The 70,930-nt window shown below is 29.8% G+C and overlaps 9 protein-coding genes across 15 annotated transcripts in view; 4 read left to right on the top strand and 5 right to left on the bottom strand.

Annotated features, from left to right (window-relative positions):
* LOC108480831 (pentatricopeptide repeat-containing protein At3g24000, mitochondrial) overlaps window positions 1-56 on the top strand; it is a 2,476-nt gene extending 2,420 nt beyond the window's left edge. The window contains exon 1 of the mRNA XM_017783953.2: window positions 1-56. This exon is cut by the window's left edge and continues 2,420 nt beyond it. The gene's annotated coding sequence lies outside the window, so the exon portion shown is untranslated.
* Window positions 57-961: 905 nt separating this feature from the next.
* LOC108480349 (kinesin-like protein KIN-14Q) lies at window positions 962-7,258 on the top strand. Of its 2 annotated transcripts, XM_017783312.2 has the most exons (18): window positions 962-1,227; window positions 1,321-1,398; window positions 1,513-1,581; window positions 1,974-2,572; window positions 2,661-2,829; window positions 3,468-3,535; window positions 3,624-3,834; window positions 3,928-4,004; window positions 4,077-4,176; window positions 4,269-4,367; window positions 4,454-4,630; window positions 4,726-5,011; window positions 5,097-5,258; window positions 5,361-5,576; window positions 5,675-5,712; window positions 5,803-5,966; window positions 6,056-6,181; window positions 6,270-7,258. In XM_017783312.2, exons 1-18 carry the CDS (start codon window positions 1,143-1,145, stop codon window positions 7,065-7,067), a joined length of 3,522 nt encoding a protein of 1,173 aa, XP_017638801.1. In that variant the 5' UTR covers window positions 962-1,142; the 3' UTR covers window positions 7,068-7,258. The 2 variants fall into 2 exon arrangements, with proteins under 2 accessions (XP_017638801.1, XP_017638802.1); XM_017783313.2 differs by lacking the exon at window positions 1,513-1,581 and having other exon boundaries at window positions 968-1,227.
* A 3,656-nt stretch (window positions 7,259-10,914) lies between these two features.
* LOC108482532 (serine/threonine-protein kinase WAG1-like) lies at window positions 10,915-12,408 on the bottom strand. Its single transcript, XM_017785665.2, has one exon. It carries the CDS (start codon window positions 12,309-12,311, stop codon window positions 11,004-11,006), a length of 1,308 nt encoding a protein of 435 aa, XP_017641154.1. The 5' UTR covers window positions 12,312-12,408; the 3' UTR covers window positions 10,915-11,003.
* A 7,102-nt stretch (window positions 12,409-19,510) lies between these two features.
* On the bottom strand, window positions 19,511-25,184 carry LOC108483763 (uncharacterized). 2 transcript variants are annotated; one of them, XM_017787335.2, is made up of 9 exons: window positions 24,067-25,184; window positions 23,132-23,261; window positions 22,117-22,601; window positions 21,934-22,014; window positions 21,679-21,783; window positions 21,246-21,362; window positions 20,799-20,882; window positions 20,646-20,717; window positions 19,511-20,310 (listed from the first exon to the last, which is right to left on the bottom strand). In XM_017787335.2, exons 1-9 carry the CDS (start codon window positions 24,385-24,387, stop codon window positions 20,041-20,043), a joined length of 1,665 nt encoding a protein of 554 aa, XP_017642824.1. In that variant the 5' UTR covers window positions 24,388-25,184; the 3' UTR covers window positions 19,511-20,040. The 2 variants fall into 2 exon arrangements, with proteins under 2 accessions (XP_017642824.1, XP_017642825.1); XM_017787336.2 differs by having other exon boundaries at window positions 21,246-21,359.
* Window positions 25,185-29,778: 4,594 nt separating this feature from the next.
* On the bottom strand, window positions 29,779-33,833 carry LOC108480460 (cold-responsive protein kinase 1). Its single transcript, XM_017783474.2, has 7 exons — window positions 33,439-33,833; window positions 32,068-32,212; window positions 31,849-31,961; window positions 31,534-31,744; window positions 31,118-31,355; window positions 30,581-30,731; window positions 29,779-30,355 (listed from the first exon to the last, which is right to left on the bottom strand). The coding sequence occupies exons 2-7, from the start codon at window positions 32,138-32,140 to the stop codon at window positions 29,966-29,968; spliced, it is 1,176 nt and encodes a 391-aa protein (XP_017638963.1). The 5' UTR covers window positions 32,141-32,212; window positions 33,439-33,833; the 3' UTR covers window positions 29,779-29,965.
* Window positions 33,834-38,886: 5,053 nt separating this feature from the next.
* Window positions 38,887-42,972, top strand: LOC108483790 (photosystem II 10 kDa polypeptide, chloroplastic-like). 2 transcript variants are annotated; one of them, XM_017787369.2, is made up of 5 exons: window positions 38,887-39,113; window positions 39,768-39,826; window positions 41,556-41,611; window positions 42,662-42,714; window positions 42,796-42,972. In XM_017787369.2, the coding sequence occupies exons 1-5, from the start codon at window positions 38,945-38,947 to the stop codon at window positions 42,888-42,890; spliced, it is 432 nt and encodes a 143-aa protein (XP_017642858.1). In that variant the 5' UTR covers window positions 38,887-38,944; the 3' UTR covers window positions 42,891-42,972. The 2 variants fall into 2 exon arrangements, with proteins under 2 accessions (XP_017642858.1, XP_017642859.1); XM_017787370.2 differs by having other exon boundaries at window positions 42,657-42,714.
* Window positions 42,019-49,686, bottom strand: LOC108483788 (DNA repair protein recA homolog 1, chloroplastic). Of its 4 annotated transcripts, none has more exons than XR_008286824.1 (14): window positions 49,247-49,686; window positions 48,477-48,568; window positions 48,171-48,246; window positions 46,713-46,775; window positions 46,472-46,601; window positions 46,239-46,324; window positions 45,648-45,773; window positions 45,326-45,430; window positions 45,166-45,222; window positions 44,693-44,755; window positions 44,535-44,611; window positions 44,100-44,172; window positions 43,110-43,339; window positions 42,019-42,337 (listed from the first exon to the last, which is right to left on the bottom strand). XR_008286824.1 is itself a non-coding variant. In XM_017787368.2 (13 exons), exons 1-13 carry the CDS (start codon window positions 49,454-49,456, stop codon window positions 43,235-43,237), a joined length of 1,263 nt encoding a protein of 420 aa, XP_017642857.1. In that variant the 5' UTR covers window positions 49,457-49,686; the 3' UTR covers window positions 43,023-43,234. The 4 variants fall into 4 exon arrangements, 1 of the variants encoding a protein (XP_017642857.1); XR_008286825.1 differs by lacking the exon at window positions 42,019-42,337 and adding an exon at window positions 42,432-42,743; XR_008286826.1 differs by lacking the exon at window positions 42,019-42,337 and adding an exon at window positions 42,432-42,738.
* A 1,485-nt stretch (window positions 49,687-51,171) lies between these two features.
* On the bottom strand, window positions 51,172-56,524 carry LOC108482087 (NAC domain-containing protein 21/22-like). The gene is made up of 3 exons (XM_017785192.2): window positions 56,187-56,524; window positions 52,910-53,184; window positions 51,172-51,926 (listed from the first exon to the last, which is right to left on the bottom strand). The coding sequence occupies exons 1-3, from the start codon at window positions 56,353-56,355 to the stop codon at window positions 51,432-51,434; spliced, it is 939 nt and encodes a 312-aa protein (XP_017640681.1). The 5' UTR covers window positions 56,356-56,524; the 3' UTR covers window positions 51,172-51,431.
* An 11,534-nt stretch (window positions 56,525-68,058) lies between these two features.
* LOC108480250 (transcription activator MSS11) lies at window positions 68,059-70,053 on the top strand. Its single transcript, XM_017783165.2, has one exon. The coding sequence runs from the start codon at window positions 68,377-68,379 to the stop codon at window positions 69,625-69,627; it is 1,251 nt and encodes a 416-aa protein (XP_017638654.1). The 5' UTR covers window positions 68,059-68,376; the 3' UTR covers window positions 69,628-70,053.
* The last annotated feature ends 877 nt before the right edge of the window (window positions 70,054-70,930 follow it).

Below are 70,930 nucleotides of genomic sequence, written 5' to 3'. Positions count from 1 at the left end.
GATGTAAAGTCTTTTGTCATTAATGTGGAACCCAATGTTATTTAGACTCTTAGAAATTGCAGATATGAATATATTTAACTAAATTAGGGTTTTAAAGATTAAAAGATTGCATGAAAAGGGTTAATTAAGTTTAAACTCAAAATTTGATGTCAATAAAAATTTAAGCAATTAGTGATTGGCAATTAGTGATTAGTTGATAGGTTAGGCTTCACTGAGATTCACTTATGGGTTAAATAGATTGAATTTGGATAAAGATTTTTATGTATCTGGTCAAGTACGACTCGAATTCAATTTACATAATAAAATATTTTTGAAGTACGTGATTGATCCACAAATTAATTTAAAAACATATTTGGATAGTTAATTACTTTTTGAAGAAAAGACTTAAATACCACTAAATTTTCTTTTAAAAATTGATGATAAAGTACATCGAAAAAGACAACAAATACATAATAATTAGATGCTTTTTTTAAAGCGATAAATCTCAAAATTATGCGTATATTTAGATTTTGTACAATTTTATATATAAAATTTTAATTTGATTCAATTTTCATAAATCATTAACACAATTATTGATATAATATAATTTTATATTTATATATTGCATACACATATAATTATATTTATCTAATATAAAAATAAATCGATGTATTTATTTCTTTAGATGTGCATGATTGATTTAAAATTAAAGTTTCATATATACATTTGAACTACAATAAAAGTTTCATATATATAATTGCATCAAATTAAAACTTGTGTATCAAATTATACATTAGATTAAAGTTCATGTATCATTTTGAGATTTATCTGTTTTTAAAATAAATAAATTAAAAAAAAAGAGCGTGGAGAAAAATAATCATGAAAAATTTAAACAGTGAACTACGGCACGTGTGCAACACGTGACACGCTGTCCGCTATAGTGATTCAAATTTGAAAAACAAAAAAAAAAAAAAAAAAAATTTCCCCAACGGTAACGCAAAATTCTTTCCCCCTTTAGCTTTAAACGAGAAACCTAAAAGAAAAATCTCTTTCATTTTTCTCTAAGAATTAACATCATTGTTTCAACTTTCAATTCAAAAGCACAGATTTCCCTTTCTCATTTCAAATCATTGATCCCCTTCTTTTTATTTTTATGTTTACTAATGGAAGATTCCAACAATTTTCATCATCTTCGGACTGACCCTCTTCTTCTTACTGACGTTTCTTGGCAACAAAACACCTCTTTTTGTAAGAATTTCGATCATCAAATCAAATCCCATAAATTTCCCACTTCATTTTAGTTGTTTATTTATTTTTATTTTTTTACTTCTTCTTTGGCAGATACTGATGCAGCTATGGCATCTCGCTCAGAGAACCCTTCATTATCTGATTTAGTTTCTTCTCCTCAACAAGATTCTGGTGATTTACTCTTCTTTTTTGATTAATTTTTGGAAATGAAAAATTGGGTTTGAATTCGATTTTTTATTTATTTATTTTGTATTGATCTAAATTATCTTGGGTTGTTTTTTTTAGCTGATGTAGTTAATCCTCGGCAATCCCAGAGCCCAAATGTAATTAGTACGCCTATTAGAGAATTTGATGGTAAAAACCCTTTGTTTAGAAATGAATTCAAGTGTCATATGAGTCCGTAGAATACTACCACTTTTCTGGGTCGCACTGCGCCGGCACCATGTCCATAAACCGGTACCCTTTTTGAATGCTCTCTAGCTCCTCAATAGATTCAAATCCAGGTCCTTTTCGCAATCATGATACCGTTTGATCTAAGCTAGACCAGATATCATGGTTGTGAAAAGGACAGTAATGTATTCAAAGCCGGAGAGCTGCACATTAAAGTGACAAAGCTTAAGGGGTCAGTGGATGCCTACAATACCGGCTTGTGCTCACGAAAGTGGTAGTACCTTACCTGTTGCTGTTGGTGAGTCATGACAGCTAGTGTTTTAAGGATGTAATTTTTAATAAGAATTTGGTTTCAGGCCGATCTATGCTGGGATTTTCTCTAACATCACCAGACCTTGTTATATGCGCTGGATCACCTGATATTCCGTCAAAAGCCTATGGAGATTCCCCTGAATTCTTGGAGAAACATAGGTGTTCAATTGAGGTTTCTTTAGAGAATGGCATTGAGGGATCTGATAATAGTAAAGCTAAGCAGAAATCCCCCACTGTAAAGTTCTCCACAGTGTGCGAAACATTCCACAAAGAACTGTCCCCCGAATCTTCCTTTGAGCTACTGCCATTAACAGAAACTGCAGACTATTCACAACATAAGCATGAAGACTATCCTGCTATAAGCATTAATGCAGGGTGTTTAAATGGAGCAGTGGAGTTGGATGGTGTAATTTATTCAAACGACGATTGCTTTGTGGGTGGTGATGTTATAATTGCTGATAGAATTGTTGGAGATGGAGGGGGAAATTCATTATACAACACAGCTCGACTCGGTGACTTCTCGTACAACTTTTTGACATTAGAGTGTGGTTTTTATGCTATTGATCTGCATTTTGCAGAAATAGTTTTCACTACTGGTCCTCCTGGAATTAGAGTATTTGATGTGTTTGTACAAGAAGAGAAGGTAAGAAAATCGGATTCAATGGTTTCTATATTACATTATACTAAATGAGTGAGTGTTAATTTGATAAAGTTGATTGAACATGTTGTAGGTTGTGAACAGTCTAGACATATATGGCCAGGTAGGCGCAAATAAGCCTCTGGTTATTTCTAACATTAGAACTTTCGTTGATAGCGGTGGGGGCTTGCTCATTAGATTTGAAGGATTAATGGGGAATCCAATTGTATGTGGCATCACTGTAAGGAAAGATTCCCTTGAAAGTAAGTTTATAGTTTGGCAACGTATCTCTGTTCTCTCTGCTTATTTATTTTGCCTTAGTACTTGAAATGTAGATATATTCTATCATGTATTATGACTTCATTTTCCCCAAAGTACCCGTGTCTGACACATACTGGGACATAGGTATCAGCACATGATCCTCCAAGTATATGGAAAATTTAGAGAAAAAAGTATTCATACCCATGTTGGGCATCTGGTCTTCAACAGAATTTTCACTTAGTTTGTCTACTCCTTTTGGCGACCCACTACTGTTCTAGGCAAACTAGTTGTCCTTTTGTTTGTATCTGGGGTAAGCCCGCCAGCAGCTCTTTTAAGCTCTGTCCCTATGGTTTGCTCATCTCTTGGTACAGCGAGATAGTCTATGAAGGAGAAAAACTTTCTAGTAAAGAAGAAAATGAATTAAGGAATAAGATAAGAGATGAATGGATGAAAAGAGGAAGAGGAGCATATACCTGAATCTATGTAACATTGGGCATGGCTATTTAAGGTTCTCAGGGGGCAAATCTCATATTACAAGCTAGAAGGGTTTGAAACATTTTTTATATGATATAATTTCCTGAAAAGCATTTATTTATTGTTAAGAATAAGATATAACTTGCTGCATGAATTTGTGCAACAGGTTTTAAAGAAGCTGGATCAGAGGAAATCATGGGAATGGACAAGATGGAAGGTCATGAGTCACCAAGAGTAAGGAAACTTCCTATAGTTTTTTCAGTGTTTGAATAGAACAGCTCAAAATTGGGAGTTGAGATCATTACAATATGATCACTTGCAGGATATTAGTGACTGTGAGATAGAAGTGAAGTATCAAATTCTTCAAATGGACTATGAGCTCCAAAAGAAGGAATTAGCGGAGATGAGGAGTGCCTTGGAGGGGCTTAAGAGGGAGAACAAGCTCAAGACTAAAGAGTGTCAAGAAGCTTGCAAATCTTTACAGGAACTCCAAAATGAGCTTATGCGCAAATCAATGCATGTTGGTTCATTGGGTAAAGAATTTCTTTCTCTTTTTTTCCTTTTGATAAGCTGTAAATACCTTATAGTTGTAATACGGAATGAAATGATGTTGCTTTTATATATAGCCTTTGCGATTGAGGGACAAGTGAAGGAGAAGAGCAGATGGTTCTCATCATTGAGGGACATGACAAGAAAATTAAAGGTAAAAATTGGAACTCAATGATGCATAAATAAAATGAAACACACCAAAATTTCATGATGTTCCAATTTGCAGATAATGAAAATGGAACACATCAAACTATCAGAGGAGGTATCACATTATAAGAATTGTATCATGGATATCAATGATTTTGGGACTAAAATTCAGTCAAGAAGTAAGTTAGCAACACAACTTACAAGCAAATGTACTCAAACTTTCAGTTATATTTTCTTCCCTCTTATACAATCTTGTTTATCTTTCCAAAAGTAAACCAGCAAGCAGATTTGCATGAAGATCTCAAGACTAAATATCTCAAAGGGGCCAAAGAAAGGAAAGAACTGTACAACAAGGTTCTAGAACTGAAAGGTTAATCAAGTTGGTTATTCAATATTTAAAGTATTTGAAATAGGTTGGAAACTTGGAGCATAAACTGAATTTTCGGTTTCTTGCAGGGAACATAAGAGTCTTTTGTCGGTGTAGGCCTCTAAATTCTGAAGAAATAGCAGCGGGAGCTTCACTGGCTATTGACTTTGAATCTGCGAAAGATGGTGAACTCACTGTGATATCAAATGGTGCTCCCAAGAAAACCTTTAGGTTTGATGCTGTTTTTGGCCCTCAAGCTGAGCAAGGTAATGCCATGACTCATAGCTGTTTTGGACATAAAGCAAAATCAATATCAACGAAATTCTTATTTATATATGTTTACTCTTTTTGCTTTATTCAGCTGATGTTTTTCAAGACACAGCTCCATTTGCTACCTCAGTTCTAGATGGCTACAATGTCTGCATTTTCGCTTATGGCCAGACAGGGACTGGAAAAACTTTTACAATGGAAGGTACAAAAGAAGCCCGTGGAGTTAATTTTAGGACTCTAGAGGAATTGTTTCACGTAATCAATGAGCGACAGAAGTTATATCGATATGAGATATCTGTCAGTGCATTAGAAGTCTACAATGAACAGATTAGAGACTTACTCGCGTCAGGCTCGCAGCAAAGCACAATGGCAAAAAGGTATGCAATTTGTTTAAGCCATTCATGTTGTTTACAATGTAAGAATGTGGCTAATATCCTTTTACATTGATGTTGTTCATTGTAGACTTGAAATAAGGCAGGTGGGTGAAGGAATGCATCATGTACCAGGGCTAGTCGAAGCTCATGTAAACAACATGAATGAGGTGTGGGAAGTTCTACAGACTGGCAGTAACGCAAGGGCTGTTGGCTCAACCAACGCTAATGAGCATAGCAGCAGATCCCACTGGTCCGTCGATCAAATTCTATTTTAAATTAATTCAGTTCTCATTGCACAAAAATGTCTTTAAATGAAGCTGAAATTAGAGCATAATGATCTCTCTTGATGCAGTATACATTGTGTGATGGTTAAGGGAGAGAATTTGTTGAATGGGGAATGCACTAAAAGCAAGTTATGGTTGGTAGACCTAGCGGGAAGCGAACGAGTAGCAAAAACCGACGTGCTCGGAGAAAGACTCAAGGAAACTCAAAATATCAATAGATCTTTGTCTGCACTTGGTGATGTCATATCTGCTCTTGCTACCAAAAGCTCCCATATTCCTTTCAGGTTATAGAAACGCAGAGATGAGTACTGTTTAACTATTAAGTTCGTAGAAATCAGCACTATTTCCTAGGTTTAAACTCGACTTTACTTTAATCATGCAGGAATTCAAAGCTTACGCATTTGCTTCAAGACTCTTTAGGTACATTTTCTATCTTTATTCCCTGTGGTGAACTTACTCTGATATAAATGATTAAAAAAAAAACAATGACAAGGTTTGCGTTCATTGTAGGAGGAGATTCAAAAACTCTCATGTTTGTACAAATCAGTCCAAATGAGAATGACCTTGGTGAGACCCTATGCTCTCTGAACTTTGCAAGCAGAGTTAGAGGGATAGAGTTGGGTCAGGCAAAGAAGCAAATGGACACCTCGGAACTTTTGAGATGGAAACAGATGGTACAACTAACGACTTATTGGCAATATATTTGAGCTTATTTTGTCATTTTGATGTTACCAATGACATTTTTTTTCCTGTACTTGGAAAGGTTGAGAAATCAAAGCAAGACATGAAGATCAAAGATCTGCAAATCAGGAAGATGGAGGAAACAATTCATGGATTAGACTTGAAGATGAAGGATAAAGACCTAAAAAACAAGAACCTGCAAGAAAAGGTATTTGATTATCTAACAATATCGAAAAATATTCAATTTGTACCTAATAGATCTCTTTTCATGGTCCTCATTAATGTCATTTTTCCAGGTGAAAGAACTGGAGTCACAGCTACTCATTGAGAGGAAACTGGCACGTCAGCATGTCGATACAAGGATTGCTGAACAGCAGCAGAAACAGCAGAACGAGGATGTTAGACCACCTCTGGCAACACGACTTTTGGGTGCTAACAAGAGTTCAAATGAAGTTAAAAATGGTACATTGATGAAAGAGCAAGTAAACCTTACTCGTCCACTTACGGAGAATAGCTTCAGGCCTTCTATGCCTCTTTCTGTAACAGATGGCTCCCTCAAGCACATTGATCCAGTAGAAAAAGAAAACAATCCCGAGGTTGCTGAACAACTGCGACTTCCCACGAGAACAGGAAGAGCCTCAATGTGCCCGACGATACGTAGAATGCCAGCATCCTCAGCTCCAAGGCGCAACTCATTAATACCATTGCCAAGTACGCCTAGCTCAGCGCAGCTTGCACCACCATTTCACCCATTACCATCACAACCAGATATAATAGAAGAGATAGACGAGTTCATACCGGAACAAACAGTATGCAACAGTCCTAAAGGAACGAAAAGTGGGGGTAAGAAGCTGAGCAGCATATTGAGACGAAGCCTACAAAAGAAAGTTCAACTAAAGTCACCAATGCAGCAACATTTGAGAAGAGGTCTAAATGTGGGGATGGAGAGGGTTAGAGTTTCAATCGGAAGTCGAGGGCGGATGGCCAGTAGAGTACTGGTAGGCAATGGTAGAAAAGGAGGCAAGGAAATTCAGCAGAAACAAAACCAAAAGGAAAAGGAGAGAGCGTGGAATATTGGGAGGACTGCAATCTAACAGCTTTTTAAGATTCATTCCTATTTATTGTTATCCAATGTACAGTTGAATATGTATTCCTTTGTTGCCTTATGCAACAGCTTAAAAAAAAAAAACACAAAACAAAAGTGTGTAGAGATCTCTTCCTAGATGATGCTAATCATCTGTGTTTGGATTCTTGTGATTGCTAATAGTAAATGGATTGTTTAAAATTATGTGATCCTGAGGTCTTGATAATCTTCACAAAGGAATACCTGAAAGTTGAAATCTTTTTTTTTTTTAATCAAAAACATGAGAAATGTACCATTTGGTACTTGCGTTCAGCTAATTTGATACTCAGACCAAATGACATTATGTGGTTTAGTGGAAGTTTAACATGCGTGTTTTAGTAAAAAAAAGCATAGGTACTTAATTAAAACATAAAAATTCACAAGTACCAATTTGAACATTAAAGTCAAACTTAAGTACTTAACTAGGATAAAAGGACTATCAAATTGAAAAAAAATAAATTCATTATCAAAATGAATATTGAAGTCAAACTCAAATATCAAATAGAGATACAAAACAAAACCTCAAGTATCAAATAATATATTAACCCAATTATTTATTATTCATGAATAAGCAAACTGGGAGTATTTAGCTATGAAATAAGGACTTTAAACTTTAAAAGGAAAAAATCATTTCGTACAATACAATTTTAAATTTTTTATTATTATAATAAATCAAAACACTCATTTGTGATCAATATGCTTATAATATAGTTTTATAACTTAAATTACTTGTATAAAAACTAATTTCTTAATGTTAAATCATGTATGATGTTTGGAAAGTCATAGAATAATTGGATTCTGTGTAATTATCGATGTAATTATTCCAACTCTCATCCACCGTAAGAATTAAAAAATGTAATTGTAGTGCTCCAATTACACCCAATTCAATGAAAGCCATTTTAATTTAGTCGGTATAAAAAATAGAAAAAAAAATTAAATCGGTATAAAATCGGTTGAACCGATAAAAATACCAATTGGATCAAGTAAAAACCTAATTAAAACCATTTAAACCGGTTAAAATTTTTAAAATATTTAATTTAATTTTTATAATTTATAAATGGATTTTATATTTCTATTATCGTGTTTTGTGTTTATTAAATTTAGAATGTGATGGATAACTATTAAATTTTTTAGTATAGTTAAGAAAAAAAAACAAAAATTAGATATAAAAATAAATGAAAAAAAACGAAAATTAGATATAAAAATAAATGGAACATTGCTATACCAAACCATCTCGGCTAGAGGAACTCAACATCGTCAAGGTCAATTATTATCATTTTTATTAATAATAGGTTTGGATGAGCTGTATGTTGACGGTGGTAAGAATAACTACTATAGTGTGAGAAAAAAGTAAGCTAAATGCGCCGAATCGCACTACACTGTCCATCCAAACCCACACTGAAAAGGATTCAGTAGATTCTAATGTATTTTCACGCGAGCAATAATCAAAGCACATTAAAATCTATCTAGTCACATCCGATAAAGTCTCTCAATATGCTATTGTTGACTCTACAAAAGTAAGACCAAATCTCATCTAATCATTTCGTAGTAGAATACTCCAACGCTCTACCAATAGCTTTCCATGTCTTACGTGATAAGTCATTTGTCTAAAAAAGATTCACGCCTAGTGCCTCTATATAAACTAGACCGTTCCACGGGCCGGAGTGGGCCCTAATAAAATTCTAGGCTCATTTGATATGCTCAGGCTTAACTCGACTTGAAAATTGGGTCTAAATTTTTGCCTAAGTTTGGCACATATAATTTTTTATTTTAATTTTTATATAAAAAATTAAAAATATAATACATCAAAAACAATAAAAATATTAAAATAAATATTTCTCAATAAATTAAAAATAAATTAAAAAAGTTTTATTAAACATTAATATGAGTACAACTTAACAAGCAAATGTCTCTAAAGTAGTAGAAAAATTAACAATAAAACAACAGTTATATAATATCCAAACAATAACAACATAATAGTGAAATGATAGCAAAACAATGAGAAAACAACAGCTAAACAGTGAGAAAATAATAATTTCCTTTTACAAATTCGAGCCAAGCCCAGGCCAAAAAAACTTTACCTGAGACCCGACTCATTTTCTAAACAGACTTTATTTTTTATCAAAGTCTATTTTTTGAACTTATATTTTTATTCAAACCCTCTCACCATTCGGAAGATTCCGGTCCAACTAGAGATTTAATAACTCCTCATCTCTTGTATTTCTTTTTAATGCTTTCAAACCTCAATCATAGGCACCCTAAAAACAAACTTCATCATTGGCTTTCGTCATAGAATTAAAAGAAAAATCATTATATAATTTTATATATTATGGTATAGCAATATATATATATATATATTTTCCAGCATTAAGAAAAGGAGTTGAATATTAGATGAATCTATCGTTGAAATTTATACATAATTTCACTTTTAATCCTTTTCAAATACAAACAGTTCAATTTATTTATTTATTTTTAATTTAAGTCAAATGGGAAAATTACATTTTTACTCCTTAAAAACTTTAATTATTCAATTTAAATCATTTTAACTTCAAATCTTTTAGCTTTCGCCCTCTATTATCTCCGCCCAAACAAAATTTTGGTCTAATTGAATTAATTTTAAATTTACTTTGAAAGTGTAAGACATGCATGTTGGGATACTGTGATGCTAAAGTGAAAGAGAGAAATAACATAGTGATTAAGGCATGTCAGCCAATTGAAGAATAATAAGTGTGCCCATCACCATCCCCAACATGTAAGAAATCACGATCTTTTAGTACGGATCGTACATGGACGATAATTAGAGTCAGTGGTTCTCTTAAATTTCCCCATTTGAGATCCTTGGAGAAGAGGATCAAGTTGACCATTGCTAACAACTTGATACACTATCTTCATTCAACTCTTTGAGCGGAATGTGACAAAAAAAAAAAAGAAAATTCATAGACCAATCCCATCGTCTCCACCCCGTAGGAGCTATGAGATCACTCTAAAGACGCGTTCGATATCCAAGGGTCGTGGACCGACCATAGATTTTGTAGCTATTTTATAGCTAGAAAATACTTTTCTAGGGTCACACTCTAGTTTTAAAATTTTTTAGAGCATAGTCTCGTCCAAATCCATCTAAATAGTTTATTTTCATATTAGAAATTACTTTTATTTAAATTTTATTATAAAATATATAAATATTTATATTTTAATTTTATTCGAATTCTGTAAGCTCATTAAAAGGTAGATATTAAAATTTTTTATTATTTTTAAATAGTAAAATAAGTCGAGACAAATCAATTCAAAATTTTAAAAAATTTAAACTCAAATTACTCCAAATCGAACCGAGCTTGCCGGACCAAATTGACTACTTGGCCATGAAAGCCTCTCCAACATTAGAATACCAAAAATTACATTTAACTTAAACTCCAAATTAAAATACCAAAAATTACATGACATTTTTGTGATGTATTTTCATTTTTTCACGACATGTAAAATATATATTTTTATTTTAAATATCTTTTCGTGATGATAAAATACGTCCACTATGTAATTATTTTCCATTCCTTTTGTATTAACATAATTAAAACTCCAAAAGCTCAAATTTATAATATTAATATAATTATGTCAAATTACGAAAATATTCATAAATAATAAATGTTTATATTAAAAATTATTAATAGAAAAATAAATAATATAATAATTAGTTTTATAATTATCACAAATGATTAAACATGATTTATTATATAATACTAATAAAATTAAAATTAAATCATATTTTAATAAAATTAATATTCAATCTATATAAATTAGGATTTTAATATCTATATAATATCTTCTTGAATTAAAACCGTATTATTTCCTCTATAGTTATACAATTATTATGAATAAAATTGTACTCTATCAGTATTACTATGCTTTAATTTCAATTTCTCATCATCATACAATTAAGTCCTTTCCGAAACCAACGCCGCCGCTTCACACGGCCAACGTGCCCCCTTTCCCTCGCCGCCCCACCCACTACCTCTGGCGGCTTGTACTGTCTAATCAAGGGCCAATTTATCCCATCAAAAAATGGGTGCCGTTTAATGTCCTGCGCACCATTGGTGCACCCTAGCCTCCTGCTTGGATCTTTTACCAATAATTTCTCAATCATATCCCTTGCCTCCGAAATTCCCGCTTCTTCCACGCCCGCCGCGTGGGCGAATCTCATTTGCCTGCTACTCGAAGCTATGTTCCGAAGCGTAATTTCGTTACTAGCCCCTTTAAACGGCGTCGTTCCGTATAACAACTCGTAAACAAACACCCCAAATGCCCACCAGTCAACGCCGTTACCATGCCCGTCACCGGAGACGACCTCTGGCGCTAAATACTCGTGAGTCCCCACGCATGACCGTGAAAAAGCCGTTACCGGCTCAGCCACGGGAACAACTTCTCCTTTCTCGTTCAAACCGGCGGCGGGACCAAAACAACCACCGGAGAAACGATTCCGATTCGACTTACCACTTTTCCGGCGAACGAATTTAAAAGCGGGAACCACGTCAGCCACGAAGCACAAATCGAAATCCGTCAACATGATATGCCCATCTTCACGTAACAATACGTTTTCAGGTTTAAGATCCCTGTAAACGATCCCCAAAGCATGCAAATACTCAAAAGCAACCAACACCTCTGCGGCGAAAAACCGGACTGCTGGCAAAGAAAACCGGTTTCCGGGCTGTTTACGTAGAAGGGAAAAGAGGTCACCGTTGGGACAAAAATCAATGAGGAAGCAAGTATAGTGAGAAGCTTGAATATGGGCATAAAGCGTCGGAAGAAACGGGTGGTTCACCATGGATAAGATTTGACCCTCCGTTTGAACGTGAGAGAGTTTCTCGGCGGTTAATGCGTCTGTGTCGATCACCTTTAAAGCGAAGACGGCGCCATCGTGGTCTTTGAGTTGACAGAGGAAGACTCTGGCGAGGTTTCCGGTACCCAAATGACGGATAAGCTTGAGGTGATGAAGTTGGAGGTTGCAGTCGTCGGTTGTGACTAGTTTAATGGGTGAAAAACGGGGATCCCATTTGCGGTGGTGAAGGGTGGGAGGAGAAAGGTGGGGTTCGTTGAAGGATAGGGAAAGGGTAGAAGAGGCTGAACTGGAACGAGAGCTGGAGCTTAAGGTAGAGTCAGTAATGGCGGAAGTGAAGCTTAAGTCTGTATCAGTGTCAGGGAAATAAGGTTCTTCGTCCACCATGGCTTTGTAGTTTAAAGCTTCTTAAGACTAAGGATTTAGCAGCAAATTTCTATATATATAGACAAGAGAGAGGAAGGGTGTTCGGTTGACCCATTAGTGGTTTTTCCATGGAATAAAAAAGGAAAAAAAATATATGCATGAAAGATAGAAAAGTTGTTAGCCAATCTCGAATTTCGAGAATAATTAAAGATTTAGGAAGAACATTACACATGGTAATTATATATTAATAGTTAAAAAATAAAAATAAAAAATTGGAGGAAAAATCTTATTTTTAATTTTTATTTTTTATTTAAAAGAGTTAGAGATACGTGAAATTATAATTTCATATAATCTTTTCTATTTTAAAAGTTATCATTTATCTCATTTTAATACACTTAATTTTTTACTACATCCCACAACTACGTAGCAGCTCTTATAACTATGATTGTGGAGTCCTAGTAGTAATGGATCAAATAATTTAATAGGTGGCACATAGTCATTTATGATGCAGTTTAAAAAAAATAAAATTTATATTAAAAAATTGAAACATTATTATACTTAACCATATTACGAAAGGATTTTATCATCGTCAAAGTCAACCACTACAACTTTTATTAAAAATGGTTCGTCTAAGTTTTATATGCTTCTCATGTGAGTAACTACTACATCACATCAAGATCCATTGAAGATTTTCTTCAATCACATCCCATAAAGTCTCTCAAGACTCTACCGCTAACTTTATAGAAATAGGGCCAAGTCTTATTATATTTTAATAATGCGTTCCATAACTCCACTGCTACACTTATTTAAAAAGGGTTCACACCAATCTTCTTTACATAAACCCCTATTATCTCTAACAAGACTTCAAGCACTCATTGGCTTTTACCTAATCATATTGCTAAAGGATTTCACCATTGTTAAGGTAAATCACTACAACTTTTACTAGGAAGGGTTTGTCAAATTTAACCACTAAATCACATGAGGATTCACTTAAAAAATTCTCCAATCACATTCCATAAAGTCTTTCAAGACTCTACCACTGACTATACAAGAGTAGAACCAAGTCTCATCTAATCATATCTTAATAAAACATTCAAAACTTTATTAGTAGCATTCCATGTTCTACACAATAGGATACTTATCTAAAAAGAGTTCATGTCAAGCTCCTCTAAGTAAACTCCTTTTATCTCTAAAAAAAAAAACTTTAAGCATTCCCTAATTATTAAAGCCCTATTGAATCTTTTTCATCCTTTTTCAACACTCTCAAACTTCCACTAATGACTTTCGGCATCACGATACTTGTAAAATTCAAAAAATTATTGATAATATACAAAATATTAAATTAGATATATATATATATATATATTGGAGCAATAATGAAGCAAGGTGATGTTCAGCAACATTATGCTAAATGCCCCTTCTATGACCAACATGTTCTATCAACCAATTCTATCTCGTTTTTATACCCACTAAACCACAAATACAAATTATTTGTTTTCCCAGCATTAAGAATAAATGATTAAGCAAAAAGAGTCTGAACAATACATGACTCGAATCGAATCTATCGTTGAAATTTAAAATAATTATAATTTCTGGCTAAGTAAGGTGCACGTAAGAGTTTTGGTCTTTATCGTTCTAAAAGTATGGTATAATTTCACTTTCAATCCTTTTGAAATAGAAATAATTCAATTTTACCTTTTTTAGCTTAAATCAAATAGAAAAAAATTACATTTTCGCCTCCTTCAAAAAATTCAAATAATCAATTTAAATCTTAAATACAAAATTTTGGGATATTCTGATGGTAAAGTGAAAGAGAGAGAAATACTAATAATGTGATGTATGGTGGTGATTAAATTTAAGGCATGTGAGGCAATTGGAGAATAATTATTGTCTCGATCACCATCACCAACATGTAAGAAATCACAACCTTCTACGGAATTACGAATAATGTATATATATCTTTGCTAAATAGACATTTACACCTGAAGATTTTGCACCGTAGTTTCTAGAAAACACTTTTTTAGGCAAAATGTTGACAATTTGATTTTTTTAATTTATGTAATTATGTTTTCTTTTATACTTATACAACTACCTTAAATTTATTATAATTTTTTTTTCTCCAACCCGTTTGCTTTTTTTTTTTTTTGTTTTTTTTTTATTTTGTTCAACGGCAGTATCAACCTTCAGGCTAGCTATCACTCGTTTTTTCTTCTCCCATCAATCTTTTCATTCACTACACATGTTTTCTCTCTTATCAATTTGCATATCTATTTTGTGGGTACCTTTATTGCCTTTACAAGTTGTGATGGACAGATGATGATGCCTGTCATTCGCTAAAACTCCACTGGCCACTAGTAATTTTTCTTGGAAAGTGAGTGGCTCTTCGTCAACTTCTTAATCTGTTTCTATTTTGAAAGTATTTTAGAATAATAAATGATTTCAAATGTCGATTTGGACCTGTGTTGTCTCAAATTTTTTTTCCCATTGTTTAATATAACTCTTCAGTTTTAGAAGTTTTTGTCTGCTCTTGTAGCATGTTTTTTAGTTTTGCTTATGCATGTAATCTTAGTTTTACAAGTGATTTTAGAGATGATTTTGTTGTCGTCCTCCCTGGTTTGGTGAATGCTCGATTCTTTTGTCGATTTTTGCTCGTTGCTTTGGACCATCCAGGACTGATTTCCTTATTGTATTAAGTGCTTGCAATCACTCCAAATATGTCATGCTTAAGTTGCGACAAAGCTAATTTATCAACGTTTAATAATGTTCTATTGATGTTGAAGCTAAAGCCATTGTTGTGTTGACGGAGCTTGTCTTTCACCATCTCGACAAGTATTTACTATTTTTTCTCTGAATTGTATAAATTAATTAATTTACCTTTTAAAAATTATTATAATTTTTACCATATTTTATTATATAATTAAAAAAACTAACTTAATTGTTTTCATTATTTTAACAAGTTAATCGTCGAACATATATTTAATTTTCGAATCAAGAAAATATGTAAAATTAATAAAATAAAAATTCATACTTATAATATCATCAACGATTTTAAAAAAACATTTTAAATTATATTAAACCATTTTAAATATCTCTACTCAGAATATTTGTTCAATTCATATTAAATCATATTTAAACAAAAACTTTTAATTGCACATATTTATTTCTTTTTTAATATTTTTATTCCACAAACATTCTTAAAGTATTGATATGTATTTTTTATAAATAATTTTAATATTATTATACCATACTTGTCAACTTCTACTTGTAAAGTCTAAAACTTTAAATTTAAAAGCAAAATATATCAAATATTAGTGTAAAATAGTTTTCTAATGATAGAAACTCTAAATCGATTCATATTAAATTTAAATATATTATGTAATTTTTTCCTTCAAAATACACTATATAAAAATTTCTATCACTTAATTTAATACATTTTATATTCTGCCAAAATGGGTCCATTTTCATATAAATTTCTTTTAACATAGTGTTTTTGAATAAATATATATTAAATCTAATTTGAACCAAATTAGAGTTTGTGTCATTAATTAAAATTATTTTATACTGATATTTATATACTTATAATTAAGCTTACATAAAAATATTTTTAATATACAATTAATATGATTTAAAATTAAAAGAAAAAACATGTTCAAATTTAATTTATTATGGACCGACGAATAGCTTAAAGTTTTAAGAGTATTTATTATCATTCATTGAGTAAATATCACATTTTTTAAATATTTGAAAATTTATATATTTTCATATCTTTTAAAATTTTAAGGAGTTTTAAAATTTTCTTTTACAAATTTTATAATTTTATTAAAAATATAAAAACTTTTAATTTTAAAATGTTTTTAATTGCTTATCTACTTTTAAAAAGTAAAGACCAATTTGACATAAAAAAAATGTTTAGGGTCATAAAAGTTATTTTGCACATGCAAAATTGACGGAGGGAGCAAGATATTTGTTTTGAACATTAATCCCACTATAAGTTCCTATCGTATCTACTCTTTTTTGATACGATACTTACAACTACCCATAATCCCCTCCCCGACCCTTAAATAGGAGCATAATGCGTTTCAATGCACTTGAATTCACATTCTCCAGCTCTAACAACAACGCCAATATATATTAAACTAAGACTCAATCAATTTTTAAATTAAAAAAAAAGATTATAAAAATCGAATATCTCAAAATTACAGAGACTAAATTTTAAATTTAAAAGAATACTACAGCATATTTAAGTATAATTTTAAAGTTATAGAAATAATATATGCAATAATAAAATATTTTATTATCAATTACTCATATTTTATATATATATATATATATATATATTATATTATAACTAATTGTTTGTTAAAAGCAAAGGACAAAAATAAGAATAAAGCACAGATAACTATATACCAACCTTAATATATAGCTTGCTATACAATGTATCTATCCATCACTAATTTATTTATTTAATCCTAACATTATATTATGGTGTCACATGCAATTTATTCAACTTCCAAACTTCTTATTATTAACACTCTTTTTTTTTATAAAATATTTTATGGGAAGTAGTATTGTGCAAATACATAGCATCACCGACATTTTCTATATAATATTTAATATTTTTAAAATTCAATTAAAAAATTTTATTATTGAATTGATTACGTTGGGTTAAAATTGAAGTTTTGAAAATTTTGAGATTATAAATTTCAATTAATTAATTATTAATTGAGTTTGTATAAATGTGTGGATTCTTTTTGATTGATTTTTGGTTAGTTATTTATTTTGATTGATTGAAATTATTTTATAAGAATTATTAGGTTAGCTATTAAGTCTAATAAATTGAAATTATTCTCTAATCAGTTGTGGGTATGTGGTATTGGTTGTTACAAGCTATTTGAGTTCGACTTGAAAAAAATTAAAATTTGATTTGATAATTATCGAGCCGGGCTCGAACAATAGGTCGAGCTAAATTCAAGCTTAGTATTATTACTCAAATGTCTCGTGAGCTTTATCAAGTTTTTCATTTTAATATATGTTTTAAATATTTTAAATTATTAAATTATATTATTAACCCTAAGCTTAATTATCAAGTTAAGTATGAGCTTTAATACGTACAAGCTTAATCGAGTTCGAGCTCAAGTATGAAAATTAGTAAACAAACTTAATCGAGCTCGAGTTTGAGCTTAAAAATAAATAAATAAAATTGTTTGGTTGAGATGGAATTGAGTATCAAGCTCTAAATATATGTAATATTTTTTGTTCGTGAGAACTTTTAAAAGAAGTCATAATAAGATAAGAAGAAATTTTGTTACATGGTATATTTATTTATTTATTTATTAAATTTAAATACAATTTAAGAACACATAGTAAAATTTCAATTTCGTTTGTAGAGTTGAAATTTTTTACCGTTAGTGAACTAAATAATTATCAAAGGTAAAAATTGATTGAATTGATAAAATAATATATATATATATATATAAGTCAAATTTTTTAAAATATATAAAAAATTATGATTTTTATGTGAAAAAATTAAATAATAAAATTTTAGATGTACCAAAATCATTGAAAGAAAAACTTTGTTAAAATAGTCCCAAAATAATTAAAATCTAAATTTAAAGAAAAAAACCTATTATTAGAATTGGATGAAAAGTCAAAAGAAAAAAGCAAAGATTTTATATACAGAAGTGGATGCCTCAACTTGATTAATTATGGTTATTTTCAGTAGAGGCAGAAAGCATTTTCAGAATATAGGGAAAAAAAATGCTCAAATTAAGATAATGAAAATGAAGGGAAAATAAATGCAAAACCCCCTGAAATTGGAATAAAATTAAAGTTAAAGTACATGTAATATTCTTTGTTTTTTTTTTTCTTTTTTTTTTTTTGGTGATAGATTGAATCAATTGAATTAAGGACACCAATTACATGTGGGAAGCAGAGGTTGGATTCGTTTTGGAAGAAATTTTTGTAGTGTTGACTGTCAAAATCGATGGACCCCTCAATGGTGATTGATATTGTGCATGGGGTATTTATGCTCGATTTTATCTCATGACTCCACGAAGAGTCTCGAAAGGTTCATAAAATGGGAATGCTTAACCCACTAAGGAAACGTGAAAATTTACTTTTGGTGGGGTTTAAACTCATGCCCTTATATGGCATTTGTGGTAAGACGGATATCACTTGAGCTAGTGACAAACTACATTTCAAAAACTTCTTCTATAATGAGTCAAACCTCCCTCAATGATACTTGTATTAAAATCAATTTAATCAATTAAAAATCAATAATAAAAAAGGTAGATTAAAGGGTAAACTACACCACTGGTCGCTAAATTATAAGTAAGTTTTCGTTTTAATCATTTAACTAAAATAAGTTACAATTTGGTCATTAAATTATTCAAAAATTTTCATTTAAGTCACTGAACTATTTAAAAAATTTTATTTAAGTCACTGAGTTGTTAAGTTTTTTTTTTTTAAATTCCACCAACAAGCTTCAAGTGACACTTTGATGACCGATACAATGGATCAGTACTCATTGACAAGTAGAAGAACATACTTTAGATTCAAGTTGATCTAACAATCAGTGTCGGAGATAGGAGAAAAAAGCTATTTGAGTTTTGGTTCGCAAATTCATAACGTACAAAGTCATTTCATGAAAAAAAATTGAACTATAGAAGAGCAGTGAAAAGAGAGCTTTCGATTGGTGCAAGTAGTGAGTGGAAACAGAGAAAGTCATATAGCATCAATTTAACCAACCTGGTGACTTAAATGAAAACTTTTGAATAGTTCAATGACCAAAACAAAAACTTACCTATAGTTTAATGACTAATGGTAGAATTTACCCAAAATAAAAAACAAATTATTTTCAACTTTCCAATTATATTCTTTTCATTTTGAGCTTTGGCTGCTCTGGGAATATCCCAGAAAAAAAAGAACGCAATTTTTTTCTAATATGCTGATGGAATATAATAACAAGACATCATCTTTCGTCATTTAATTCCAATCAATTTCAATCCATTAAAACATACTTTTTTTTATTTCTTAATAATTAAATTAAGTATTCTTCGTCTTTCTAACTTCCGACACAAGAAAAAAAATTTTACACTCTTTTCTTGTGTCAAAATAATGACAATTCTTTGCATTCTGTAGGTCTATTGAAAGAGTAAATACTTATCACAACTTTTAAGCTATTTCGTATCCAAAAAAATAATCAAACCTTAAACCACAAGTTATTCTAGTTAGAATAAGAAAGACCTTACCATCTCACTTTATTCCAGTAAATCGTACGACTTTGAATCAGCCATGTTAGCATGAATACAAATATTGGATATGGATATATAATTATACATATTCGACAAACATGTTTGAATTTTTAAACGATCATACCACCATAACTGCATATAAATATATGTTGAACATAAATATCGAATACGAATAATTAAGTAGAAGAATGTTTCATAAATTGGGATGAATATACAAGCAGATCAATTTTGATCTTGGTTTTAGCAAGAAAAAGCTTGGATCTATGGCTAGAAAAGACCAACCCCAGTTTTTTTCTCCTTTGATTTCATCTCCAAATTTGATGAAAACTTAGGCATTTTGCTGAGCAGCCCCCATGTTTTTTCTTTTGCTTTCCACCTTCAAAACACCATTATCCTTCATTGTTGGAGGCATGGTATAGTGTTTTTTTTTTTTTTTTTCTCTTTTGGTAGGAAAAGCAGAGAAAATTTCTTCATTAAAAATGCCCTTTTTCAGATTTTCAGGTTGAAGATCTTCTCCATTGCTTTTTACTTTTCTTCTGAGGCAATTTAAACGGACTCCAGCTCTTTCTACGTTTAGAGGTTTCACAAAAGAGACCGGATGCCAAGGCTTGTTGTAGCCATAACTCGAATTCTTCTTCATCTTCGTCGATCATTTCAGCATCCAAATCCCAAGGATATCGGCTCGACTTTGATCTTTGGGTCTTTTCTAAACCAACCATGTTTACATGGAAGCTAGGTCGATGCGTGTTTGGTCTACAAGCCATTCCCTGCAACAAACCATCGGTGATAAGTTATACGTCATGAAAACAAAGGTCAACTTAGATGCATGTTCGGTTTACATAAAATCTTAAAGAGGAAGATTCTTAGCGGATAAAGACCAGACCCTTTGTTTTTCGGTTGTAAGTTATACGTCAAAACCGTATCTGATTTTCGGAATTATCTTTAAAATTGGATTTCAATCATTTAACTAACGAGAAATGGACCTGAACATTCTCTTTTAAAATGATTGGATTTGAATCATTTAACTAACAAGCCAGCTCACACTTACACATTATGACACATACATGCACATGCATGCTGGAACATAACATGAATCACTGACCTGACAGATAGCCCATTCTGAAACATCAAAGATCTTGCTTTCAGCGCAAACAAAAGCCCGTGGTATTTCCACCTAAAAGACAGCAAACATATCAAACTGCTAAGTAGCCAATTCGAGACGTTTTAGTATAGGATAAGCTCATTATCTACTTACTTTTTGAGGCCTATCAAACACCAAGGAACCTTTGTACTCAACCCATCCATCTCCGTCTTTGGCTTGATGATATTGACAGCAATCCTGAAGCCAAAACTAATCTCAGAAATTTACTAAACGCATTTAGGGATAATGAAATGAGTTTATAGACGTGTTTGTTAATGTGCTCGTCTTTTTGTGCTTCCATGCAAGCCTATTTTAGTGCGCAAGAGAACAAAGTTTGACTGTTGCCTTAAACAGCATTATGGAACCATGCCTTGAGAGAGGCTCTAGGACAAGGTGTCGTAACATTTACAATTTTCTTAAATTATTTGCAGCCATTATTCCAATCTCAAAAGGCTTATGCCTTAAAGGTTTAATGGTTAAGACTTATTCCGTTCCAAGAATCAAAAAGTTACGCTTTTAAAAAGATAGGCTTTGACAAACAGATAGTAGAGAAAGTCTGACCTGACACCATCTAGCCTTGGCCTTGTTCCTATTTGTGCAAACCCATATATGTGAATTACCACACTTGGTGCACTGTATACGCCTCGATTCTTCAGAGCGGTGATCTGAAGTAGCCTGCTGAAAGGAGAAAACGTTGAAAGATAGATAGTTTTACACAACAACTCAGTATCATTAAACTGATTAGGAATGACATCAATATGGATAAAATAAATACATTTTTTTCCAGTTTGCTTAAAAATCCATATCTTTCTACAAATATAATATAACAAACAGCAAGAGAGCAAAACTGAGTCATAAGAACACTGAAGCTAGATTCAAAATATATCATCCAGTCATTGCTTTTTAGTATAAACTCCAATGTAAAAAATTGAAATGCAAGAAAATATATAATAATGCAATAAAAACAAAATGGAGTAACTTCAATTCAAACTACCTGGCGTGTAGAGCTATGGGACTTTTGACAGACACTCCTAGTTTTGGATTCTTCCTTTCTCAATTGCTCATCGTAGTCCTTCTTTTTCGTGGAATCTGAAAGGACCTACAAATCCACACCAACGTAAGCTGTGAAAGGAAGTCCTGATTGCCCGAACCGTTAACATTGTTCAACTTTAGTTTGAGATAATAGGAACTCAAAATGAAAAAAAGATGCAAATATAGTAACAATAATGGTATGAGCGTGGCTGCTCACCTCATAAGCACATTGAAGTTTCTTAAATGATTCACTTGCTAAAGGACTTCCCATGTTTTTGTCAGGATGTACAAGCATGGCCTATCAAAATAGAATTCCAAGATAATAAATAGAGAAAATTAGGGTATACTCAAAAAATGGGATGTACAAATACGTTAAGGCTTCTTTCGGGATAGTATCTACCTTTTTCCGGTATTCCTTTTTTAGGATTCCGGAGTCAATTTTTATATGCCGAGGGAACCCCAATGCTTCATAATGGTCCGTGCTAGTCAATATTCTTTTCATTTCATCAGTCGAACTCGTATCTTCCTTGACCACCCTTTTCGCGGAAAACTCCTTTTGGTTTATAACTGATGTAGTAGCAGATGTGCTCGATGACTTGCATGAATGCACCTTCTGCGGTTCATCAGAGGGAATAGAGTATTCACATTGTCCGGGCAAATCATCTTCCATAACTGGTTTGGGTTCCTTTTGCTCTTCAAAGTGCATGTTTTCATTCACGTTATCAAAACATTTCAGCAAATAATCTGCTACATCGTTCGATAGAAATGCAAGGTTTATTGATAGAAAAACACCAATCCACCCAACTCGAACTTTGACACAATACACAGAGTATGCAGTCGCTATTAAGACTATCAATCTCGCATGGCTTAAGGAGAACAAATAACCTGTGCAGATACATATAACTCCATCAAAACAAGTGTAAGCATAAAGAATCTTCCAAAATGAGATACAATTCATACCCTATTTAGCATTGAGAACATAAAATAAATATGTATATCTAAAGTAAATTCACATGCTAGCCAGACATTAGATGACAGTATATGGATTACATAAAGTAGTACTCTTTTGCATACATTAAAGGCCAGCTACGAGCTTTGGTTTGTCACTGAGAATTATCAAATGGGCAATAGATAATGGTTAGTCACAGACAATCCTCAGAATCATCATTCATGAACAAACTCGATAAAAAGAAAGCCATAATCCATTTTCATACAGCTTAAGGTGGATAATTTTGTGAAAATAAACTATTTCTCAAACAGAAAACATATGATTAGCTATAGTTGCAGATGTCACCGAAACCATAGATAGAGCTATCCATGTATCATGTGGATATGAAAATAAAAAAAGAAAAAAGTACAAACGCCATATTACCAACAGGAAAATTTCACTCAATAGAGCAAAAAACAAGCCATACCTCCAACTACAAATAGTGTTCCTGTTATCCAAAAGTTAGCATACATCCATAATACCAAAATGCCGAACAGTCCTACAATAAAGAGGCCAGGTGTATAACCCAAGTACTGAACAGCAGCTCCAGCAGCTCCCTGAAACAAACGAGACCGGACTGTCAGCATCATTCTAAAATTTCTCATTGTGCACTGACAAGATCGATGCCATAAAGTAGAATAAAGTTGTAACGGGATAGCGTAAATCCACCTAAGTCTTAGAAAAACCTAAACATTACATGTTTACCCGAACATATGGAAAAAAATCCACAATTAACAACCTCTTGGTAACTTTTTGCTCCTTGAATTTCATGTCCGGTCATCAAAGAAAATGCTATCAAACAGAATAACATAACTTGTAGGGTCGAAAAGAAGATTTTTAACTTCCCTGAGGTCATTTTGTAGTGCAAGCAATGGCTCATTCAAGACTAAGTATTTAAGCATAAATAGTTTATGACAAAAGAAACAAGGCTGGATATTCAAGAAAAACAGCCTGAGGATAATATTCAAGGATCTCTAATAAATACATATACATACATACATGTATATATCATACATTTTGATATATCTTACTTCAGGATATGATTTCTAATCAACACAACCATAAGATTCTAGAAATGAAACTTTTAAGCTAAAATTCAAGCATCTTAGCTAAGAATCTAACCTAATAAACACACCAAATCAACATCGAAAAATCAAGCTTAATTCTACGACCTTATCAAACAAATTTAAAAGATAGATCAAGGTTGACAAGCATAAAATCCAAATAAATCAATCATCTCAACTTCATTTTGAGTAAATTGCAATCATTTTCAACCCCCCCTCCCCCCAGACATATAAAATCAACAAGCAACTATCCCAAAATAAAAGCAAAACACAAGATTTTAAGGAAACAATACATTACCATGCTTAAAAGCACATAAAGCAAGCAGGACATGGAAGTCAAGCTAAGGAAACAACTCCACATTATTACAAGCAAAGAAGCCGAACCCAATCTGCTACATGATTGAAACCCTCTCACTAAACAATCTATCCAATAAACCAAAACCAGCTTCAAAAACTTGCAGAAACCAACACATCCACTACAAACCATTGGCCAATGCCTCTCCATTAACAACCCCATTTTATCTCTACAATATGTAACCGCCGTTTTGGCCTTGGAATAAACATGTTTCTGAGATTCTAACCATTTAAGACCTTGCTTAAAAAGCCCTATATCCTCCATTCTCCCCCACTTTTAAAAAAACTCTTTGGATCCACCTCAAAAAAAGATTAAATTTTTAACAAGAAAATGGAGAGAGGAAAAAAAACCCATTTGTTTCATTTCCTTCTTACTAATTTAAGGAAAAAACAAGAAATACCCATCAAAGGAATTGCAGTTGAGAGAGTAAATTCGATCACGATGGGTTCATTCATTCAACCCCAAAATTTTATTTTTTTTGCTTCACATGTAAGCTTCGGAAAAAAAAAGGGATTTAGAAAAAGAAAAAGGACAAAAGATTGAAGCAAATTATGCCCCTTTTTTTTAACTCTGAAAAAACTGGAACTAAATACTAAGACTAAAAAAGCATTAGTAAAGCAAAAAAAAAAAAAAATGATAAGGTCAGTTGAGTTGGGTGGGAGTGAGTAAAAGCTAAAAATTAAATTAAAGAAAAAAGGATAAAATTTTGGGGGTTTTTTAATGGGAAAACAAACAAAACCTATAGATTTATAACATAAACATTAAACAGGTTTTTTTTATTTATTTTCTTTTTTGGTGATTATTATTTTGGGAGGTTTTTTATGTGAGTGCTCGTGAAAAAGGGGGTCTGCTCTGTTTTCTGAGTTGAAAAAAAGGTGGAAAAAAGGTAGTTGAAAAAAGACGGAGGGATGAATGAGTGAGTGAGGTAAAACTTTTTCTCACACAGCTAAACTTCAACTCGGAAACTCACTCATTAGAGATTAGACATTAGAAAACATATTAGACAAAGACAAAGAAGGGTTGAGGACCCACTTGTTTTTAACATGATGAAACTATGAACATGATATATGAAATGAGATGCTGCTGCTGTCATGTTGTGTTGTGTTTTTTTTTTTTTTTCATAATTATTTGTTTTCTTATTTTTTCTAATTAATGAAATTGAGATGTGTTGTTTCGGAATTAGAGTTTAGGGTTTTTTATTTTGATTTAATTTATTTTACACATAATTGTTTAAATTAAACCAGAACGATCAGTTCAAAATCAACTGATTTAAAGAAAGGCATCGAATCAGTTAAAAAATCGAGAACAAAATCAATTGAACTGGAATTTTTTTAAGAATCTTATTTTTATAAAATTTTAATAATTTTTTATTAATAGCTTAATCAGTTCAATCATAAGTCTAATTTTAAAATCTTGATTTTAATTATTTTATAATTAAATTTAAATAATTTTTTAAAAGGAACCAGATCATTTGTAAATTCAGTTTAAGCTAGGAATTTTTTTATTTAATCTCGTCTCAACCCATAAACATTTTTATAATGAAATTAAATTGTTATTTTATTATTTTAATAATTTATAATTTTATATCTGCTTTTTTGTACCATGCTTAGAATTAACTATAGCACATAAGATAATATGTTTTAGCATACTCGAACCTACATTCTCCTACACTGATAACAATATCAATACTAATCGAATTAAGACTCGTCATAATTTTTGAAATTGAAACCAGCTATATGCAATTTTACTATTTTAGTGGTTAAAGCCATGGTGGTTGGTTGAATTATTTTATTTGTGTATATATATATTTTTAAAATATTCATTGTTTTATTTAAATCAATTTTATTCATGTATATAATGAACTTAATATTCTTTTTGTTTTCTTTGATCAGCAGGTTTACCTTTGTCATTATTATTTAATTTTATATTTCATCTTTAAAGTAAGGTTTCATTCACGTTTTAGTCCCCAAACTTTTCCCATTTTCCCAAATAGGTACTTAAACTCTCTTTCTTTTCTTTTTTTTGCCTAAATAGATAACTGAACTTTGACTCACCGGTACCAAAGCACCAAATTCTGAAACATGGAAATCGTTTTTTGAAACCTAAACCCTAATTCTATGGAGAAGATGAAGCTCGGTTCAAGGATAAGGGCTGCAAACCCTATTGTTTGGGGGAGAGAATATGATCTTTTTACGCTATGTTACTTTATAAAAAGCAAAATATGTATGTATTTTAAATATTTTATTTTTCATTTGTATTTTTGTAAATAATTTATTTATTTCTTTTAAATATCATGGGAAAAAAAACAAAACACGTGTCGAAGCCGAATTGGTCAGGTAATTTTTTCCAAACTGACGGAGTTAAAATTCAGGTACCTATTTGGGATAAAAGAATTTAGGGTACCTAGCTGGGAAAAGGAGAAAAAGTTTGAGGATTAAAATGTGATTAAACCTTTAGAATAATTAATTCAATATGCAACAAATAATTGCTATTTAAATGGGTCAAAATTCCAATGACAATATCCAGATAATGAACGATAATTAAACAAATTAAAATATCAAATAAATCAAACCATTTGAGCATTTTAAAAAAATTAAAAAATTCTAAGTCATATTTAACAAAAAATCACTTTAAAATGTCATTTTCATACTAAACTCAACTAATGAAGAAAATGTTTTTTAAATTATGAGATTTGGAAGTCAAAACTAGACCCTTTCTTGCAGTAAAATCTTTTCCCTCAAATTTACTAAATTATTAATAAATTTTTATTTTAATTATTTAATTTTAAAAAATTATGAAATGATCAATGGATTACTTGAAGTTTTAATTTAAGTTGTTAGTCTGTTAAAATCGTTTCCATATCATATATGACCTCTGTTCGCACCATTTACACCAATTGAAAGCTCTTATTCCCCTTCTCTTTTATAGTTCATTTTTCTCGTAAAACAACATTGGACATCGTGAATTTGCGAGCCAAAATCCTAACAACTTTTTCCTCTAATCTTCGAAACTAATTGTCAAATCAACGTAGATCTAATGTATATTTTTCTAGCAATTGATGGGTATTTATCCATTGTACCAATCGTCGAATCGGTGCTTAGATCTCGTAAACCAGACTTTAAAAAACAAAAACTCGACAGCCTAGTTAACTTTTTGAAGTCAATGATTAAAATGTAAACTTAGTAATAGATTAGTGACATTATGTGTAGTTTACCCAAAACTCTTTTCTATAACTTTTTTTTTTTGTTTTGTTTATAAACGGTTTTGAATTATTTGATTTTGTTAATTATCTTTTAATTTGTTTAAATTTATTTTAAATTATTAATGCATTTAATATATTAAATAAATTAATATAATTATTTATTTATTTAATTTTTTAAAAATTAAAAGTATTTATTTTATCAAGATACTCTTATACTAATATTTGGGTAACAATTTACTAATCAAACACAATATTAAATGAAAAATTCAGAAATTTTTTGGGATCAAAATTAAATAATAAAATTTTAAAACATCGAAAACATAAATTTTTTAAGGTTAAAGTAATTTTTAATTTAAGTCATTTTAGCATATAACTTTCAGCTTTGACTTTTTTAATCTCTACCCACCACATGCTTTAACTTTTTTTCTATTTAAGTAATTTATAATTTATAAATTTTAAATTTAATAATGGTAAAATTATATTTTGGTCTCTTTAAAATGATAAAATTTTAATTTAATATTTTAAAATTTATAAAGATATAAACTATTAAAATAATAAAATATACAATTTAATTCGACCTCTCAAAATATATTCCATTGCAATTTATTATTGAAGGATATCCCTTCATTAATTTTTTTTTCCTTTTCCTTTATGTACTTTGCTAGCTTTAAGAATCAATGTTTAATCTATTTAGGAGATCCTACATATTAAATAAATAATTATATATAGACTACAGTTTTTGTGCTTTCTATTTTTGTCGGTGAAAAGAAAATAAAAATATCAATTAAAATACCACAATGCAGCATATATTATGTATCCAACCAAAAGCATCCTGTGGTGGAATATGACATTAAAATTTCAGGGGTTTAATTAAAAAAAACTTAAAAGTTGAGGGTTTATTGAATTTTTTATATTTTTTGAGGATTTAATTAAATTTTTCAAAACTTTTGAAGGGCTTAAAGAGAATTCCAAAAATTTTAAAAGGACCTAATTAAAATCTTCAAAATTTTTAAAAGTTTGATGGGAATTTTTCAAATTTCAGGGGACAAGATCTGACTCACATTACGTTACACTTCAAGCATTTTTAAACTATAGTTTAAATTTTAAATTAATCGCTAAATTTCATATTGTTCTAGTTGACTTTTCAAAAGATTGGTATCATATTTTTATCAAAAAAAAATTGTACCATATCAGTTAGGTCTATTTATCTGTGAAAATTAAATATCAACTCAAATTTAATATGAGATATATTTAAAATATGTTGATCAAATTTTAATCACGTGTATAGTTGTTACATGAACTAGGGACGAAGGTAAAAGAAATTAGGGGACGTAAAATTGAATTATAAATTTTTGAGGATAAAAGTAATTTTATCATTATACTAATTTATATATATTTAAAATTTTTCAAGGGACTTAAAAGAAATTTTACTATTTATGGGCCAAAGTCACTACCAGCCCCCTTGCATGGACATATTAGGTTTGTCGTATTAAAAAATATAGTGTCATTAAAATTTAATATGACTATTTTTTAATAAGTTCTATACCGTATCCAAATTAACACGTAAAATATAAGTTGACAATTGGATTAAGAAAAAGAATATTTTAAACTTTGAGAGTAAATTGAAATTTGAATCATAATTTGAAGATATTCGATGCAATTAATTTATCATTATTGGTGAAAAATATAAACGGAAAAATCTCTAAATATCACAATGCATAGATCTCCATCCGCAAGAACGAGAAGAGTCGATGCCTTGACTTCATCAATGCATAGGTTAAAATATGTTTGAAGTCCCTGTATTTTTTGTACATTTATAATTTAGTTCATTTCTTTTTATTTCTAGAAATTTTGATTTTCTATTTTTCGAATTTCATAGCTCAAATTATTGTTAGTATTATCAAAAGTGGTATTATAATGAACCTAAATTTAACAGCAGAATTTTTACTGTATTAACTATTAGACTTGTATTTTTTAATTAAAAAATAGAAGAGCTAAATTCTTTAAAAATAAAAATAAGAGAACTAAATTTTAAATGTATAAAGATTATAAGTATTTTCTTAAACTTTATTATCATTTCATGTGCTTAGCCATGAGACATAACCTACTGAAGGGTTATTTCATTGGATTCCAATATTAAAGTTCGAGTTTGATTTAGCTTGAACCCATTTTTAATTCTATAATACGTAATTTTTATTTTATTTTATGCATAAAATTTTAATAAAAATATTTACACAATTAATAAATATTAAATAAAAATAAGTTTTAATAAAAATTTAAAAATAATACGGTGGAATCTAAAGAAGCTTGAGTTACCAATTATGTTACATATAATGTTAATGTATATATAGACCTAACTCGAACTTAGCCCGATACAAAAATTATATATTGTGCTACGATCATATATAAGTCCAACCCGAACTCGACACGAATTGGGCCAAAAATACCATTAATTAACTCTGCAAAAATTTCTTTTCATTCACCAAACAGGGAACATTTACAAGACCTTAGTTTCAGCTATTTCCACCAAGTATAAGAAATGACAAACACTGTTGAAAATGTACAAACTGGAAAGCTTCAAAAAAGAAAAAAGAAAAAAAAAAACAAAGAATAAATTTCGACGTTCGTTATTGTCGATGTTTAAACGCTCTGGTCGTTATTCATATTATTGAAGGTCGTATTTGCGGAAGTCGAGGTTCCTGACGACATGGTTGAATTGTCTTTGTCTGAGCCAGAGAAAGCATTGTAAGATGTGTTCTTTCGTTCCGGCTTGGTTTTATCGGAACTTCTAACTTTGAGGTCCATAAAATCGGAAATTAATCCCGGTTTTGTTATCTTCCTCTCATCGACGTCTTTTTGGCCGGTTAGCATCTTGACCACCGATGACATAGAGGGTCGTAGTTTAGGAGCATCTTGGGTACAAAGAAGACCAATCTTGAGGTACCTACAAGCCTCCTCCGCATCGAAATCACCGTTCAGCAATTCGTCTACCAACCCGACCAGCTCCCTTTTCTCGTAAAGGTCCCATGTCTGCAAGAAGAGATCAGTGTTTCATTAACCCCAAACCCTTTCAAATAATAATATTTTAAGGAGTTGCAACATGTTTCTAGCTTTGCAAATTTCATAAGTGCTTGATTATTTATCTCTGAGCAAAACCGAAAGGGAAGTCTCGTAACTCACAGGTCAAGCTCCGTCATTCATATAATTGCAATAAACTGAACTTTTAACGATAACGGAAAGGACTCGAACCCATACCCGCTCTAGGAGATATTGTTCTCCTACAGGTAACCGCGTATTTGTGTTACATCTGCCGGTGACTAGTTCTATGAGGAGAACGCCAAAACCGTAGATATCTGCTTTCCGAGTCAACTGCCCCCTTATTGCATACTCCGGTGCAAGATAACCTCTGAAATGATGAATGTATACGTAAGTGGCAGTTAATACTTATCAAAAGCATAAAATACTGAGAAAGAAGTAAAAGAGAGGCAAAACTTAAAACTCGGTAGAGAAAAGGAGTTAAATTTCACTTTGTTGCTCCGATTCTTCATTTATATTCGAATATGGATGTCAGTATATGACCCTAAGAGGACCCTCCAAATACATAAAAAAAACTTGGAAACAATTGAATATAACCACGTGAGACATATACCTATACTTGACACTCATATTTGAGTCCGAATAACACAGAAATTTTGTATTACTATTGCTTTTAACACCAAGTCACTTTGAAACTAAAAATACATTTTAAGTATATTTAAACTTGAAGGAGTAACGAGAAGATAGAAGCCTTACATTGTTCCAGCTACACGAGTGCTGACATGAGTCAAGTTTGCCGGGATAAGTTTTGCCAAGCCAAAATCTGATATTTTGGGTGTTAGATCTTTATCGAGAAGAATATTGCTTGCTTTGATATCTCTATGAACAATGTAAGGCCGTACTTCCTCGTGAAGGAAAGCAAGCCCACGTGCGATCCCGATACATATTTTGGACCGTGTTCTCCAATTAAACTGGATATTACTGTGACCACTACCTGTAAAAGAAAAAGGGTTCGTTTGCTCTTAGTTTCTATTTGAAGGCAGTGTAATATATATACACATGTATACATATATATATACACGCATGTATAGTTTTACTACTATGCATTATGATATGAAGAATAGCCTCAATAATCTAAACTTAATATTGTAGAACAAAATTGAAAAAATTACCAAGAAGAGTCTGGGAAAGGCTATTATTCTCGAGGTAGTTATAGACCAAGATTCTATGATTATCTTCCACACAACAGCCATAAAGCTTGACCAAATTTTCATGCTCTATCTCGGAGATCACTTTAATCTCTGTCACGAATTCTTTCACTCCCTGTCGTGATTCAGCTGAAAGTACTTTTATTGCGGCAATATTTCCATTTTTAAGCCGCCCCTGAAAATCAATAACGATAGTTAAGGTGGTTTGTTTCGCAGAACAATGAAGGGTCGAGCAGTCAATGCTCCATATATTGAAAGAACATATATATATGTATATACCTTATAGACAGAACCAAAGCCTCCTTCACCAATCTTATTGACAGGGCTGAAATCTTCAGTAGCTGTTCTTAATTCTTTGTATGTATAAAATTTTACGTTGTGAACATCAAACTCTGTTCGGAAGAAGGAACAAAGAAAGCAGATTAGGAGTTTTTCTTCATTAAATTGCACACGACAAAATGAAAAGATGTCCTAATTATCACAAGGCTTCTGACTTACCTTCATCAACCTCGAAAGTCTGGTTGTTCACTGAATCGTTGCGTCTACGAAATAAGAAAGAAAAACAAGTCATAACTTTATGATGCGCCAGTGCCAAGTTTTCCTATATATTTGATCAATGCTTTGAATCAGAGCAGTTTTGAACCTGCCGAAAGGAAACCAATGAGGAAAAAAAAAAAAACTTAGTTTCACACTAATAATTCAGTGGACTTGAATAACAAAATCATGGAGGCAGGCATGTAGCAGTCATCCATTGATGGCTTGCACTCATTGTAATACACCAAATTTCACGGTGCATCAAGCAAAATCCAGCAGCTAACAATTTCAGGAATATCTTCCAAACCCGGAATAGGATCCAGATTTGTTAATGTCTCTAGTAATGTATCCATTATAGAGATCCATAACCGACAATGACGGTCTCTAAAGTAATGAAGTTGTCTATATATACACACATAATATCAATATCAATTGAATAAATCTAGTAAATTCACAAAATGCTTAAGAAACTATAGAAGTTTTGAGCAAGTAGCAAACAAAGGTCACTTTGCTGCACTTAACAAGCCATTGGTATCAATTATAGGTTTCGAAACATCCATTAAATAAAGTTCCTAGTTGAAGAAATTCATATATTAGACACCATATCATCAAGTTCATTAACAAGAACTTGTTGAATTCTGAAAATTCAGTTAATAATATTATGAAGTAATCAGCTCATAGAATCAAATGCCTAACAAATTAGACACCAAATACAGGCTTACTCTTGAAACTAGATATCCGAACCGGATTAGATTATTCGATCTCATTAATTGAAACTCAAGTGTATATTTCTAGCAATTGAGAAGTGAAGAAGAGAGCATAGAAGTAAACAAAGGGGCAATTCGACTAAATTGCAAAAACTAAAAAGCTTAATACATAATTCAACAACAACAATAATACCACTTATCAATTCCTAAACAAAGGGGCAATTCGACTAAATTGCAAAAACTAAAAAGCTTAATACATAATTCAACAACAACAATAATACCACTTATCAATTCCTAGTTCATTTCACTTCAATTTGATGAAATAAATAAATAAATAAATAGATGCTACCTGAAGTCAACCCCAATTTGACTATGTTCATTTCACCATTAAACATCAAAGAGAAGGAATTATAAAAAAAAATTAAAAAATTAAAAAAAAAACCATCAAAACCCATTAAAACTATGAACTAACTAAATCAAATTCAAGTAAAATAACAACATGCTTCAACAAGAAAAAAGAAACCCAGATCAGCAAATTAGCTAAACATGAAGAAAAGCAAGATTAAAGAAAAACTGATCCCAAAAAAAAACCCCAGAAAGAAAACTGATAGGTAATCAGAAAATTAACCTGAAAAAACAAGAAGCTGAGAGAAGCAAAAGGAATTAGTTAAAGGGAAATGGTTTTAAGAGAATAATGAAGATAGAGAGAAACCAGAGTCCATGAGAGACGGTTAAGTAAAGGGGTTTTTTAATTTATGTTAGGTGTCAGTAGTTGCCCAAAACTGACTCGTCAAAATTTATTTTATTTTTCTAAAAAAAAAAAACCTATTTCCTTAAATTACATGTTCAAAGATAAACAATTCTTAAACTTTTCAAACATGAAACAAGAAAGAAATTAGGGTTTTCTGCGCCTTCCTTCCTGGCGCGTACGTAAATGAATCTACTCGGCTAAATTTTCCAAACTCATTTGGTTTGGTCAATTATTTGCTACGTCTTCTTGTGTTCTTTTAAATTCTAAATTTGCAAATTTTGGCTTGTTTTTCATATCATTTGCATGGTCAATTATTTTTCATGGAAATGATAATTATTGTTGACCAAAACCAAAATCTACTTCATCATGTATATTTTTTTATAATCTCAGCTTCAGTGTATTCAAATTTACATTTTCTTATATTGATCAAAAATTTATATCAATCCAACTAACATCGAATCAACTTTTCTATTGAAGTACGTAAAATAAATAAAGAGAAAGATTAAAGCATCTTTGCTTTTATTTTATATAAACTCTACTTAGGGTGTTTGATTATTTAATTTTTTGAGGTTGGTAATGATTTTTATACTATTTTTGGGTTATTGGACTTTATTTTATTTTTATTATATATGCTTTTGAATTTTTAAATAAAAAGCAATCAAAAACTCCTCTTTTGAGAAAAAAAGAATATTTAGAATATAAAATACTTTTCTAATATAAAAATTAAAAATAAATTTAAATTAAATATTGTTATTGTTGTTTTTATCGATAATTAAAAGGATAGTGGAATAAAAATTTTCGTAAACGAATTTAGAGTATTATCATATTGAAATATTTATTGTCCGGGTTTAAATTTTTAAAATTAATATTGAAATATATATATATTTTTATCACCATGATATATTTATGACCACAAAATCAAATTTTGACTGATAAAAGGTTTGTTTTACTAAATAAAGTAAATTGTATTAAGTGAAATAATATAAATATATATATAATTAAAGCAATTGGTCGTACCGTTGACAATTGACATTAAAATTGAATTTCATTCACATTTGTATTCTATTCACGAGCATCATGACATGGAACATGGAAATTTAATGAGTAATTTACTTGGAAAATAATTTCAAAAAATTAAAAATCAATTCAAATTTTAGGGTTTGATATTAGATTGATTTTATTAAATTCAAATCGGTTATTATTTAAATGTATTTAGTTCGGTTTTCATTTTACAGAATATTAAGAATAATATTTAATAGATGATCAGTCGAGTTTTTTAAAAAAATATTTAAAAAAGAGATAAACATGACAATTTTTTAAGATTTTTTGTAGGATAAAATTAGTAAGCGGCTAGTGTATCAAGTATTAACCCAAACAACCATTCTATTTTTCTTATGCTGAAATTCTATGGATGTTATTCACAATCTAGAGAACTGACTCAAAGTGTAAGTTGTGAACTCAAACTTTGAGAGAAGTTGCAATTGACTGTTATTTTAGCCTAGATGATCCTTGAACGCACAAGGCGCTTCAAATTGTATAAGTCAGTCATTCTTTGAGCTTTTCCTCTATCCCCAATAGTCGGTGGTTGAACTAAGCAAAAGAGACATATTTTCAATATTGCGATGAATAAGAATCCAACTAGAAAGCGCTTTTCTCTCGGGAAATGGGTGCTACTCAGATGCTTCACTGACATAATATTCATTTGTCTCAACTTGTCGAACCGCTACTCGAATCCTAAACGACGAGAAAAAAATAAAAAAGGGGATAGTATTTGGTACATTAACAGAGTATTATTTTTATTCTAATTTATAAAAAAATTGACATGTATTTTTTTAATATATTATTATTTATCGGATTTTTGCTTGGTTAGATTATTTCTAAATAATTTTAAAAACTTATTTCATTTTATCTTGATGATGTATCTAAATATGAACACAAAATCAACTTTTGATTCAAAATTCCAAATAAAGTCAAATAATTTTTATTAGTATTAATTAAACCAGCTGCAATTATAAAAATTCAATCATTTAACTATTTTCAACAGCTCTATTCATACAGTAGCCAACTGACATTATATTAAATTGAACTTTATTCCACCTTAATTCGTCATACCGTCACCATTACAAAATTAAACTTTATTCCCCCTCCCTAACCTATGGGCTTCATAGCAGGAGAAAGTTTAATCCATTTGAATTGAAAATTAATTGATATTTCGATTTAAATAAATAATTAAATTAAGTTTTGAGTGAACCGTTTAAAATTGATCGTATTGAATTTAAAAAATAATTTAATAGGTGATTAAATTAAATTTTCTCTATTTTTAATATTTTTATTTTAATAAAGTCAAACCAAATCAATTGAACTGAAAATTAATAGTCTGCTCAAATTGATTCTTGATCGATTTTAGAAAGAAGAAAAATAAAAAAATCTAAAATTAATTTGAATTGTATTTTTTATTTAGATGTATTTGGATAGTTTAGTTTTTAGTTTATAAGTTAAAACAATTGTATTTACTTGACTAGGAGATTTTCATTTTATATATAAAAATAAATATTTTATATTTAGATTGGTAAAAATAACTTAATAATGGTAAAAAGTTATATTGGGGTAATTTGGATTAATTTGGTTATGTTTGTGGCTCCATTTGACTTCGGTTCATTTTGTTTTAAAAAAATCATAATATTACGTAGTAATATAAATATTTTCAAATCTTTCTGAATTAAATTGTTATCACCATTAATGAGTAAACTTGTTCGAGGGTCAAATTATTTATCCAAACAATAAGCTAGTTAGAGAATATTTGAGGTAAAGTGAAAAATTGAAAAATAAGGTAAGAGAACGTGTTGAGGCATTTTTCCACCGGTGCCTGAGTTTTTCATGTGTTTGGTTGATGAGAAATGAGCATGATTGATGAGAAGTAAATATAAATTTAAAAACTTTAAAAAAATAAATATAGAGATTTTAAAGAATTTTAAATTCTATTATATAATTTTAGAATTAAAAGTAAAATGACAACTTCTGTAAACAATGAAGGGGTAAAATTATTGAATTTTTTATATTTAAGATTAAATTAATAGAATGTGTAAATATTGGAGGGCTAAATTTGTTATTATGCTGATAAAAAAAGCCCACGTTAGACTATCTGTCACTAAATTTACAACAAAAGTGACTAAAATATTTAATTTCAAAAAGTTGAGTGACTAAATCAAAAAATTAATAGTTAGGCGACCAAAATAGAACGAACTAAATAATTGGGTGACTACAAATTTCATCAATTGACATTCTCTTACATACACGGATCTGATTAGTATTAATCTTATCAAGAAAGACAAGCCAAATAAAGAGGCGTAACTTTATCCTAACTAACTAAATGCTTATGAGAGCGCTTTGCAGTGTCATCCAAAGAAAATTCATATTTATTCGGTCCAATTGATTATTAACCAAAACAAGTAATAGAGTTGTCTGTGTCGTGTGAAATGAAATTATAGATGTTATTAATTTAATCAGAGTACATCTCCTAGCTGGTGAAAGTAATTTACCTTTCCAATAGCTCAGTTTCTTAATAACTTTACCAACACTACGTGCATAAGTCTCTTTCGTTATCCAACTATGAATAATTGATACGCTATGATACATTCCTAAATCATTAGAAAGATGGATACCACATACAGCACTTAAGGTGACTTGGCATGTACCTATGCCTAGGTGACTAGGAAAGTTTCATATGATGTGTGTTGAGTACTCAAATGGCATGTACTAAAAGTATAAGCATTGGTAATGTTTTGTACATATATATGCTTACATAATGAGCATATTAGGAGTTGAATGTATTAAATATTGGTAAGTGCTTGAAATTGGTTATTCTTGTACTAAGTGTATGTTCATTAAGTTTGGAGGTGATTGGTATGCGTTTTTAGTGTTTCAAATTTGGTTTTTGGGTCGAGTTTAATATGAGGTGATGATCAATTAGGTACCAACACAGGGTAGTTAGAGGGAAAATTTTAACTTGAAGAATCCATGTTCGATATCCTTATTTTAGGTATGAGTACCCAGTTGAGCAAAATACCAAATTATATAGTACATGGACTTAGTTATCGATACATAGGCCCTTGAACAGGACTATTGCCCTGTTTCGAGCCTGTTTGACCTTATGAGTAGACTTAATTATGGGTCGGGTTATTCGTCCAAATTTGAAGGCCTGCTAAAAAATGGGAGGGTTTGGGCAAAAATATAAGCATGAAAAATGGGTTTGGACAAAAAATAAGGTCCGTTTAGAAAATGAGCCGAGCCTCGGGTAAAACCTTTTTTGCCCGGCCTGGCTCAAATTTGACAAAAAAATTTATGTTGTTGTTTGTTGTTGTTTACTGCTGTTATGTTGCTTTTTTGCTACTGTTATGTTATTGTTTTGCTACCATTTCGTTTTTATATTGCTTCTATTTTGTTGTTATTATTTGGATATTGTATAATTTTTATTTTATTGTTAATTTTGCCATTATTTTAGAGGTATTTGCTTGTTAAGTTACAATTATGTTAGTGTTATTTGAGTATAAATATATTTTATATTTTTTCCAATTTGTTGGGAAACATTTATTTTAATGTTTTTAGTCTATCGATGTATTATATTTTTAAATTTATTTTTATAGAAAAATAATCTAAAAAAATTAATGTGGGTAGGCCGGTCCAGGCTCTAGTTTAGTATTTTTATTCGAGTCGGACTTGAGCAAAAGTTTAAGCTCATTTTTTGAGCCAGGCCTAGACTTAATTTTTTGCATTGACCCAGTTCAAATCCGACCCGACTCATGATCAACTCTATTTACAAGATCTATAATTGGTCTTAACACCTCCAAACACCTAAAAATTAATTTTAAAATATTTCAAAACAATTTTAAAATCCTATAATTGATTTTTATTTATTTTCATAATTTTATAGAAATGTTATAAATCTTAATTCCTTAATTCAAATATTATATGAACAATATTCAAATAATTCGACAATATAAGGCGACATCTCACATTCAAATCTATCATCTAAATTTAGCTATCACACTATTGAGTTAATTAAGAATAATAAAAAATGAAAAGTTGAATAAGATTGATTATAACTAAAGCTGCTTAAATTGATTGGTGGGGTATTAGGATAAACCTTCAGGATTCTTCCGTTGTTTTGGAGAACAATAGAAGATTCAAGAGTGATCATTAGTCTGACCAAAGCATGCATTATTACATAAATTAATGCCAAAAAGTATTTCCACGTGTCAGCATGACAATCACTTTCTAGTATCTTCATATTATAAATATAATAATAATTATCAAATAGTATAAAATAATAATCCCATTTAGGCCAAAGCATTTCTAGCTACTAAAATAAGTAAGAAAAAAAAAAATGGCTGCCTCAGTTATGGCTTCGTCTTCTTCAATAAGGCTTAAACCTAATGTCAATGTCGATAAATCAGGTGGTAGCAGAGGCGTCCCTTCCCTTGCTAGGGTTCCGTCTTCTTTCAAGGTTGAATCTGGTAGTGGCAAGAAGAAGATCAAGACCGATAGCCCTTACGGTAATTGCTTACATTTTGTTTTTTGAAAGTAGGTTTTCGATTGGTAAATTTTGATTATAGAATTTGAATTTTTTTATGAACAAATTTGCACTGTTATTGATGATTCGTTAGCATTGTGAAATCGCATGATCCGATTTTTGTTTTGTTCTTTTGTATATTTGAAAAAGTATTTGTCATCATTCCTTAAATTTTGTTTTTTTTGAAAACTCTACTGATAGTTCGAGTGCGATTCCAAATTCGAAGATTGGCATATTATTCGGCTCAATCAAAATTAATTTTTAAGCTCCGGCTCTACTAACGAGTTAATCAAGCTTGTTTATTATTGTACCCAAAGATCGAATTTGAACTCCATTAGCTTGGTTTGAAGATAAAAATTTTGAATAAGTTCACAAGATATCATGCTTGAATTCGGTTTGATCAATAATTTAAACTATTTAAATTTCAGCTTCATTATTACTGAATTAAATTCAAATTACTTTTTATGTTAAATATGAATCACTTTGTGAATATTAGTGTCGTATTTACTCTTTTATTTTATAGAAAAATTATATATTTTGGTATAAAAGAATTGTCGATAATTAAAAAAAGTGTAAAATTATTAATTCTTATTTTTTTAAATGATTTAATTATAAATTTTAATAATGAATTTTGCAGGAATTAATGGTGGCTTGAACTTAAAGGATGGTGTTGATGCTTCTGGAAGAAGGGCTAAGGTTGGTACTGTCATGAGGAATTAATTCGATATCAATTTAATTAGAGAATTTTTAAAATTAATTTTAAAAATAAATATCATTATGTGGTATTTATTTTTATTTTTATATAAAATATTTAAATAAAACAAATATATATGATTAATAAAATATTAATAATTGAATATAAAATTAATAAAATTTATTAATAAATTCTTTATTAGTTATTAAATAAATAAATTATATAAATGTACTTTTAATATAAATTTTTGTGATATAATTTATTTTATTTTATTTATTGTTTTAAAATTTATCTATCCACATGCTCAAGGTGAAATCAAAATTTCTTTTAAGAGGTTGAAATTAAATTTTAATTTTATAGAAATAAAAATATAATTTTATTATTTTAATAATTCATATTTATATTATATGTAAAGAGTTAAATCTAATTTTATATTTTTAAAGAGTCAGAGTATAATTTTATTTTTATTAATTTAAAATTTTAAAAATTTAAATAAAAATTTTCGGGGTCGGGCAAGTGTCAAACTCCTAGTTTTGCTCTTTTTGCCCAATTCATATAGGTTAAACGTTGGACAGAAACTTGAATTCAGCTTGATTTTATTATCTACAAATTCAAATTAAATAATAAAATATTTTATTATTTATATTAAATAGATCGATATTTAAAATAAAAATTTCTATTCACGATTCCATCTAACAAACTAATTTCTCATTCACAAAACATTATTCGAAATATTTTATTTATTCCTTTTAATATAATTTATTGAATATCAATTAAAGACGTGTGAATTATAATTACTATTTTTATCATTCTTTTGGGATTAAAAACAACATTATTAAATAGTTTCATGAATAAAGTGTAATTAGTAGATTAATCATTTTGTACAGATAATGAATTTCAGTGTAATTCATCTAATACTTAGAACTAGTTTGGTAATGTTTTTGAAAAGTGCTTTTAAAAAGTGTAGTGAAAAAGTACTTTTGAGAAGTGCTTTGAAAAATTTGATTTAAAATTTAAGTGTTTAGCATTACTATTAAAAAATGCTTTTGAGAAATAAAATGTCAATTTTAGATATATTATTATCAAGTAACAAATAATTATTTAAATAATATTTAAATTAATTAATATTATTATATTTTAGTAAGAAAATAAAAAATATTATAATTTTTGTTAATATTTTAATATATAAAATATAAATTTTAAATATTTTAAGTAATAAATATTAATTATTTATAAAATTTAATTAGAATATGTAATCTATATTTTAAATATTTAAATATAATTATTAAATATTTGTAATTATTATTTTAAAAATATATATTTTTATTTTAATTAATGATTTTAAAACATTTATAATTAAGTATCAATAAAAAAAGGAGAAGGACTCATTATTGGAGGGTGAAAAGTATTACTTTTGAGAGAGAAAAAGTTAAAAATTTTAATTTCTTCTGAAAGTTAAAAATTTAAGTCAAAAGCAGCTTGTTTTGCACAGCTTTTCTTCCAGAAATGCTTTTAGAGTCAGAAGTGCTTTTGAAAAGCAATACAAAATTGATCTTTAACCTATTTATAAAAATCATAAAAGTGATTCCTTGCATTACACTTAATTCAATGATTATGAATTACATATAAAATTCAATAATTTGTTGACTTTTCTATAATTAATTTGCATTTATGTATAGCTATATATTTGTAAAAGAGATTGGCAAATTTAAACTTTGAGAATTTATGTAGGGAAAGGGTGTCTATCAATTTGTCGACAAATATGGTGCTAATGTCGATGGGTACAGGTATGACAGCCTATATTTCCCTTTTATTTCAATCATTATATAATTCTGTATTACATATATTATTCTTTTCACCTCACATCCCTCTTAAATTTCAATTGAATAATAAAAATGTTTTAATATTTCTCTATTATTTAATATATGAAAGATAAAAATTGAGATGCTAATTTAAATATAGATCAAATTGAGACTCAATTTTAACTTATAAGAATTTGGCTCGTTTTTATTTAATTATAATTTATTTATTTTAAATAATTTTATTATAAATTTTGATTATATTTATTTTATTTGACACAATGTTTAGAATTATTTTTTCAACTTATAAATAGGAGGATAATTATTTCAATACATTTAAATTTATGTCTTCTTGTATAGACAATAATACCCATATCAGTCGAGTTGAGACTCTATTGTCATTTAATTATAATTTATAAATAGCAATCACACATCACAAACTCAGTTTTTATTGTGTAAATTATACACGCACATACATGCATACGTGTATATAGATAATACATTAGATAGGATGTATATGTACTTGCAAAGTCTTCGATCATGACTCATAAGTGTTAGGTAGAGGGTTGGCCCCCAAAATGATAAATTTGGAGTTTAGTCCTTGTAATGATGATATTTCATTTTTAACCCTTAAAAGATTCTCTTGGTTTTGCCCTTGTGAGTTGGTGGCACAAGTTATACCAACCAGGGGTATGGCCTGCTCCTTGATCCCTCCTAAAAATAAAAATTTGTTGATTTAGTCCTTTTCAAATTACACAATTTTAAGTTAATTCAATGATAAAATTAAAGTTTGAGCCCTCTAATATGGAAAGTTATAGTTTAATCCCTCAAAATTTGTGAAGTTTCATGTAAAAAATGATAAAATTACATTTTAGCTCTCCAAAAAATTTATAATTCAAATTCACCCCTCCAAAACATTATGGTTTTGCCCCTGATACCAACTCGAGGAAAAAAAGATTGTTATAAAATAAAATTTTAAATTAAATAAATAATATGCATATGCATGATTATCGTTTTTCCCTGATGATTGAAGTGCAGCCCCATATACGACCCCAACGACTGGTCTCCCAGCGGTGATGTTTATACCGGTGGTACGATTCTTGTTAAACTTTGACCTAATCTGACAATGAACTTCAACAATCAGGACTAATGTTATATAAACGATAATGCAGGGACTACAGGATTGGCAATATGGGCAGTTACCCTAGCCGGAATTCTCACCGGAGGAGCTCTTTTGGTTTACAACACAAGTGCTTTGGCACAGTAGATAAATATATTTCTATTAGTGATACTTGTATTATAGTCTCCAAGATGTAATTATGTTCTAATCAAAATAACTTAAGCAACAAGTTAGTTTTGCGTGTCTATATGTTGAATGTTTTGGCTTTGCAAAAATTAATTTGGTAATGTTAATAAGATTAAACAACAAATTAAAACCAAATCAAAAAGTTACTGTCTCGCCAATTCATAATCAGAACACACATACCTTCCTTCTGAAAGGCATGAAAACTCTCTGTTTTGGGCCCAATGCACGATGGCGAAACTAAATTCCGAGTACCTTTGCAGTTGATTGCCAAGGCCTTGTGGTAAAGACCAGTTAGTTCAATCCCGTCATACCTCCTCATAAATATCTTCATCTTGGGAAGGAAATGACAAGCTCTTCACATGAGTTGAGCTCAAATGTTCGGTTCCATCCGCGATCATAGACCGAGCTATCTGCATTATACCAATAAAATATATGGTTACTTTGTTAAGAACAGATAAAAGAACTGTTCTTAGCATTCAATCATAAATGCTGATCAAAAGAGAAACACTACAAGATCAATTGGGTCTCGAATCAGAGTACACGTGTTGAACTTGAAAACCAACCTGATTAACTTGAACCCAAATGCAACCCAATTGGATTTGACCATTAAAACCCAAAGTGAACATGAAATGATCCAAACCTGAAGGGACTAGAATACAAAATGATCTGAACCAGTATTGGCCCGACATGAAAATCGAGCTTCAAAACCAAATAACCCTAACTCAAAATTAACCCAAACCTAAAATGACAAACTGAAAAATTGACCAAAATATTTTAAAACCCAAATTAGTCCGATCTAGACCAACACAATCCACCCATTTGACAGGTCTAATCATACATAATGTATTGACATGCATATGGCATTTGGAGGGTCACATTCTCAAACCTAAATCTAGGTGTGGGTCAGACTCAGACACAGATACTTCAGACAAATAGAAAAACGGAGGCGTAGAAAAAGAAACCAGAACAGAAAATTAAGATAAGGGGTTATTATATACTATACTATCTTCTAAATTTTGGGGGGCTATCTTAGCATGTTCCTCCTCAACTGATCATACAACAAAAGCAAGAACAGTTTGGAGCTTCATGCATCATCAGTTGATTAAAGTGGACTAGGTTTCAATTTAATAGCACAATATGAAATATATATGTAGGGTTGAAGTACTGAACCTTCTCGATTTCGTCACGTAGAACAGGGTTGTCTCTCAAGTATTGTAATGCTCTATCTCTGCCTTGCCCCAGCCTTTACAAAAATATAGAAAAACAAAACCATAGTAAGTCTAACTTCTATATCTCCTGACACATCGAATAACATTTACGATGCTAGTTCAAGCAAAACGAGTCTATGCAAAACTGTGAAATAAATGAACAGAAGCCATCATCAAGAGATTATTACTGTACAGAACACAACGGTTAGTAATCTATGAGCAAAAATGTAGTAATTAGTAACTACACTACTGCCTAAATTAAAAAAGTTAATATCTGTATAAGTTACCAAGTCTAATTCTTGATAATCAGTTTTTGAAATTATAAACAAGAAAACAAATAAAAAGATCTAAATTTGTCTTAAAAGTTTAGGTAGTAAAGACAAGCTTGAAAGCAAACCTATGGTCCCCATAGCTGTACCAAGAGCCCTTCTTTGTGACAACATCCATCATTTCAGCACAATCTAAAATGCATCCCTGTAGGCTTTTTCAATGTCAAAATGAAGAGAAAAAGTCTGCAAACTTGGATGAATGTAAATATTTGATTGCATTACTTACCAATTTGCTTACTCCCTCTCCGAATATGATTTCAAATTCTGCTTGCTTGTATGGCCTTGAGACCTGCAACAACAACCAATTTGGTGACACATTTTCACCAGATATATTCGGTGCTATCACGTCACCCTGGATGAGTTGACCTCTATTCTAACGGTACATTTATGTCAAATCTATAAGATTGAAAAGCATCAGATTTTATTGTTTAAGTTCCTTTCTTTTTCCTTTTTTTTGGGGGGACATTTCCATCATATCTTCCCATTTATTTGGGATGAAAGAACTTCAGAATCTCACTCGAATATTGCAATGAGAGTTGGTACCATGAGGCAACATGGGTCAAGCCTAAGATGCCTGAAAGCATTTCTAATGGTCTTTTGGCATGCATTATCGTTTTTAGCTTTAAGACTAACAAGAAGAATGAAGTGAAAGTCATGTCTCCCATTGTCATCAAATTTGCTGATATAATTCTTATTTACCTTACTCTTCTGCACTCTTACACGAACACGAAGCCCAATGTCCTCATCACCTTTAACCTACAATAATATGAATTATGTACTAGTAATGATAATATATTAAGTGATAAAATGGAAAAAAATGTAGTGGAAAATCAAGTAGCTACTGTGCTAATGTGCTTACAGACTTTATCTTCCCAGTAGGACGTATTTCAAGACGAACTGAGGCAAAGAACTTTAATGCAATTCCTCCACTAGTCACTTCTGGGTTCCCGTAATATACTCCAATCTTTCAAAATCAGAAGCAATACTGTCAATTGGTAGAAGGGAAGGGAAAAAAAGGAAACAGAAAAAGAACACTGAAATCATGTTGATCTAATAGAGAAACATAGAGATATGTAAAGGATGTGCCTAAAATAGTTTGAATTGGACACATTGATGCCCTGTATATTACAACTGCAATTGCTTTTACTTCATCTATAAACAAGAAGACAACTTCAAAGTACCTTATATCTTATTTGATTAAGAAAAATTAGAGTACAACCAGCTTTAGAAGCATTTCCTGACATCTTACGTAAAGCCTGACTCATCAGACGTGCTTGCAATCCCATTTGCTGCATCCCGATTTCACCCTATGTCATAAAATGCAACAAGAAAGAGCTTAGACATGGCAAAAGCATACAACAAGAAAAAGAAAAGAAAAAGAGGTATACAACAGATACGTCAAATACTAATTCTTAAAGTTTATAACAAAAATCACAGTTTAGGATAAAACACCAAAGTGACAATTGTTCTCGAGTTCTTTTTAAGATGCTCCATTGTTAGCTAGGCGTTAGCCTCACATTTGAGTCTGTATTTTCCATTTGTTACATTACTTAATTGGTACATATCCTTATGTTCAATCAAGTCATGGATTCATAGAAGAGGCAAAAAATTTTAAAATAAAGAAAGACATGTCCTGGTTTAGATACCCTTTCAATTGAAACTGATGGACTAAAAGGATTTTGTGGGGACAACTATTGTAGCTTTCTGACTAGAAAGACTCAATAAACCATAGGAATGAAATGTAATTTACTTTCAAGAGTAAAGAAGCATACTTCGATCTCTGCCCGTGGAGTGAGAGCTGATACTGAATCAACACAAATTAAATCTACGGCACCAGATCTGCACATACGATCCGCAACTGAAACAAAACAACTTTATCAGTCTTATTTGTTGAGCTTACAGAAACAGCAAAATTTTCAAAAGCATCACATGTGCTGCATCAGTTACGGCCTTCCTCAACCGTGACCACTTTCACAACTGCATAAAAAGGGACTTGATGAATTACTTTCTAATGCCATTTCCCCATTATCCGGCTGGCACACAATCAAATTCTCGACATCTACTCCCAATGCTTTTGAATATGCTGGATCAAAAGCATGCTCTGCATCAACAAGCATTGCGTTGCCACCAAGCTTCTGCATAATTAACATAAAAACAATGCATATAGTATTTCACTTCATTGACCTTTTTGTAGCATAATAAATCAGAAACCAAACCGCCTAAGAAAAGGGAAGGAAGCTATCAACCTGCACTTCAGCAATGGCATGGAGTGCTAGGGTAGTTTTTCCACTACTTTCTGGTCCATATACCTGCCAAGTGAAACAGCAGATATTATGATGCCACTCAAAGCAGGTTTGGGTATAATATTGAAATTAAAACATGGAGTCTAATGTCATTAAATACCAAACCTGGAAAATTTGAGAAGCATAGTGGTATTAAAGGAAACAAATTTAGAACCATGATTTACTAAAGCATATGTTCATTGGTTTCCTATGAGAATAGAATGATGTTTATGTCGTAGAAATTTTGTTTCCAAAATGTTTTATCATCACGATAATATGATTTAATTTTTCAGACATCATAGTCACAACTGAGTCACCAGTTTCTTCCATATCCTATATTAAAGTCCAATCACCAATTGTACCAGGCAGATGAGTTCAAAACTCTCAAATCTACCACATGATCCATTGTTAATTAATGTTGTAGGTCTGTGATGTGAGTAGAAACACAAAGAAATCTAATCATACAAGCTTTGAAAGAAAATACGACCAACTTTAAGGCTACCAATGTGTGAGGCATACCCATGAAATCATGTGGAATCAAGGGTTACTTGTCAACAAAGGTTGCATCACAGTGGTTCTCGGCTAGATAGTTAAACTTTTGGTTTCAATGTAATACACTAGCAGAAAACAACTCCTAAAATATTGCAAAAATTTCCTTAGAAATATATTCTTTATTTTTCAAGTCTCAACTCTTAAAAGTTTTCCACTTATTCTTTTTAAGCTTTTACTCTCTGAACTAATTCCCTAATTTGCACCAGAATTGGCCGTTTTGTTGCTTCGACCACAATCCTTAATTTCGGTTGTCCTAAGCACTGGGCCTTTATGAGAGTAATTAGCAAATCACCAAACAAAATTCATAAGGCGAGTGAATATGAAGGACATGTTTGAATATCAATTTCCACTTCAATACATGTGCAATATGGATTCACTAGGAAAAATGAAAAGTTGCAGCAACATGCTTACGGCTTAAGGGCCATTGCTTCCATGAAATAAGGTGAAGATAAGAAACTTGCAGGAGTAATGTCTAAACATAGTTTGCCAGTTATCATTCTATCTATTACTTTCTTAATGAGGATGTGTTAACAATTCTTTCACTGCATCTTGTTTATTAATTTTTTTCAAATCAAGTAATAACACCGTGAATGACACTTTAGGATCAGTTTTTTGGATACAGGAAGTAGGAGCAGCAAACATTCAAAGTATGAGGACAGATTGCTTCCTTTTTCAGTTACACTGTTTCCAAGCCCTAATTCATAATCTCTACATATAGACCAATTACAAAGTTACCATTTTTCCTCTCCACCATCATCCAAAAGGAAACTAGCATATGCAAATAGCATAGCCAGATAATGTTCATTCAAATAATTATTTTGATTCAAATTCATGGAGAAAAGGAATGATGTAGAAAGAGAAAATCAATACCTCCACAATTCTTCCTTTGGGAAGGCCACCACCTAAGGCTAAATCTAGCGTCAAACAACCACTCGGAAAAGTTTCACTGAAATGGATTAAGTTTTACCAAATGAAGTCAGGCTAAACACAATTCCAGTTAAAATTCTATAACTAAATGCCTCTTAGAATCTCAACATAATACTTACACCCATAGCGGGGACAACTTTTTTCCGTCTAAACAAGAAAGGAACAAAATCCGAATTCCACATATCAAAGTAAATCAATAAGAATATCCTTAAATAAAACAACAATGTTATGGTAAGTTTGAAAACATACACCAATGCTCCACCAGCACTCCCCAATCTTGTAACACTTCCTTTTCCAAATGAACTATTTATATCATTCATTGCAGCCTCCAATGCTTTTTGCTGGAATGAAAAGGAAAGAAAAGGAATCAAGCATATAAAATTATGCATTCAAATAAAACCAATCTCGATTAACATATTCTGACAAAACTAAACAAACGGGAAGGCAGTATACCCAAAACCAAATTCATCAAGAACAGGGTAGATGATTACTTTTATTCTTGCATTTTGCATTGTAAAATTCACTATAAAGCCAAAGCAGATGGTAGAGAACCAAAATCATAATCGACATAGCAATGAACAAATGACTAAAACAAAAATACAAGTGGTAGTAAGTGTCGAATGCAGCTATGTTCCAACAAAGATATCCTCTCTTTTTTATTCCTAATTTTCATATATTCAGAGGATCATATCTCAGAAATGGCTAGTATAGGAAAAATGAAAATCCATTAACATAGTACAAAGTGCTGTATATGAAAGTAAACTATAGCTTACCATCCAAAGTTTTTACTGAAGTTTCAATTTTTAAAAGCAGAAAACAAACCAAGTTAAAACAAATCCAAACCGCAGAATTGCAAGTAAGTTTCAAATGGGGCATTTTTTTTCTTGCTAAGCCAAGCAAAAAGAAAAAAAAGAAAAACCCACAAAAATGAATAGCTCTAAATTACCAAACTCTTCGAAGTGAGCTTTCAAAGCAATCCCAGAACCATAGCAATGAAAAAATGGAGGAAAACGAGTTACCCGGTCGAGGAAACGGGAATCAGGGTCCGGTGAGAGAGCACCATTAACTTTGGGTTCGAATTCACAGAGAACTTTCCTGGGTGGTTTCTTGGCCGCCGCTAAGCGGAAGTGGGATGAAGTGAGAAGCGGGCGTCTTTGGAAATGGGTTTGGAGAGGCAAAGAGTGATGGTGGAGTTTCAGTTTCGAGGAGAAAACTAAAGAAGAATCCATGCAATTAAAATTTGCTCACAAAGTACAGTTCGAAAGCTTGAAGAATCAGCAGCTACGGCTTCTTCTGCTGCTGCTGCTCTTGCTTTCAAGAACTATTAACTATTTACAGTAAAAAAAAAAATTAGTTTTATTTTTCTGCCTCTTCCACAGTCGAGATTTTCAATTTTTTTCGACGTTTAAGCTAAGGTTTTTGATATGCAACGGCACCAACAGAGCTAGAGTGTCTATTAGGTCTCGGTTTCGAGACGAGCGCTGGGGAAAAAACATTTTGGATAAATTCTTCTAGTAGTCCCTATACTTTGCAAAAGTTAGGGATTTAGTTCATGCACTTTAATTTAATCACTTTTAGTTCCTATCTTTTTGAATTTTGAAATTTTAATCCTTACGTAAACAGTAGAAATTTCAATTACTAGCCTTGTAATATGTGTACAATTGTAGATTTAGTTCATCCATATTCTCCAATTGGATCATCCCAAGTCCCTGCACTTTTCGAATTTTAAAATTTTAATCTTGACTCAAATGACATTCGTTAATCCATTAACTGGACTTTTAGTAAGCAAAATGTGAAAGCTGACATGGCATTACACATATAAATAATATGTTTACTGCATCAGATTTTGAAAACAGTATAACCTAATGAATTTAACAATTATCATTTAGTGATAACTAAAATTTTAAAATTCGAAAAGTAAAAGGATTAAAAAGACCAAATAAAAGTGAAATTATTAAATTCACAACTTTTATAAAGCGCAAGGACTAGTAACAGAATTTAACCAAAATTTTTCCAAAATCTAACCCGATATTGATTTTAAAAGGTTTAATTTTAGTTTTTAGTCCCTCTACTATGCTGAAATTTGAATTTATATTTCACACTTTTATAATATTATTAGAAGATTATATTAACAACTCTGTTAGTTGCTATGGTTAAAGTGGTGGCCTTAGATTTTAAAAATAGTCTCAACCATCCCTAAGATATTTAAATTTGTTATTGATTGAACGTAGCTAATTGCATTTTCGCATAGTTATTGTGTGACTAAATATAAGTATGATAATAAATCGAAGATCTGAAATTTCTATAAAATTCGAATATGAATATGCAAAACTGCTTTAAAATCTTAATTTGAATTAAGTAAATTATTCAATCGATATTTGAATATGCTAAATGTTTGCATTTAGTAGTTACAAAAAGATTTTAAAATAAAAAAAATTTAAAGAAATGGGTAATGAATTTCGATATTCAAATCTAAATTATTCAAAAAAAAGGAAAATGATGTCAGATAATAGATATTTGTAGACTTATATTTGTATCTGCCCCGAATCATCTACGCATAATAATAGATATTCTTATATTAAAATTTATCACACTCACTTTCATATTTTCTTTTTATGATCTTTCATGTCTATTTTACAGTATATTCAAGAAGACCCCCTTAAAAATGACGAGTTGTTGTTTTAGCCCCTTGAAAATTTTAAAATTATTTAATGACAAAAATACACTTTGATCCCCTAAAGATGGATTTTTTTAGTATAAAATAACAAGCATATAAAAGATAAAATTGTATTTTGACCCCTTCAAAATTTTATAATTTAATTTTGACCTCTCCTAAAGTAAACTCTTGACTTCATCATTATGTGACTATCTCTCCCAATAATCTTATGTTCGAGATTAAAACTCATATTTTCTTATTAGGAGTGCAAAACAATTATACCCTACATTTATTGACAAAATATAAAAATATTTATAAAACTAATCCAATTTTGCACTAATTTAAATTCACCCCTCTTCCACAACCCTATATTTGATTCAAATAAACTTTGATGGTTACAATTTCCCACTTTAGGATCATCACATATCTTAACTAAAAGGTTGAAAGGAAGTGGGGCAAATAATTTATGATACCCCAAATTAGTATAATGTGTTTTTTTTTTTTACAAACAATTTTTTTTTTGTTCTAAAACCCTAATGACAATATAATTAATAATTAATTCCAAATGTAGGACAATCCCAAATTCCAGACAAGTAGCTTTGGTCTGAACTAATTCCTTCATCAAAGCTTGTCGATTCCTTGACATTAAGATAAGTATCCAGCTGTGTCAGATTGTTCAATACAGCTTTGATCACCATTTTGTCTCGTGGGAATGAATCTAAACATGAAGTTATGTCGTTAGCGGCTGGCTTCATTTGTTGTTGTTGTTGATGATCGACCGATGATGATGATGTTAGGGTTTTAGTTGGCATGTTCGGTTGCATGTCGACTTTGAAACTGTTCGGATCGGTTTGAGATAGAACGGAGAAGCAGGGCACTTGCTCGTCGGAGTTCAGTCCGGTTTGATCGGAGATTAGGTAAGGATCCGTCAACGGTGGGAGAGACGAAGAGCTTGTGTCGTCCAAACAGGTTTTTCCCATGCTAGAAGGTTTGGTAATGGTGTCTCTTGTTTTATGAAAAACTCGACATAAGACCCAATCTTCCTACATATGTTTTGAAATATAAGAGAATATGAGTTTAATAAGTTAAAGGGTGTTGAAATTTTAAAGCTATATATATATATATATATATATAAATAAAGGAAAGACAAAATCAAATTAAAAAAATTAGACTGGCATATTAAAATTAAAAAATAATAATAATCGGCTATGGATAAAAGAAAATCACATAGAGATCTGACTTTTGTCATCAGTCATATTATTATTATTATTATTACATTTTATAGTGCAACATGTCCAAAGATTCATGCAAAAATCCAAGGGATTTTTAAAATTGTAAAATAAAATAAATAAACTCGAAAGCAACCCTAATTAGTATATTTGATATGATCTGATAGTAAATTATTTTTAATATTTAATATTTCATTTTAATTTTTATTACGGGATATATATCACCTTTCAAACTTGCTTGTAGTGTTTAAAATATTGGCAAATAATTTTATATTTTTCAGGTAAAATATGTTATTAAGTTTTTTTAAAATTTAGAAATTAGTCCATATATTTTATTTTCAATATTTTAGCCTTTTTATTTTCAGATTTCAAAATCAAGTCTAATTATTAACCCTTTAAATTTTTTGTTAAATTTGTTGCTATGGTATTTTAAAATTTAAAAAATTTATTCACTCGGTAGCAATTTAACTAAAAAATAGTATTATAATAAATCTGAATTTAACAAAAGAATTTACTTTTCTTAAATCTAAAAAGTAGAAGGACTAAATTTTAAATTTACAAAAAGTATAAATACTTATAGCATATTTTAACTAATTTTAATAAGGAAAGAGGTAGAGATGTTTAGAGATCAAACCCAAAATTTAATACCAATCAAGATTATTTTAAGAAAAATGCTTTATCATTACACCACAAACTCGATTAACTTTTTTCAAGAAATCATCAATTCAAGTTAATAAAATTTTAAAACTTATCAAACTCGAAACTCTAAACCGAAAATGTGTAAGTAAAGAATGTACCTTGAGAGTGGAAAGGTTTGGAGGAGAAAGGGTGCCATCAAGCCTGAATTCATGCATGACCCAATCGGACTTTGTACCTTTAGGTGCCCTGCCATTGTAGAACACCAAGGTTTTCCTCATTCCTACCACCATGCCTTTGCTATGGATTGCCCTATCTTTCCCCGTTGCCTTCCAATACCCACTGCATGTTGCCCTATTTGTCCTCAGCCCCGTTGCATATTTCCTGTCTCTTTTGCTGTAAAAATACCATTCTTTGCCTCCCACTCCAGCCGTTTCTGCCATACATTTCCCAATTCTCAAAAATATATTCATTTATTTTAATTAAAAAAAACCCTCGTACATTTTTTGTACATTGAATTGATGTCACGGGTCAACAGTATACAAAATTTAGTTTCGAAAAATAATTAAAAACTCATATTCCTTTTATAAATTAAGAAATATTACTGTAAGGATTATTTTTATTTTTATATATTTTTACGTAAAATTTATAAAAATCAATTTAAACCCCAAATAAATATAAAATGATACTCTTATATGATAGGACCACATACAATAATCTTCAAAACCTAATCAACTTTACAATTTTAAACACATCATCATTTGATTTTGTACATATATTTTTTATATAAAAAGGAAATGAGTTGTCAAACCCTAATGTAAAGATATATATATTGTATGAATCAACTATGGTAAACCCTAATATAAATATATAGTTAGGTTGATCCAAAGAGCTATTAACAAATACTTGTAAAACAAGGCCAATATTACATTTTTATTTGTATATAATTTTGATGGTCAGCTTTATATTTTCTAATGTGTATAAAAAATATTTGTAGCTAGACTTGCATGCATCACATGGATATATATATATATATATATATATATACACATATGCCTTATATAAACTAATATATTTGACTTTCTATTTTGATCTTTGTAATTATATGCAATAATGCTTGGTCATATATCTTTGAAGTCACTTATGGGTTTCGATTAATAATAATTTTGAAAGTTGAATAAATCATATATATATTTCATAAACTAATTTTCTTTTTTATTTGTTGAACTTAAAAATTTATTTGGTTATATAGAGAAATTATTTTATGAACTTTTCCCACCATATCATTTATGGTCATTTTTAATTATTTAACGATATTTGAATAATTTATTCCATGTCATCAATACATAATTGTGGTAATTTTTTTACTCTTGAATCCTCAAAGTTTGAAATCTAATTTTGAACTCTAAATCCTGAACTTTAAACCTCATAACTTGAACCATAAACCATAAACTCAAACCTTGAATCCTAAACGTAATACTCCAAACCCAAATTAAAATTAAGTTTAAGGTTTCAAGTTTTGAATCAAGTTTGGGGTTTAGAGTATTGGGTTTAGATTTCAAGTTTCAGGGTAAAAAAATAACAAAAATTATGTATCAATAACATGAAAAATTTTGTTGAAATGTCTAAATAATTAAAAAGGAACTATGAATGATATGGTGGTAAGGATTCATAAAATAATTTATCGGTCATAATCCCATTGGTCAAGTTGAAAAAATAATATTTTTTGGGGGGTTAGTTGAAAAATAAATATGTTTTTAGGATAAGTATGATGATCATATAAAATCTCAAAAAAAAAATATAATGATGTTGAAATTAGGGTTGATAACCACGTGGCAGTCCAAATTTAGAAGCATCAAAAAGTTTGCTCACTAACCAGCTAGCTGTGAACTAAAATAGGTGACCCAATCAAATAATTTTGCAGTTGAAAGGTCAATTTCTGTCTCTTAATATAGAATTATTGAAGATAATAATTGTAATTTTCCAAAAAGACAAAAGGATAAGTTGCTTTGCTTACACGTGTGGTATGTGCGAAATGTGAAAGTTTGAATATTTAGAATTAAAAAGAAAAATAATAATAATTTCCACCAATTTATATTTATAAAATAAAATAATTATTAATATTTAATTCTATATATGCACATCATAAAAATAATTTAAATAAATTAAATAAAAATTACAATTACTTTGATAGTTTATTGGATTTGGTGTGTGAATATAAGAAGTGATCCAATTCCTTGAAAAACCTTTAGATGACTTTTTTTATTTTTTTCAAAATTTTAATTAATTAATTATCTCAATCACTTTCACAGCTTTTAGTTGGGACAATGCCAAGACTGTCAATTTCATTAAAAAGAAGTAGAATATGAAATTGTTGGATTATATTATTAAAATTAAAATAAAATTAATGACTTGAATTATTATAATTTATATATAATAAATTTTTATTTAATATATAAAAATTAATTATTGAAGTTATAAAATACTAAAAGAATTTCATTAACAAAACACTTTGAAATAACAATCTAATATTTCAGTACCTATCAATATGGATTTATAGATAATATTCAATTTTCAGGTCACATACATACCAACCACACCACTTTTCAAATTCAATATATATATATATATATATATATATATATATATATATATATATTTCAATGTATTTATTGGAGCAATTTAGTAATTAATTATTTGTATTTTGTAGATCTATTAAAGGAATAGATGTTGATTATGAGTTTTAAAATTGTTCTATACCTAAAGTGAGGGTTGATCCTCAATCACTGATTAAGGTAGGAGAGACCATTATAATCTCACCTAACGCTCGTGGATTTTTCTTTAAATCATATTCTAAAATGAAAAACTAATATTTTAAAATTAAAATATAAAAATTAGGGTTGAGAGAAGAGTTTAATTATCATAGAATATCAAATTATTACTCAAAACTCGTACTTAAATTCACATTTTTTTTATTATTGTTATAATAATGATATCAGCCGAGCTAAACTTCAATCCGAATTAGAAAAAAAATTCATGAATTAAATGTGGAAAATGCTGAAAAGGACATTATTAATAGGAAATATCTTTCAATATTATCCAAAATATTTGTTTATTTATTTTCTCTAGAGAATATTAAACACTTCCCCACCACAAAAGCAGAAAAGATTCACATAAAATGTATCTTTATATGTGTGTATATATATATATATCCATTTATAGCCGATCCAGTTGCTATCATCTTTCCATATATCAAATTATGCAAACAAAAACACAATTCCTCAAGAACAAAAAGCAAAGATCAGAAACCCAGAAAAACATACGAATTGGTTCATCGTTTCATGCAGTTACGTGTTATCTCGGATAAAGTTTTTTTTTTTTTTTATCGAATTTAAAACCCAGAATTTGTAGGTTAAATAAAAAGAAGAAGAAGCTTACCAGGAATATCCCATGGCTCACACTTGTTGAGGTCAACTTCGATCATGAGTTGCAAAGTATCAGCAGAAGCCACCTTCTTCATCAAATAATCACAAACCAGTTCTTCATCTTTAGGGTGGAACCTGAAACCAGGTGGTAACTTGGCTTCCACCAAGCTTATGTTACTCATTTTTTTTATGAAAAAAAAAAGGATTTTTGATTTAATTTAAGACAAGAAAGTGATGAGAAACAAGTGTTTGCATCCCAAAATTGGAACACTGTGTTTTTTTTTGGAGATGAAAATATATCTCTTATAGTTATGGAGAAGGCAAAGAAGAAAAGAAGAGGGGGAATAAATAAAGAGGGCAGGGGGACGGGGGGTTGTTTTATTGAAGTCAACTTGGTAAAAATAAAATGGACCCTAATGCGTATAGCACATATATAGGTTTTATTTATTTTTAAATATTTATATATTTTAAAGAAGGTTAAAATATGTTATAAGTTTTATATTCTTTGTAAATTTAAAATTTAGTCTTTATATTTTTATTTTTAGGAATTTATCCTTTTACTTTTTTATATTTTAAAATTCAAGTCCAACTGCTAACACTGTTAAAATTATTTTGTAAATTCAAGTTCATTACAACGTTATTTTTCTAGTTATATACCTACCTAGTGAGTTTTTTTATTATTTCAAAGTGTCGCACCAAAAAAATTAACAAAAAATCAATAGTGTCAACAGTTGAACCTGAAATTTGAAATCTAATAAATAAAGAGACTAAATTCTTGAAAATAAAAATAAGGGACTATATTCCAAATTACACGTATGGTCATTTTTGTTTACATTAGGTTACATTTTGATCACTTATATTTGAAATATTACGTTTTAGTCACTTAAATTATCGTGTTATAACATTTTAGTTACTGAGCTGTTAATTTCTGTTAATGGTGAAACAATAAGCTAATGTGGCACGTTAAATCATCATTTCAAACAAAAATTTTAGGTTAAATTATATAATCGATCCCCATATTTTTTCGTTTTGACCAATTTTTTTTCTTTTATGTTCTTTAAACTTTCTTTTTTTTTTCATTCTCTTTTGTTTTCTCCTCTGTTTTCTTACCTTCTCCATTTCTTTTAACATATTAGGAAATCAAATTGGCAGTGAAGAAAGAAGTAGGAAGTCCAGAGCCATCATTGCCTATAACCAAAACCCATAAATTCATACTATGCTTCTTTCTTCATTGCCAATTCGACTTATTGATATGTTAAAAGAAATGGAGAATGTAAGAAAATAGAGGGAGAAACAAAAGAGAATGGAAAACAATGAAAAAAAAAGTTAAAAGAACATAAAAGAAAAAAATTAAATTGCTCAATTTGAAAAAATATGGGGACCAATTATATAATTTAACCTAAATTTTTTATTTGAAATGATTATTTAATGTGCTACGTCAGCTTACTGTTATACCATTAATGACAATTAACGGCTCAGTGACTAAAATATTACAACACGATAACGTAAGAAACTAAAATGTAACCTAAGGTAAACAAAAGTGACCATAGATGTAGTTTACCGTATAATAAATAGGCTAAAATTTGATTGAATATTATTGACATTTTCCTTAATCAATAAGTTAATTCGGCTTAAGCTTTGCTAAAAGTACAGCCGAGCCAAGCCTTGATAAAGATTTTTATATTACTAATTAATATTTTAAAAGTGATAATGAAATATATTTAAGTATTTAAAAATGAAAACAAAATAAATTTTTAATATTTTAATAATGAAAAGGGTGGATTGAGCTTAGGGTGGGTGCATACGCTTTTCTAAAGAAGTAAACGATTAGTCATAAAATGTGATTCATTCTCATGGATGAGAATTGAACATCCAAATTATAATTAAAGAATGAGGCAAGTAAATAGAGGTGTTTATGGGCCGGGTCCAACCAAAATATTAGACCCGTTTGCTAGGCCTGCTCGACCCAACTTGCCCATATTAAAATTTTATATAATTTTAAATATATATAATACATCAAAAATACTAAAAATATTAAAATAAATATTTCCCCACAAATTTAAAAAATATGTATACTTAAATAACACTAAAATAGATGCAACTTAACATGCAAATGTCTCTAAAATAATAACAAAATTAATAATAAAACAAGTATTATATAATATCTAAATAACAACAATAAAATAGTGAAATAGTAGCAAAATAAGGAGAAAATAACAAAAAAATAGCATTTTTTCATTAATTTTGTGAATTCGAGCTGGGCTCGAGCTAAAATACTTTACCCGAGACTTGCCCCGTTTTTTAAACGGATTTTTTTTATCCAAGCCTACTTTTCAGGCTTATATTTTTACTCAAATTCTTTTACTTTCTAAATGGACCTTCGAGTGAGGCCATACCCCATGAATAGTTCTATAAGTAATCATCATATTATATTTCATGATTATTTTTATTGCATTAACTTTTTAATTTGAATGTATTTTTGGGTTATGAACTTGAAAATCATTCATAGTGTTGATAGACTTACTTGAATTTATGGACTTTCCCATTTTAGGGGTGGACCCAAAGCTTAATTGGATGCTAAGATTTTGTTTTTATAGGCTCTAAAAGATATTTTTTTTCCTTAACTGTGATATTAATAATGAAACAAGTTAATGTTTGCTTGACTATTTTAAAATTATTAATTATGTTTTAATGTTTTTTTAATATAAATATATCAGGGAATCTCATGTGATAGCTTGAGGGTCAAGAGAGTTCATTGTTTTAGATGTGACTTGGGCTTAAGTTATGCTAATTGTGTTTGTTGTTTAGAGTTTATCTTATTATTATATTTCGCCAAATATATATATATATATAGTATCTGTTTTTTTATACAATGTTTAAAACTATTTATAAGTTCTTTTTCCAATCTTTAAATAGGAGAATAATACGTTTTAACATATACGACCCCATATCTTCCTGTACTTATAACACTACCAAATGATTAATATGATGTAAAGTAAATTGGTGACGTGGTGATACATAATCCAAGCAACCATATGATAAGAATGATGTACCTAATAGTTTCTCCACAGTTTTGGTACACTTACAATTTTTTCGGGGAAGGGGATGAGTTACGAATCCAAATTATAGGTGATACATAATCCAAGTAAATTGGGTTGTTGGCATATTCTCCACAGTTGTTGCAATTACAGAATTTGATTAGTATGGATATTGTTGTCAATGCAGAAGTACGTAAGTTTGAATATATTAAAACACATTATCCTCTTATTTATGGATTAGAGAGAGATTATAAGTAATTTTACACATCATATCAAAAAATAAATATAATCATAATCTATAATAATATTACAAAATACCTCACCCTTAAAATTCAACCTAAAAACCCATCCATCCATATTGTTTTAATGTATTTTAGCATATCATAATTAATTTCCTCCACATGAAATAACTGACCCAAACCTATACACCCTAAACCCAAAATTTGGCCCCTAAGTGGACGTACATGAATGGTCGACACAAGTAAATGACGTTTTAAAATGAACCACATTCAAATCCAAAGCATGGTACTTACAAAGACTGAAAGCAACAGTCATTCATTGATCCATGGATAAGTTAAAAGCAAATGCAAGACATCAACAATCTCAGTCAAAATTCAAGTCCTTAACGAACTCTTCCACCAATAATTTTATGATTTGTGACTATCATTTCACTTTTAAAGCCAAAAACCCCCCAATCAAATTGGGTATCAAAAAACTTGAAAGTGAATGCATGCTTTGTACTTTCCTGAACAAATTAAGTAAATTTCATAATAGGTAGTTTTAGATGTTAATGGCCATATTCCAAGTTTGACTCAACTTCTTTTAGTTTACTTTCATTACATTGTACTTTGCATCTGGATAAAGATGTTTTGTATGCTGAAATTGTGGATTTAATCTCTATATTTTAATTTAGTCTTCATGTTATAACTATTAAGTTCTGTTATTTCTAATAATGATGCCGTAAATATATTATCATATGTATATTGTTATGCCAACTTGTTATTTTCACATATTATTCACTAAAAATCTAGTTTGATTAAGATGGTCATTTATATCATTATTGAAATTGCAAAATTGAAAAGTATATATGAACTAAAAATTTTAAAATTTAAAAGTATAAAGACTAAATCCATAAGTTTTGCAAAGTAAAAGGACTAATAGCATAACTTAACCTAATACTTTTAGAGACTACCTATTGAGTCAGTGATAAGAAATTTAATGTCTTTTAAACAAAGTTTTAAGTTCGAATCATATTAATAAATAAAACGATACTAAAAAATCTCCACCTTATAATTTAAAGGTCTGATTCACTTAGATTCAAATTTTATTGAGATCTAATGTGACTATCGTATATTTGTCTGATTCACTTATATCGAAAAAAATATTTGTCTGAAAATGGAAACAATTGGAATATTGTGGAAAATTCTAATGGCGGAAGGAACAAGACAGCAACTCAAATAAGACAGGTGTTTAAAAGGACAAAAGATTGGGCAAACTATAGCAGGTGTCGTGAGGCCAAAGGGGTCACTTATTTATAAAGCAAAATGCAAATGACTGTTTATGCCTACTTGCTTATTTCATAACACCCCCAAAAAAAAAAAAAATTGTCAACTACTCCACCAATCAAATTAGGCAAAGTTTCTTAAATTATATTATGTCAACATTAGCCATGATAGATACAATTATAGGAGAAAAAATAACTAAAATATAATTAAAATGTTTTTCAAATAAATTATATAGTATTATGTACTACAATGATGTAAATATATAAATATATCAAATTTTATATAATTATAAAGGGATAAACTAACATTTAGTCTGTAAATTTAGAAAAAAAATTAACATGAACTTTTTTTGTTCACTTTAGTTTAAAATTTTGGTTTTTATTTCAATTTGATCCTTAAATTCATATAGTGTGTTGTGTCATCACTTGAACTTCTTTTTATATATATATATATATATATATATATATATATATATATATATAATTTTAGATTTTTTTATTTTATATAAAAATTTTAGGTGGTGATGTTGGGTTGAGATTGGATTATGTAACAAATACAAACGAAAAATCAAGAAAATTAGAAACAAATATTTATGTAGAAAATTCATCCGAAAAGGATAAAAAATCATGAGTAAAGAAAATTTCACTAAAATAAAAAAAAAACCACGAAAATGGGAGTACAAGATAAAAAAACAAATAAATCCTAAACCCAAAATACAAAGATTCCTCGAAATTTTCACAAACTCTCTCTTAATTTTGTTATTGTTATTCTCAACTATCTAGGGTTGCTAAGAGGTCTACTTATAGGTTAAATTTCGTGTACAAGTATGACTAAACATCTTTAAAATAATCAAATTTTAATTGGGAAAAGATTATAGAGTTTAACTAAGAGAAAAACTCAGTTAAGTGGGAAACATGTCGCCACGTTGGGACGACAGTTCTTCCCCATCACAACATCAACTTTATTTCGTCTGAAATTCAAGGCATACTCCACAAATGATGTGGTACAATTTCAAAGTACTACATCACCTCAACTTAATGGAACCTAAAGTAAGAAACCAAATTGAAAATATTTATCAAATCCATAGACTAAATGTTGATTTATGCCAATTATATAACGTTTTATGATATGTTTTTGAGTTATATAAATATAGCATGATTTATAATTAAAAATAAAGAAATTGTAGACACAAATGTGTCAGCATGATTGATTGAGATTAACATTAACTTGTTAAATAAAGATTTTATCTAAATTTTTTTCCTCTAATATTGAATAAAAACTACCCAAAAGTCCAAATTTTCTTTTTGTTGGAAGTCAAAATGTTGACATTCAAAAAAAAAGTATTATCTATATAACCATCATATTTTGATTGGGACATTCTAACATAAACTTATCCACAAGCTTTCATACTTATTAAGAGTTGGTTTGGATGGACGGTGCGTTTAATGATGGTTAGTGTAAAAATAGTAATTATGATGAGATTAACTATTGTAATGTGAGAAAAAAAAAGTTAAACGCACCCAATCGTCCATCCAAACCCACACTAATATTAATTCTTTTATTTTTTAAATAAAAATATTTTTTCCTTTTTTTCTACCGTTCCTAAAATTGTGTTGTATATAGAGTTAGAATAAAATTTTGAATATTTTAAATTTATATAGTCTCGAGTTATTTTAAATTGTTTTAAATTCACGTCTTATTGTAAGTTAAAGCAAAAGCAAATGTTGATAATCGTTTTAACGCTTTAATTTTTCCATATTATTAGATAAAGAGAAAAAAATTCACGAACTTTAAAATTATTAATTTTTATGAATGGTAAAACGAACATAAAATATATTTTAATCATATAAAAATTAACACACTCATGTAATATTAAAAGGCAATAATCTAACAATGAATTTACATGAAACAGACATCAATGTGTAAGATGTAGGTATAACAACCAATACAACTATTTACTACATTTTACAAATATAAAGTCAAAATTAACCAATATAGATAGAGGTATACCAACCCCACCCTCTTTGACCACACACTTCATCTTCTTAAATTTATTAATTATAAAACTTTGACGTTATGTATGAGTAAATAATTATAAAAAGAAAAAAAAGTTAATTAAAATAAAGAAAAGAGGTCGATAGAGTTTTAGCTTGATTAGCATCAGTATTGTTGTTAGCGTAGGAGGACATGAGTTCAAGTGTGCTGAATTGCATTATCCTCCTATTTAATGGTTGGGAGGGGCTATGTGTAATTTATACACGTTATATAAAAAAGAGCAGATATGATAAGAACATTAGGAGTATCAATTTGGAATAAGGGGTTGGATTGATTGACCATCAGATCGATTGAACCAAGCAAAATATCAGTTGAATTGATTGGATCGATCAAACTAAAAATTGATTCTCTACCAACAACTTCGCTTAGACTATCATGTAATAAATACAAAATGATAGGTTTTTAATAAAATTCAGGAGCTCGAATTTGTATAAATAATTTTTATATATTTTATTATTTTAAACGATAAAATAAGCCGATGTGGGTTACCTCATAGTTCTAATATTTATATCAAAACCCAGTCCCAAACGAAGCGGGCTGATCACCCATAAAACCCACCTCTAAAACTGACCTTGAATAAATTGAAAACGTGAGCATTGATTAAGAAAGACCAAGGTTTAACCAAACCTTGGGTGAAGGCCCATTTCACCCCATAATGGCAACGTTTGGGCTAAACCCCATTTCTAGTCCTTTTGCTTTTTCTTTTTGGTGAATTAAAGAGACTGACAAAGCTTAATAACAACGCGACTTGAACTCATACCATATCTAGAGCGATAAACATCTTAACTATTAAATCAATACACGAAGTTCTTTGCCTTTTATCCCTTAACTATATGTATATATAGATATAATATAAAAGAATATACGAGAGCATATAAGAAAATTTTGAGTTCGAGTTAGTTCTTCTATTCCAAAATACTTTCATTTTAATTATATTTAAAGCGGGTCTCGTTTATTAAATTAAGTTTTAAATATAATTTTCTTTCCATTAACAATAATGTTTTAAATAATAAATAGCTTTAAACATGATGCATTAAATCATGATTAAATTTTCAAACTAAAATCTCTAACATAAATAAAAATAAAAACATATTTCCAAGCAACAATAATATATAATAACATTTTTAAGAAAAATTAATGTTATTTAAAATTTAATATTTTCTCACAAAATTTATTCATGTAATATATTTTAAATATATTATATTCAAAATAACTTATATAAATAATAAGTGTGCGCTTTAAATAAAATGAGTATTATAAAAAGAATGTATCGAGCATATATGAAAACATTGAGTTTTGAAATAGTTTTGAAATTTCAAAATATTTTTTAATTATGATACTCATTATTAACTTAATTTAATTACATTATATAATAATTAATATAATATAATATAATATAATTATCATATTATATACCTCACTATTAATTAAATCATATAATAATTTAATTTAAATAAATTTAGAAATCAAATATAAATATAACATTTATTTTTTATTGAAATCATTAGGTAAGAAATAGGAAAAAAAAATAAGTATTTTTATTTTAATTTTCTATTTATTATATATATGATAGCATACATACACATGTTATATCACACACACATGTATATGTAATAAAATAGAATTTTGGAATAGTTTTAGTAACAACTAAATTTAAACCAGATTTAAAACATTTGTTGTCTATTACATGTTGACACATTAACATGATTTAATTTTATAATCAAATTATTAGTGAAATAATATAATAAAAATCAAATCAGAAAATTGATTGTGATTGTAATTCTACAAATATATCGATTGTAATTTTATTTATGTATTGGAATGATTATTTTTATTGTAGCTTTAAAAATTAATTTTAAATATAAAGAACATTAAAAACTTAAGTCTTAAAAGCATTTTATAAAATTATATAGTTTGGTATTTGAATATTCCATCTCAAGGTCAAGACCTATCTCGACCTTGAGATGAAGCTTTGAGATGAAGTTAGGAATTTGGTATTGGTGGTCGAAATAAAATTATAAAACTTACACATCCAAAGTTAAAATTTATTTTAAAAGGATAAAATTAAATTATTGCTAAATGTGAAACACCAAAATTGATATTGTCTAATATACGAAAATAATTTTTTTAATAATTTCATTATAGGTTCAAATTATATGTGTTTTTTTTTGATATAATGCTTAAAACTACTCATGGCTCTTCTTCAACTCATAGATAGGCGAACAATGCGTTTTAGCGCATTCGAACTTACATCTTCCTGCATTGATAATAATACTCATGCGAATCGAGCTAAGACTCAATCCGTAGGTATGAACACATCTTTACACACGAATATATATTAAATTTTTTGGTTTTGGACCATGTATCAAAAAAGTTAAATTACAAATATCTAAGATTAAGCATTGAATCATAAAACTAACATTTTTCTAAGTGGTTATTTGGACTATAGTGTAAAAATTATTCATTCATGAGCTACCTTTCACAGACAAAGGAACTTTTGAAAGCTAGCTTTGAGAATAATTTAGTTTTTGAAAATTCCTTGTTTGATAATATGATAATATTGTAATTTATCTTGTAAAACTAAAAGAATATATATATATATATATATATATATATATATATAATTCCCATGAGACAATAATATCAGTCTTTGTTTATTGTTTGGGAAACAACAAATTAGTTAAAAAGGCTCATTCTTTACATTGTGAATGATAATATTATTTTTAAATGATATTATAATTTTATATTTATAAAAAAAATCCAACTTAAAGCAATCAATTATCTATATGTTGTTGGTATGTATATTTTGTGGAAATTTTATTTTAATCCTTTACTTAAAAATAAATAAATTCTCTTATTTTATCGATTAAAAATTATAGTATAATCATTAAACTTATTAATAGTATCATCAAAATTAGCTTGCTATAGGGTATGTTTAATGAGTTCATGTTGATTTGCTTTTAAAGTTAATATGCTTGCATGAATATCCCATGGACGGAATAGGTCGGGTTAGTGCAGAATTTTAGGCCCAAGCCCAACCTGAAAAATGTGTTTAAAATTTTGTCCAAGCCTGACTTATATTAAAAATGTTAAACATGAGTTTGATCCGGCCCAATTGTAATAATTTTTCTAGATTATCATTTTTATGTAAAAATAAATTTTAAAAAATATAATACACCAAATATACTAAGAGTATTAAAATAAATGTTTCTCAATAAATTGAAAATACAAAAAAAAAAAAAAGCATAGGCATGTGATTCAATGCAGGACACAAGCCAAAAAGATTTTGCCCGAGGCTCGATCCATTCAGAAAATAGGTCTTATTTTTTATTCAAGCCCATTTCTTAGACCTATATTTTTGCCCAAACTCTCCCAAATTTCTGGCTAGCTTTCGAGCCTAGATAGGTGTCCCGACCCATTATCAGAGCCAAAATCAACAATTTTGTGTGAGGATTTATATTGAATTATTAATTTACATAGGGAACCAAAATATAATTTCGCCATATCAACCATAAGGGGACAAGGCCTCTTTTTGTCTTGTTAGATCGGCCTTAGACGTATTGATGTCAAATTTTTACGAAAAATATTATTTATGTCAATGATCAAACTGAGATTTTAAAATTAAAAAAAACACGAGATTTTATAGGATTAAATCTCAAACAGTTTTAAGTACATGAACTAAATCTCAAACTTCATTTTAAATATAAGACTAATGGTCTATTTTAACCCAAATCGACACCTATTTTTCTCACACGTCTTCTTATTTCCACTATGAAAAACCTTAAATCCCGTTAAAAAATGTAACAAATCTTCTTCTTCTTTTTGTCTTAAACTCTTGTATCCAGTAATCAAATTGGATCCCATTTAAATTTGGAATTGAATTCGACCAGACTCTTAAATAATAATAAATTCAATCGATGATATCCGTTTTAAATCCACAAGAGTCTAATCTAAAAATTTTATTTAAAGAATATCGAACTTCTTACTACTCGATTAAAGAAACTTCTACTTTGATATATATGTATATATATATATATATAAATAAGCAATGAAGAATATTAAAACAAATGAAAAGATGAATGAAACATAACGTCACGAGAAAAAGAAAGGATAGAAATAGCAATATATTTAGCAAAAAAGAAACTTTGTTTAAGATAACAAGAAAACGTTCAAAAGGGCAAATTTTAAGAGTAGATAACAACTTTCACGTGGAAACAAACTTTTCGTATTTTGTGTTATTTTATATATTTTATAGTTTTATTTAAGATATTAATAATTTATATTATATAATTTTTAATATCTTTGTATATTATTTTATTATGTTATATGTTAAAATTCTTTAATTGTTGATTTTTTTTCAATTTAATTGTTTACATTCAAGATTATGAATGGCTATGAATTCGGAAATTTATAGATATTTAAATTGTTGTCGACTGAGTATTAACTCGATTAGTATGAGTATTGTTGTTAATGCAGGAGGATGTAGGTTCAAATCCGCTAAAACGAATTATTCTCTTATTTATGAGTTAGGGTGAGGCTATAGATAATTCTAAGTATTGTGTAAAAAAAAAACATATACGATCAATAAACAATAAGTAATTTAAAATTTCAAGCAGATTTACATATCTATATTTAAAATTTACATCACATGTCTTATTTGATGCTACTCAAATCAAGATTATATTGTAATTTTAGACATTTTATGTATACTAGATCTAATTTTTATAGATTTGGGTATTAACCCTTGAATATTCGTCACTCAAATTTACATTACTTTTTCTCAGAGCTTAAACTTTAAATTTTGATGCCAATGTTTAGGGAAAACTGACTTCTTTCGAAGAAATTTTCAAAGTGACGTCCATTGGAAGTTAACGGAACCCTCAATAGGTCAATATTGTCCCTGGTCAAAGTTTTATCTCTCTACTTTACGGAGAGCTCAAGTGTGGTAAGTTAGAACAAGTGGTCAAGCGCGAATAATCATGATCCTTTGGCAGGTGATCGTGCAACATGTATGATTCAATCTAACGAGGTGCTCTCATTCTATTGAATTTGTTGCCTCTTCAGGCGACCTTATGTAAAGTAGAGAGATAGAACCCTGTTTAAGGACAATACCTACCCGTTAAGAAATTTATTAGCACCCAATGATTGATACTTTAAAAATTTCTCTGAAAATAGTAATTCAACTATAACCAAGTTAATCTAATTTTCATTATTATGTATCCGAGTCTATTTTAATTTGGTAAAATATAACAAATTAGCATATTCAACCACTAAATTTTAGAAAAATGGTAATATACATACTTGAAAAAACATGAGCCACGTGCCCTACACCTCAAAAAACATAAAAATTTACCCTATTTCCTCCGTAGTTTATATGCATACTATAAATAAATGTCCCCTCCCCTCCACAGTATTTCACAGTTTTCATTTCACTCACATCACATGTCTCATCCCCAAACCCTAAACAAAAGCCAAAATACCCGAAAATCAATGCTAAGCCCACTTCCCCCTTTAGATCCCTTTTGTAAATGTAAATTCCCTTATTAACAATCCATAATCATAACCCAGGTTTTTTTTATTTTCTTTTTTGTTCTTTGGGATTTTCATGGCTTCAGCTTGTGTTAACAATATCGGCGTTTCGCCGGAGAGTTTCCAGCCCAAGACGAGTTACCCATCGTTCGGCTGGTTGAGTCCACGGATTTCGTTCAGTCGAGAGGAAGAATCGTCGTCGAAGTCGAAGTCTAAAACGGATCCTGACACGACGGAGATCCAGGATGTTCCCCCGAGTGAGTTTGAGTTCAGGCTTGAAGATCCCGTCGCCATGTTACCGGCAGATGAGCTTTTCTCCGATGGTAAACTAGTGCCTCTACATTTATCGACTGTTAAACAACTGCAGCAACAACAACAACAACGACAAGAACAAGAGCAACATCGTGCTTTGAATGGTTTAGCTGAGATCAGGTCAAGGGAAACAGGTTCATCAATGGAGGTTTCCGGGTCGGATCATTATTTGTTTTCACCTAAAGCTCCGAGGTGTTCAAGCAGGTGGAGGGAACTACTGGGTCTCAAAAAATGTTCACTAAGCACCAATAATCAACCATCAAAACCCGAATCTCAAAGCAGCAAAGTCTCGTTATTATCCAATAATAACCCAAAATCTCTCAAGCATTTCCTTCATAGAAGCTCCAAATCTTCCTCAGATTCTTCATTCAATCTCCCATTGTTGAAAAGCTCAGATTCCGAATCAGTTTCCATATCTTCATCACGTTTATCCCTTTCTTCATCATCTTCAGGCCATGAACACGACGATCTCCCACGGCTATCACTAGATTCCGATAAGCCAAGCCCCAACCCTTTTGCACCATGTAGAAACATAAACCCTAACCCAAACCCACCAAGAATGAGGATGGTTAAGCCAAGACCAGGGTCTGGGTCCGATCAAACATCCACCGGTGGAGCTAGAATGGGTCGGAGTCCGATCCGGAGAGAACCAACGACAAGCCGGGGAGTTTCAGTGGATAGTCCAAGAATGAACTCTTCAGGGAAAATCGTATTTCAAAGCTTGGAAAGAAGTTCAAGCAGTCCAAGCAGCTTCAATGGCGGTCCAAGGTTTAAACAAAGGGGAATGGAAAGATCATATTCAGCAAACGTTAGGATCACTCCGGTCCTTAACGTACCCGTTTGTTCATTGAGAGGATCTTCGAAATCGGGTTCGGTTTTCGGGTTCGGGCAGTTGTTTTCATCTTCCCCACAAAAGAATCCTAATGGATCATTATCATCATCATCATCATCGGCAAGCATTAAAGGCCATCAGATTAGCTGCAACAGAAACAGAACAACCGATCGAAATCATTGAAGAAAAAGAAAGAAAGAAGAAGAGATTTGGTAACAAAATTTAAGTACTAAGTTATTAATCAGCAGTAGTTGTAGTATTTAATTCATGTGGTATTTTCTGAGATTCTTATGTAATGGGTTCTTCCAATTTTCATCATTGAAAAAAAAAAAAAACTTTCACAATTCCTCCCCCACCTACATTTTCTTTGTAACTTTCCCTATCTGTCTTAGTTTTTAGTAAACCAAAAAAAAAAAAAAGTAGTATTGAGATGTAAATATCCCTTTTCTTTTTCTCCTTGTTTATGATTTGGTCTTTAGTTCTTCACTATTTTCCGACTTCTGAGTGTGAAAAGGGAAGAAAAAACTGAGTACTTGTAAAGGTCAAAGTATGATATTGGTCCCTTTATTATGCTTAAATTAAAATTTAATCCTTTACATTGTTGGCAAAGGTTGTGGAGGACATGGGTCTTTTAAGTAATCAAGTCTCGAAATGTGCATTTGTTATATGTGAATTTTGTTCTCTCCTATGCTTTGTATTGAATTACATGTATATATAATCTAATAACTGGGACTAAAACTGGATTTGACCATTTGGAAGAAGTTGATTTTATGGTTTTTTTTTTTTAGGTTGAATTTGATCTGAAAGATATGGAATCTCTGTATTTAGCTGTTGTTTTAGTATTTTTGGGAATCCACGCGCTGTAAAAGGCGCGTATGTCAGGTTTTCAATTCAGTCCCTTGGTAATAGTCATGTTGAGCTTATCTAATATGTCTCTTTCAATAAATATTTTAATAATTTCGAAAAAAATAATATTTTTTGAGATTTGTTGTTTAATGTTTTTATTTATGGAGTTTGGGAAATGATGCCACATTTTGCTGGACTGTATCAGACTCCCCACTGCCTATTCTGCTACAAAAATTTTAGCCTTTTTTACCACTAATCTATTATTTTATATATTATTTTTCCTTCCATGTTTTGTACTTTTAGGACCTCCATGCCCTAAGTTGTATAAATTTAGGGTGACAATTGGGACACACTAATCAACTACAAAAGTTACTTCTAAAATATATTAAGTTAATTATATCAAATTTTTGATTAAGTTTTAGCTCAATATAAAATGATGTAAGTTGGAGTGTACTGATATAATATTATTTTTTATTTATAAATTGAAAAGGGCTTACAAATGATTTTAAATATTGTATAAAAGAGCAAATATAATCACTAAATTTTAGTGGTTGTAATTTTAGTCCATTTTTATTTAATTAAAAATTGTGGTGGTTTTTGTTATTTTAGTCTTCTAGAAATTGATATTAGTTTTAATTTT

This window comes from Gossypium arboreum, chromosome 1, assembly GCF_025698485.1.
Source record: "Gossypium arboreum isolate Shixiya-1 chromosome 1, ASM2569848v2, whole genome shotgun sequence".
Classification (NCBI taxonomy): domain Eukaryota; kingdom Viridiplantae; phylum Streptophyta; class Magnoliopsida; order Malvales; family Malvaceae; genus Gossypium; species Gossypium arboreum.
This window is presented reverse-complemented; position numbering and strand designations above follow the sequence as displayed.

Coding starts and splice junctions, on each gene's coding strand:
- LOC108480349 (XM_017783312.2), top strand. CDS start 1,143: ATGGAAGATTCCAACAATTTTCATCATCTTCGGACTGACCCTCTTCTT. Junction 2,830..3,467: donor AAGGAAAGATTCCCTTGAAA/GTAAGTTTATAG, acceptor TTTGTGCAACAG/GTTTTAAAGAAGCTGGATCA. Junction 4,005..4,076: donor ACATGACAAGAAAATTAAAG/GTAAAAATTGGA, acceptor TCCAATTTGCAG/ATAATGAAAATGGAACACAT.
- LOC108480250 (XM_017783165.2), top strand. CDS start 68,377: ATGGCTTCAGCTTGTGTTAACAATATCGGCGTTTCGCCGGAGAGTTTC.
- LOC108482532 (XM_017785665.2), bottom strand. CDS start 12,311: ATGGTGGACGAAGAACCTTATTTCCCTGACACTGATACAGACTTAAGC.
- LOC108483790 (XM_017787369.2), top strand. CDS start 38,945: ATGGCTGCCTCAGTTATGGCTTCGTCTTCTTCAATAAGGCTTAAACCT. Junction 39,114..39,767: donor CAAGACCGATAGCCCTTACG/GTAATTGCTTAC, acceptor TGAATTTTGCAG/GAATTAATGGTGGCTTGAAC. Junction 41,612..42,661: donor GCTAATGTCGATGGGTACAG/GTATGACAGCCT, acceptor ATTGAAGTGCAG/CCCCATATACGACCCCAACG.
- LOC108480460 (XM_017783474.2), bottom strand. CDS start 32,140: ATGACTTGTTTTTCTTTCTTATTTCGTAGACGCAACGATTCAGTGAAC. Junction 30,732..31,117: donor ACTCGTGTAGCTGGAACAAT/GTAAGGCTTCTA, acceptor TCATCATTTCAG/AGGTTATCTTGCACCGGAGT. Junction 30,356..30,580: donor AACAATATCTCCTAGAGCGG/GTATGGGTTCGA, acceptor CTCTTCTTGCAG/ACATGGGACCTTTACGAGAA.
- LOC108483763 (XM_017787335.2), bottom strand. CDS start 24,387: ATGGAGGATATAGGGCTTTTTAAGCAAGGTCTTAAATGGTTAGAATCT. Junction 20,883..21,245: donor CCAAGGCTAGATGGTGTCAG/GTCAGACTTTCT, acceptor TTTTGGCTTCAG/GATTGCTGTCAATATCATCA. Junction 20,718..20,798: donor TGTTTGATAGGCCTCAAAAA/GTAAGTAGATAA, acceptor GCTGTCTTTTAG/GTGGAAATACCACGGGCTTT.
- LOC108482087 (XM_017785192.2), bottom strand. CDS start 56,355: ATGAGTAACATAAGCTTGGTGGAAGCCAAGTTACCACCTGGTTTCAGG. Junction 53,185..56,186: donor TGAGCCATGGGATATTCCTG/GTAAGCTTCTTC, acceptor AATGTATGGCAG/AAACGGCTGGAGTGGGAGGC. Junction 51,927..52,909: donor CAAACCTTTCCACTCTCAAG/GTACATTCTTTA, acceptor AAACATATGTAG/GAAGATTGGGTCTTATGTCG.
- LOC108483788 (XM_017787368.2), bottom strand. CDS start 49,456: ATGGATTCTTCTTTAGTTTTCTCCTCGAAACTGAAACTCCACCATCAC. Junction 48,247..48,476: donor AGTGCTGGTGGAGCATTGGT/GTATGTTTTCAA, acceptor AATCCATTTCAG/TGAAACTTTTCCGAGTGGTT. Junction 43,340..44,099: donor TACGTGACGAAATCGAGAAG/GTTCAGTACTTC, acceptor GGTATAATGCAG/ATAGCTCGGTCTATGATCGC.